This window comes from Nothoprocta perdicaria, unplaced genomic scaffold (assembly GCF_003342845.1).
Source record: "Nothoprocta perdicaria isolate Ctin4 unplaced genomic scaffold, notPer1 scaffold_5, whole genome shotgun sequence".
Classification (NCBI taxonomy): domain Eukaryota; kingdom Metazoa; phylum Chordata; class Aves; order Tinamiformes; family Tinamidae; genus Nothoprocta; species Nothoprocta perdicaria.
Genome location: NW_020455754.1, coordinates 5,084,202 through 5,146,381, shown reverse-complemented (window position 1 = coordinate 5,146,381; position 62,180 = coordinate 5,084,202). Strand labels below are relative to the sequence as shown.

At 48.8% G+C, this 62,180-nt stretch overlaps 2 protein-coding genes across 2 annotated transcripts; one reads left to right on the top strand and one right to left on the bottom strand.

Annotated features, from left to right (window-relative positions):
* Positions 1–14,621: 14,621 nt before the first annotated feature.
* Positions 14,622–54,679, top strand: NSD1 (nuclear receptor binding SET domain protein 1). Its single transcript, XM_026047439.1, has 21 exons — positions 14,622–14,751; positions 17,602–17,774; positions 19,733–22,313; positions 25,874–25,995; positions 26,133–26,424; positions 28,033–28,142; positions 29,214–29,283; positions 30,118–30,236; positions 34,972–35,115; positions 35,582–35,705; positions 36,276–36,476; positions 37,884–38,063; positions 38,394–38,550; positions 38,843–39,048; positions 39,768–39,880; positions 42,579–42,848; positions 44,176–44,292; positions 45,120–45,261; positions 45,705–45,811; positions 47,750–47,954; positions 50,970–54,679. The coding sequence occupies exons 1-21, from the start codon at positions 14,745–14,747 to the stop codon at positions 53,288–53,290; spliced, it is 7,761 nt and encodes a 2,586-aa protein (XP_025903224.1). The 5' UTR covers positions 14,622–14,744; the 3' UTR covers positions 53,291–54,679.
* A 4,888-nt stretch (positions 54,680–59,567) lies between these two features.
* On the bottom strand, positions 59,568–62,179 carry RAB24 (RAB24, member RAS oncogene family; the record flags this gene model as incomplete). Its single annotated transcript, XM_026047512.1, has 8 exons — positions 59,568–59,715; positions 60,372–60,434; positions 60,689–60,739; positions 61,220–61,319; positions 61,615–61,682; positions 61,834–61,912; positions 61,996–62,064; positions 62,144–62,179. Coding segments are annotated over 8 exons (531 nt in total), but the record flags the coding sequence as incomplete, so codon positions are not given.
* Between the last annotated feature and the right edge of the window lies 1 nt (position 62,180).

Below are 62,180 nucleotides of genomic sequence, written 5' to 3'. Positions count from 1 at the left end.
GGCCGCTGGGGCCGGGCCCGGCAGCCGGGGCGGCCCGCGCGTGCGGCCGGCGGGAGCCCAGGCCCGGCTGTCACTGCGGGGTGAGACCTGTGGCTTCCTTAGAGGGCCTTAATGTCCCTCTTTTTTAATTATTTATTTTTTTCCCCTTCTTTAAAGAAAGAGACATCCAGTGATTCCATTCTAGAAACATAGAAACAGGGGGGCTACTGCAAAGTTCTGTGGCAGCTTCTTCCCCTTACCGATTTTTTAAAGACTTTTTTCCTTTTTTTCTTTTTTCTTTAAATAACAAGGGCAGACCCAGAGCTTTCTTATCTCTTAGCATATCCTCTTTAGGGCCATATCAGCCAATGCTCTTTGTTTGGTCTAGCTGCCCAAGCCGTAGGATTTTCAGGACTGCCCAGGAGGGGCTGATGTGTCGGGGCCAGCAGGTCTCGCAGGTGGGACACCTTGCCCAGCCTCGTTTCCGGATTTTTCCTTATTATTATTATTATTATTATTATTATTATTATTATTCACTTCTTGCTCACAGATATATTCACCAAGCGATTTTTGCAATGTGCTTTTTTAAGAAACAAAGCTGGCTAAACTTGCAGAGCTCTGCAAGCAGTTAGGCGCGTGTAACGTTTGGGCTTTAGTTATGTCCTGAGGATGTGGGCCTAGTTCTTGGATCGGTTTCAGCTTTTCCTAGTGGAGATTTTATCTCTGTGTTATATAGATAAAAGTCAATGCGGTGCTTAAATATTTTCCTCAAATACTTTAATACTTCTTTTTTCAAACTTAAAATAACTTGATTAAGGGTATTTTGTGCCTGGGTTTGCAGTAGTGTTTGATGTGGTGTGTGGAAATTAACTAATGTGATGGCATTAGCTCCTGAAAGCTTTTTTAATTTCAATATAGATATTGAAGCCAGAGAAATGCAACTTGGGCATATAGTATTTGAGGAGGAATTACTATTTTCATCTGTGTTATTTGGGCAAAATCAATTACACCTTAATGGGGCTGTAAGGTTTTGCTGTGTGCCGTGAGGGATGGGGGAGCAGCTGTGACAAGTGCCCACAGAAGGGGTGACTTGGTGGCTTCAGAAGATACTCAGAGCAGCTTAGTTTGCTTGTGGCACTGTGTTATGCTCTGCTCTTGGGCTTGGTTCGTGGATCCTTTGGAGTTTCCTAGGAAGAAGCAGTGTCCTTGTGGAGAGCCCTGCTTTTCTCCGGTTTTCGGGACGTTGGTCTGAGGGTCGTGTGTGCTCAGCTTTGCTGTGCAGAGCGAAACAGGGAGCTCTCAGCAGACATGTGCTCAGTGATGCGGCGGTGGGAGGGTCTCTCTTTGTAAACAGAAGCGAACAGAGGTGCTTGCACAGCTCCTGCCTCTGCTATCSGGGCTTTGCAGGCACCACAGAACCCCAGCCTGGGCAGCAGGCAAACCTTCTGTAGTGATTAAGCCTATTATTTGAATATGCGACCGAGGGCTGACTTCTCAGTTTATAAAAGGCAATCCTGAGTGCTGTGGTATGAGATTAATCTCATTGCACTGTTGTGGTGGCTTAAAAGTATAGCTGTGTTTGGGATAAAATTAAAAAAAAAAAAAAAAAAAAAAAAAGGCATGAAAAAGCATGGAGATTTGCATTGATTCTTAGATAAGTAAGAGATTTTTTTGGTTTGTATCTGTTTTTTAGCGTTGGGGAAAGTTGACTTCCTTCCTTTGAACCCTGCTGCTTGTAGGATAGGAAGAGATCTTGGTCTGTGCCAGACATCGATGGGATACCTAGAGTCTTTTAATTGCTAAACATGACATAGTAGCTAGAAACAACCAGACTTGCGCTTCAGACCCTGCATTAGTGCAGGTGATTACTTTTGTATTTGGGGAACAAATAACTTTTTTGGAGAGCCTGCTAAAATTAAGCAAATGAACCCCCCAGGAAGTCTGCGCTGCTGCTGTTTTAAGGTGGCTTATCCCAGTAGGGCCATTCCCTCCCATAATCGCTTTTCCCCCTACCTGGATGCAGCTCCTGCTTGCAGAAGGCCTTTCTCTGAGCTTTTATTCATGAGGCTCACAGCTTTGAGTGCACCCACTGCTTCTTAAACTTCCTGTTTTGCCAAGAGAAAAGCATGCATGGATCTCGGACCTCATCTTTATGCCTGCTTCGCCTGCCTGTCCAGCCCTTGCAAGGTTAAGGTTTTTTCAGGGGATCATTGAGAGCTCCCTTTGAAAAGGCTGCTTTCTAAAACACCAAGGGTGCTTGCAGCAGAATGAACAGGACTTGCTTTAGAGCCTTCATTGGGATGCAAAGTCCAGCATTTAAGTGATGCCTTGGGTGAGGTGAGGTAGCAGGCAGGTATTGTTTTGTATGGGGGTTTGCTAATAGCTCTGGCATCTGCCAGCGCTGTGATTGCACCGAGCTGGGGAGGGGSTGTTAGTATTCAGGTGTAAACAAGGGATGTGCATGTGCTGAACCTATGAGCCTGCTTTTTTTCCTTTTTTTTTTTTTTGATATAGAATTTATGCTAGTTTAGGATTGACTGAAACTCTTCTTATAACACCTGCTGTCAGGTTTTGTGTTGGATAGAAACAAGCTATAGCAGCAGTTCTCAGGATGCTCGTTGCTGCCCCAAAAGTGGCCCTACAGTGACTGCTGCCCTCGGAGGGGTTGTTTCATTCTGAACATGTGGTTGGTGCTGGATTATAGCAGGTTTAAACCAAAATACCCGGTCCTTTCTGAACTGCTGTATTTATTGCTTATCCTCTTGGGGCAAGCTTGTTTTCAGCACTCTTCCCATCTGTGTCAGCTGTAAAGAGCCTTTGACAGAATTTTGGGGAGTTTTATAGAGAATGAGGCCGGGATTCTGCAGTGCTGGAGAAGATGTTGCCATATCATTTTTGATGAGAGAAGGTGTTGTTTGAACTCGGTTGTTTAAGTAACAACACAGGTGAACTTATTTCTGACAGACTCCCCATGTTTAACTCTCCCTTTTCTATGTATTTTTGGTGTCATTTTACTTTGCTTTCACTTAACCAGGTATGCTGGTTTTTAATTGCTGTCTGCAAAGCACCTTAGGATCATTAAATTGCTGACCTGAGCGCTTGAAAGCRAAGAGTTCCTGGCTTTAAGCAGATCTGTGCCCCCTTGAAGTGCCTGTGAGTTGTGCAATGGGCTGTGTGCTCCCAGGCTGGATTTTTCCAGGGGACCCCGATGGCCTCGGGCTGCAGCCTGCGCGGAGCTCGGCGCGAGGCGCTCGCTCAGTGTTGCTCTTCATTCTTCTCGTACTATTGCCTTGTTGCCCAAGTTGACTCTGGAGGAGTGTGATGTTCTTGTGACAGAAGTGAGGAAAGGAGATGCAAAGTCGCATTTTTCGTTTTTTTTTTTTTTTTTTTTTGTAGCTGAAGGTGGCTGTTTCCAGGGACTGGGCGTACAAAACAAGGTGGGCACGTGGGCAGAGGTATCAGGAGGTGTTTGTTTCACCAGCACTCGCTGTGTTCAGTGCACACAGCCTGTTTGAGCACTAAAGGCCAGCAAAAAGTGACCTCTTTAAGCCTATAATTAATCCATGATAAACTCTGGAGTTCTGGTGCACGCCATGGATATGGGAAAATACTTTTATTACAAAGCAAGTGCTAGGCTTTTATTACAAAGCAAGTGCAGACAGGAGTTATGGTGATTCTCCATATACTGGCTGACTTGTCCTGTCATTCCTATATTTCCTAAAAACACAGCAACTACCTTCTTTTGATAGCAACTAGTCCTGTAAACACTTCTGAAAGGATCTTTGCTGCACTGTCCATGCCTGAGTGTTGCTTTGAGGTATGGGTATTTGCTGGCACTGTTGTGCCCTGAGATATAGGAGCTAGCAGTTGGATGAGGGGACGTAAATTCCCTTGGTCAGTTGACACCTCAGTGGAGAGATGGATTCAGCTTGGCTGGCAGTACTTGGTGCAGGCAAATGCTTGATTGATGTTTATAGCCCTAACGAGAGCGGAGACCTTGGGACACTCTGGTCCTTGGGCTTCTGACCCTTTGCAGAGCCTCTTCTGCAGTGCCTACTTCTAACATCTAGCAGTGCCTTCATGCTTTGGGCTGAGCTCAGCTTGCACAGAAGACTTCACACGTGGTGGGCATCCAGAAGGAGCATTTTGGAGCATTGTCTTGGCTTATCTTACTGTCTCACAGCAAATTTTGGAGGTCCTTGCAGAGCCTTTGGTGCTGTCATGATATAAATGATAGCGCTGCCTTCACCTGTTCATGATGATGTGAGTAGAGGAGTGTTATAGTTCCTGCTATGGTAGGACTGGGTTGGGCACAGTTTGCTTTAGAGTGACTACAATTTTATGAAGAATCCATAGGAATTGGAGCTCTCCTGCTCAGTGAACTAAACCTTGAAAGTCATTACCATTTGACAAAAGATAAAAAAAAAAAAAAAAAAAAGCATTTGCTTGTACTCTTGTTTCACTGAAATTCGCTCTCTAATATTTCTGATGAGATGCGAAATACCTGTTCACTTATGTGATGTTACAGCAAATAATGGGTGTTCTCTAGTGCATATGAAACTTTGTTCAAACCATGTTCTGATTAAGTCTACTTTTAGCTGTATTGCTCTTAGTTAAATATTTATGACTTTAAGATTATTAGCAGAAATGTAGACTTCACTCAGCTGTTTAGTCATTAAGTTCTATCTTATACTAAAGGATATTTAGTAAATAACCTGCATTGCCTGCTCCTGCAGAAAAGAAAAAGAGGCAACAACCACAAAAACCGCTCTTTTAAGGAGTTTGTGCTGCTTTGGCTTAACATCCCAGTTTCCTAATTATTTTTGTCTATATTATTGGTCATTTTTGAAAACATGCTTCTTTGAGAATTTTGTTTTTCTAACAAATGTTAAGGTTTGAGAATGCGATGGCTCCGATTCTGTTGTTGCAGCTTCTTCTAAGTTTTTGCTTAAAATTAATGGTAGCAGCTCAGGTTGGTTCTGTAATGGTAGCTTTTGGTGTTAGGATAGAATATTTGTTCTGCGTGAATTCATGGAGCTGTTGGTTTCCTCTTGTAGGACTCATGGCGTGCTATTGCCAGAAGTGGGATCAATTTTTTTTATGWCAGTGGATTGCATAAGCAGGAACTCCAGTATTATCAGTTTGTGTTTTCTTGTTTTATTTATTTTTATTTCTTTATTTTATTGCCCCGTGTTTACTGCACAGCTCAGTAACTCATTGAAGAGGTGTAAACTCTGAAAAATTAACTGCTTGTGGCCCAAGCTGATAAGTGATATTTTCTGAGTTAGTATTTTTGATTGTCTGTCGTAAAAAGACACTCTTAACTCAAAAGTTAAGTGTTACAGGTGACAACTAACTCTGACTGTAGCCGCTTTAGAACGCGCTCTGTCCTTTGCTGTCRTTGGTAACCTGTTGTACATAGAGGGGAAAAATAAAAATAAAAGACTCTGATTATTTGCTGTGACTTTTAGAAAGGTGCATGCAATAGAATTGCCTGAAGAAGGAAATGCAGCATCCAAGAAAGAGGAGACTTGTCTCTAACGCTTCTTCATCTATGACTTTTTGTTGTTCTGTCTGCAGGAGCCATCTGTGCTGTGCAGTGCAGTCTTAGCTCGGTAAAATGGGAGTCAAATTCTTTATGAATGTTACGGCATTGCCAGGATTTCCAGTTTAAGGCGTGGAAGAAAGGTCTATAAGGGAGTCTGCTTTGAATTAGAGCCGCAGTTTTCAACCTCTATTGATTTGCAACCCCCTAAACACTACCCAGGTGCAGGCTCTTGCGTAGTGAATTTAGAGCTATCAACAATAGCCTTGCTTTCTTTTATGTGTGTTATATATGTATATATACTTACATATTTTCATGCCATCCAAGTATTTCTCTTTCTGTGGCTACCTGTTTGCAGACTGCCGCGTTAAAGGATCCAGCCCAAATATTTGTGGCGGGGTCTGACCTGTATGATCCTTGCCTTGAGTAAAATGTAGAAGGTGCCATATGGCTATAATGTTGCRTTTGTCCTTTGGGTCATTCTTGAAAGCAAACTGGAGCAGGCAGGTGTGCCACGAAGCATGTGTGCCCTGCCGCTGTCAATATGCTGGTAACAGTTGCAATGTGCAATGAAATATTTATGGAAGTTCGAGTGTTATTTTGTGTATGTTAGTACTGCTTTATSAGTTAAGGTCAATCTGGTGCTTGGAACTACGAGCCCTAATGGCATCAAAGACGGGTCTTGCCTGGGACATGGGAGGGTTTGCAAGCTCGTTGGCACTGCCGGCGTGGGGCAGCGGCAGGAGTGCTATTAATGTGTTATCAATGCCGTGTGTGAGCAAGGGGGATGTTTGGGCACCCGTGGGAATGTGTCGCACTCCTACCATGGACATTTGCAGGAAGGAGGAGGGCTGGAGGCACCGGAGGGCTGGGACACGGGGCTGCAGGAGGGTGTCGCGCTCCCTGGGAGCCGCCTCGCAGCCCCTGGGAGCTTGTGGAGGATGGGACTGGTCCCAGCAGGGGCTTCCCACGCATTCCCAAAGAGCCGAAGGTGCCGCCGTGGGTAGCGGGCGGCCGTGGCTGACATGGGGACAGCGATGGAGCCAAGGTACACTCTGCAGTGCACGTTGTCCTTCTCTTGAAGCACGGAAAGCATTCATTAAAGCTTACCGTGGACTTGCTTTAATTGCCGTTGTGATTAYATCAAGATTTGCCTCGCCTCTGTCCTGGGAAAACAGCAAAAGAGGAGGAGAGAGAAAGGCAGGAATGTCCTAACGTGTCATTTCCCCTTGCCTGGTCCTGGCCATGGGGGCTCCATGGCTTTTTGCACCACGCACGCGGAAGGGAAACGTTGCTGGGGAGCTGTCCTGGCCAGGGGCACGGGGAAGGCAGCAAGCCCCCGTGCGGAGACTTCTTCCATGGAGGTCTCTTCCATGTCCTTTTCCATCCTCAGCAGGCCCGGGATGGGAGCAGTGCCCATGGAATTAGCAGCTGGCCGTTGCTAAGCAGAGCTTTGTTTGTATTAATCCTTGATAGGGAACTTGTTCTGTGGGCTGCAGATGGCACCCGGTGTTAATGAGCACTGCTCCACAGTGGACATTGGTCTGCCATGGTCTTCAGAAAATGAATTAGTTTTATTTTAGTTGATAACAAAACAGGGTATAACCTCCGTTAACTTTCAGACGCTCCTTTAAAAACTTTTTTTCTTCCACTTTGTGGAATTGTTTTTGCAAATCAAACCAGGAGTGTTGGGTTGGAGAGAGCAACCCTATAAAATGTTCTTCATTAGGCAGACTGCTGTGTTTTGTTATGCTGTTTTGTTTTGAGTCTTTGTGTGCCTTTAGGKTTTTTATTTTGATTTTTATATATATTTTTTTAAAGGGGGATGTGTTTGGAAAAATAGGATGGAGAATTCCTCCTTGCCCAGTGGCATTTCTGGGCAACCCTTGCAGAAAATGTGGTAATGCCCTTTCCCCCTGGGTCTTACAGAAAAGGCAGAAACCTGCCTGTTGCCTAATGCAAGGAGGGCCAGGAACACTGTGATTCCCTCCCTTTTAATAGTTTCCAGGCTAGCTCTGGTGTTCGCTTGTTGTTGCCTTTCCCAAGCACCTGCTCAGACATCCTATTGCTCTGGATAATGTTGCAACTGCCCACAGATTTCCAAATAGCAGCAGTGAAACAAGTCACGTTCTGCTTAATTCCGTGCCTCTCCTCTGCTGGTTTTGCTCAAAGGTGCRTTTGGGAAGCTCGTTTGGATGCCATCCTGTGCCACGTGCTCTGGGTGTCCCTGCCTGAGCAGGGGGGTCGGACTAGATGATCTCTTAAGGTTCCCTTCCAACCTCAACCATTCTGGGATTTCATAACAGAAAGCTTAGGGAGCTTCTCCTAATCCTAACTTTGTAGAAATTGATGTCCCAAACCTTCTTCAGGACATAGCTCCAACTAGTAGTACCAGGGTTTTGTTTTTAAATGTGAGGTTTTTTTTTTCTTTCTTTTTTTTGTACTCTTACAATTCAGAAATTTTGATTTCCTTTTAGTTGGGATTAAGCAAAAGCCGCTGACATTTTCAGCTTAATTTAAAACTTAATTCTCTGTGAGCTTAACATTCATTGTCTTGGTTTGGAAAAAATAGCTTGACTGAAAACTTGCTGAATGTTTTATAGTTTTGAGGAGGTTACGGTCTGTCTCGCAGTGGCATCCTTGCAGTTTGAATGACTTAAGTGGGAGCCCCCCAGCCACCTCCTATGGGCAAATCCATTTTTTTTTGCAGGATGTGAAACTTGTAAGCCCCACTTAGGCATTTGCTCTTCCTGAAGAAGCCTATGAAATTAAGTAGGAAAAGCATTAGTGTAGTGGCATGTTAAGTGTCACCCCAAATCCCATTTTTTACAGGTTTTAGCCAGTATTGGCTCTTTGCACTGCACACAGATGCTGTTCTCTCGTACTGCTTCACTCTAGTTCCTGCTTTCATTGGAGCGTGCACAGGATACCCTTCCCAGTCAGAAGAGCCAGGCTTAGTTTTGGAAACCTGGGCTCAGGTTTCCATTCGCAGATCTTTTGAGACTTAATTTCTAAAACTAACATTGTATTTATTAGATGCCTTGCTYGTGGAGGAGCACCAAAGGAAGGCTAAAGCGAGGGCAGATTCCATGGCCGGATTCAGATTTGTTGTCTTCCCCCCCACTAACTCTTGGGCATTAGGGAATATTTAATGCTATGTCTCCTTTGTAAGACAGCAACGTTCTGCCGATGTCTGCATTTCCTCCTTTTCTTGAGACAATTGGTGTTGATTAAAGGAGCCAGGCTCCAAGAGCGTTTGCTTTAGCATTAAAATGTATGCAGATAACTCAGAGTGAGCGGTCCCAGCAACAGCTTCTGTATCCCCTATCTCAGCCAGCTGGTCTGAAATGGGTCTGTCTGCAATGAGCATCAGTCTGGGGACTTTTGTCCACTGGAAACCTGTGCCCTGGCTCTCCCCCATCTTCCTTTCTTTCTCAAATCTTGCATTTCTGTCCAACAGGACATTAAAGTGACAAAAGCTTTTAATCGCTCTGCACTTCTATCAAGGTCACAAGGTAAATGACCACAACTGAGTCAGAGATAATATAGAGATGCTTTGTTGTCTTTGTGTCTGAAACGCTGGGTTGGATGTTCTCATGTTCTTTAGAAATTTGGCTGTTTGGGAGTATGAATTGCCCAATATAACGCAGGCAGCTCCGATTTGAACCTTTCACAGTAGCTTACGCAGAGCCCTTGGATATTTGTAGGCCGCCACTGTCTGGAAAAGGATATTAAAAGCTAATCAAAGACAACAAATATCTGTAAGGCCATAGCTAGAAGTTTGGCTTGCACYGTAATCTCTGCTCTATTTTTAGCTAGTGAATATTTAATTAGTGAGCATTTATCACTTTATTTTGATGAATGTTCCAGATAAGGAGTATTAAACTTTTTCAAACATTGATGTAGCTCAGATATCTGCTTGCATTGAACAGCTACACTGAAGCTGAAGGCAGATTAAAGCAGAATGAACAGGAGCAAAAATACAGAACTCTTTTGATGGTAAAAGCCTCTTAAATGGTCCCCTGTTCCTGCGGCCACCCCAGCAGGGCTTGGTTGGAGCCGCCTGTTCCCAGATGCGGCCTCCACAGCTCCCATCAGCCCGGGATGTCCCTGAGAGTGAAGATAAAGGATGTGCCCTGTTGTCCCCAGTCATCCGGTGCCTGTTGCTGGGTTTTCAGCAGGCTTTTGTGAGTGCTCATGTGAATCGGAGCTTAAGGAGGTTAAGTGCCAGCGTGATTATTTTGGTGAGGGTGGGTGATTATTTTGGTGAGGGTGGCGATGATTTCGGTAGTTAAGCCCTACAATGTGGCGCGCGGGTGGGGTTTCTCTTTTCTTTATATACTTCCTGAAGTTGGGTTTTCCCCATTTCCCATGCAGGGATTTATTCCAGCAGGAATTCTTCTACCAGGGAGCAGAGCTGCTGAACTTGCCTGTCTGCCTGCACTGGTGCAGCTCCAGCATCCCGGCTTCTCTATGTGAGAGCTTTCAAGTTCATGTGCTKCACACTCCGTGCTGAGGAAACTTTAAATGATGACCTCTTTTTGCTTGGTTTCAGATACTTAAGCTATGAAGTGGATATAAATTAATTTCTTTCCACTTTCTCTTTCTTGACAGATTCTATTTTGATTTTCGAAAAGCTTATTTGAAACAAGAACCTCAGTTAATGAGAGTTTATTTTTTGGAGCTTTCATCGGGGCAGTTATTAATTTCCATTCTTGACTTTGCTTCAGTGTTGTGCTTAATCTCATCTCCTTTTTATCTCTTCCTATAATATTGCACAAGCAAAGATTATTTCCCAAGTCTTGTCTTCTCTCGGTATTCATTCAGTCTCGATGCATGAGTGCTGGATCCGACTGCGATGATGAAGAGGGGGGATCATGAGCAAGCGCTTAAGGGTGTGGAAGGAAGCCTAAGAGCAGGAATGTGGTAGCAGTCTTATTTTTAAGGACCGTGGCCTGTCGGAAGCCGTCGCTGTGYGCGTGTTGCAGCAGAACTGCTTAGTTTCCATGCTCCAAGCTGAAGGAGCTGGGGCTGCGGTGTGGGAGCTGCACAGGCTCAGGACAGGACGAGCGTGAGTAAAAAGGTCCAKTTTGTTGCTGTTTTTTTCCTAAAATGTAAGTTCATTTGGTGATGTAAGAGTAAAGAATGAAGCACACTGACTTGAACTTGAGTGGAGGGGAGCAGCATCCCATGAAAATTTGTGGGATGACCCCAGTAATGCCCTTTGATGCCAATTCCAGGGGAACTTTAGCGTTTGCCCCAGTTGCTTCCCTGTGGTGAGGGCAGAAGATGAGAAACCTGCTGCCACTGGAGCGATAAGAGGCATGCAAGAGCATCCCATTCCAGGCCCAGCATTCCTGCCATGCCAGCTGCCTCCTGAAAGGTGCTAGTAGGTACTAATTTAAGCAGACCAGTCCAGCCTAACCTAAGTGCCTTCACATATCATCYGTGTCTGAAGTTTGTACTTGGTTAGATTTTTTGTGCTGTTAAAGAGGTGCTCACCTTGAGCGGGATAATAGGCTTGGCATTAGTATTCCCCCTTATCATGGAAGGTCAGTTCTTCCTGCTCTATGTCCTTGTCCCACTTTTTCCTTCTAGTGGTTTTTTTTTTTTCTATTCCTTCACCTCACTTTTTTTTTCAGTCTCAGGTTCTTCCTCCTTCCTCCTCAGTCTTCATTTATTTGTAAAAATAACATAATTCAGCCAGGATTAAACCCTGAGGGTTCCTTTAGCCGAGCTTTTCCAGGACGGCTTCCTGAAATGGGCCTGAATTGAAATAGTGTGCAAGGCTGGCTGTGATGGATGCAGCTCGGTGCTTGCAATAGAGGAATCTGGGCTGCTTGGCTGCATGTTACGTAGGATCTTGGTCTGCAGCACTATMTATTCTGCCTCTTTGTGCACAGGTTGGTATTCCTGTGGCTTTTCCAGGATGGTCATTCTGCTGAGGACAGCGGGGATGGCTGTAACTTGCCCTGGGTGCTGGAGATGATGGAGATGGAGGCAGTGGTGGTTAAACCAAGGCTGATCCGATCAGTGGTGCACAAAGGAGCCGCCTTTGGAGAGCAGCATATGGGTGTGTGGGCTTGTGCTCCCTGCCCCTTCTTGCAGCAAGGTTAATGAATTGATCAGCTTAAAAGGACACCAGGAAGAGTGGTCGCTCCATAATTGTTATTTTTGTCACCACATGATAATGGGACTGTTTTAAAGGAAGACTGCTGGGGACAGACMGAGTCCAGGGTACATGCACAAAACCAAAATCATTTAGAAATCTTTTCTTACTCTGTTTATTTTATGGCTGCCTTTCAGCGTGAATTGCAGGAGTGCGGAGCGATTACAGGTATAATTGTCATGTCTACTAGAAAAATTGTTTCCCCATGAGATACTGTAAGCTGATGCTGAGCTTCACTTAGTGAATTACAGAGATGGGCGCGTCTTGCATAGGGGGGTGTTCAAGGTAGAWGCACTTGGGTTGCTTAACCTTGTGACTCCTGACTGACTGGTGATCATTTTGGGGATATTTGGAGGCCATTTAATTAAAAACATCCCAAAAAAAGCTTTTTTGCTCTTTCCAAAAATAGAACAAAACAGTTCCAAAACATTGCTTGTAATCTGGAGTTTAGTCTATAGCTTGTCCCATGCAAACAGCAAATTAATGCCACGCAGTCGATAAGAGCAGGCAGTGCTGACTCCCGGCAGGAGAAGGTCGAATGACACCTAAACTGTAATGTCACTTGCAAACAGTGACATTAGCCCTGCAGTCCCGTACCTGCTTTGAATTACCTGGGTGCATCTGTGCAGCAGTCACTGTGTGGCACCCACCTCCTCTGCAGTGGTCATTAGTGGGGAGTTAGTTGTTGTTTAAACACGTAAAACTTCATTAGCAGGATCATATATAAGGGCTGCACCTGAAGTTCAGTATTGTGGAGTTGTGCTTAAATTGGGGGCTTTCCCTAGCTCATGGAAAGGAGATCGTAAACTGCATTACTTGCAGTACTGGAGTTTGGGCCATCAGGATATATTAATGATGTGATCTTGGAATAATAAATCCAAATTGCCCTAGGCATGGAATGTGTTGTATTCCAGCCCAAGAACTTCATGCTTTGGGACTGTAATGTGGCATCACACCACAGAACTGCAGAGAGCACCTGTACCTGGAAGTGGTGGTAACCACTTCATACGCCCCTCTGCTYGTGGGTTGTTTGTTTGTTTGTTTAATGTTCCAGATGCTTTAAAAGTCCCCAGAAGCAATTTCGTTTCCTGAGAACAGACAGGCCTTTCCGKCAGCGTGGCGGGGAGCTGGAGGGAGCGACGGGTACAGGAGAGCAGCCTGTGTCAGTATGTCCTGCTGCCACTACAGGAGAGCAGGACATACTGTGTCAGTATGTCCTGCCGCCACGCGTGCGTTGAGGTTTGGGTTGTGTCCCCAGATGAGTGTGTTGGGGGGCTTTTCTTGCACCCAGTGGCAAGGTCGGCATCTGATGTCTAGTGCTAAGGGCAGCAAAATTAGCAAAGAATTGAAATAACTGCGGGCTGGGCTGTTGAAAAGCGTGTTGAATGCTTGGAAATAGAGCTGGCTATTTACGCCTTGCCCAGATAATTTCTTGAAAGCTGCATGCTCATTAGGTGTCTGTGTGTGGGATCAGAGGGAGGCAGCAAAGAACTGGTTTAGGTGCAGGTTGCCTGGGGGCAGGGGTTGTGGGTGTCRCTCAGGTTGATGCTCCATGACAGGGGCAGATCTCCAGCAGAGTTCTGTTGTTCCATGCAGCCYGTGGTGCTCAGGCTGTAGTTTCTAAGGAGGTGCATGCACGTGGGTGAGTGTGTGCAGGCAGAGCGATGCTCTGCCTGCTGCTCCGGGGCTCGTTCCCGTTGTCTGTTTCCAGATTCCTGCTCCAGACCAGGTTATCACGTGGCTTTTGGTGCCTGAGCAAAAAGAATGTCAGCAATGTGGTCTGCAACATAATTACCTGCTCTTCTTCGTGTAACAGCAGAGTATCCTTTCGTATTTCCTGTAACCATGTGAAGAAAACTCATAAAACTCAACCTGAAGTGGAATGTATATTTTTATTAGGGAGATCTGCTGCATTTTAGGCACTAGAATGTTGATCCCTGGATTGTAAGAGGGTTTCCATGGGAGGACTAGTAGGCAGAATAAAACCATGATGGGAGCTGATGTCTGTTTGGGTCACGACAGCTTTAATGGGGATGATACTGCTGATACTGCTTGGTAAGAATAATACCTGCCTATACTTCTTAGAGCTCTTAAACTGCTGAAACCACCTAGAACAGGTCGTGGATGGCGCTGCAGCGGGGCAGGATGCCCCGCGCACCCCCCTGCCAGACACAGGGACTCCTGCATCCTCTCGTACCGAGTCTCGATTCAATTTATCACCACCCATTTAAGCTCCTGAATCCTCATTTTGTCTGGAATCCCACTGTGTCCAGCCAAAGAGGTCTCCTTACTTGGCAGACAAACTGGACAAAAAAACTGCAGGGCCTTCTCCCCAGTTCCCTGTGTGTAGTTCTGAGGGCAAAGCGAGGCAGTTCTGCTCATGAAAACCACAGGTTTTCTCACYGTGCCTTTGATTTCAAGTATTTTATAATGATTTTTTTTCCCTGAGCATTGCTGAGAAGCAGCACACCTACTGGTTTGTAAATACAAACCTCTCTTCTTGTTATTCGTGGGCRCTTTCTGTGTTGTTCATACCACCTTATTTTCCCTTACTGCTTTGKCTGTACACTGCCACCTTTGAAATGAGTTGGTGTTAGTGGAGTGTTCAGTGCTAGCTGTGACCTGCAATATCTACCCCGTCAACTGTGAACTYGGAGTGCAGTCATTTTCCAGAGGTCATATTCTTTGCTAAAGAATGCTAATAAAAAATCAAGCCCTAGTTTATTGTTTTGCTCTTTCAGAAGGGTGGGGAAAATGATCATGTTCTTTGAAGGTGTAAGGAGCAACTTAGTAAAAATCAGGGCTTGCCTTTTAACGTAACTGTCTCTGGTGGCCAGATGGAATCTGTACACAGGGGGGAGGCAAATCTCTTTAAAAGCATCTGGAGCTTTAGTGATTTCTTGTGTTCTGTTTTTCCCAAAGATCCGAGCTAAAAAGAAACCCACTCCAGTGAAGTATGAAGTTGGGGATCTTGTTTGGGCCAAGTTCAACAGGCGCCCGTGGTGGCCGTGCACAATCTGTCATGACCCGGTGCTGGACTGTCACTCGAAGATGAAAGGTACTGTATCTACTCAGACCACAAAGCGGAGATGTCTACGGCAAGGTGCTAGTTTATGGTGCTGCTTTGTATTTTTATTGATTAAACAAACATTCCTGCTCCTTGATAGATCTAAAGAAGTTGACTGGACTGTAGAAAGCTAGGAGWTCTATGAAATAGACCTGGGCCTGGGAGATGTCAGGAGGAGAAAGGGCCTGGAGCTGAGGGAAGTGAGAACGATGTGGCACAGGGAGCAGGAGATGTGGGCTCTGCTTCCCATGTGTAAGAAGGGTGAGCAGCGAGACCAGAGCAGGGCAATGCAGAGGAAAGAGCAGCCTGCTGAGAAGGTGACAGGGGCAGAAGGCAGAGACGAGGGGAGGAATCAGAGAAATGGAGTCTGAGGAGTGGTGAAAAGGGTGGGCAGGCAGAGCTGGGACAGCCTGGAGTGCACAAGGATGTGGAGAGATGGACAGTGGGAGAGGCTGCGGGATGGGGTGCAGGGCTGGATGCCTGGAGGAACCAGGTGAATGTGTGGGAGGAAGTGACTTTTTTGTTTTGGTTTTTTTTTGTCTGGTTTGGCCCAGGGAATGCAGGGGGTTGTTCATGAGGAAGTAGCAGAAAAGCCTGGAGAGCCACATGAGTGTGAAAGGTTAGGGTATAGTTTGTTGGAGAGACTAGTTGCAGCTGAGTGTAAGGCGAAGAGATGGAAGGAAATAGTGCAGAGCTATGTGCACTTGAACACAAGGAAAAGAAGGGAGCATTGGGAGGGAAGAGGGTGCTGTAAGGCCAGGACARGGAAGTGGAGATGAGTGATCAAGAGAGTAAAGGAGAGGTGACTATTCAGAAATTTCCTGCTATTGGAAGGCCCTCAGGTTGCTTTTAGGATCATGCTAGCTGCCACAGGGAGACTGACACAATGAAAAGGCTTGTTATTTTTTCYTGATTTGTGGTTCTTTGTTCTGTGGGTAGCTGGAAACTCCTTGCAATAGTGACTGRCTGTCACCGACAGCTCTGTGGACATGGGTTGCTGCTCACCCATGGGTTTGTCTGCGCTTTCCGTGACTCTTGCTCGACTACGAATCAAGCACTGAGAGTGAGCAGGTTACAGTGACCACCAGCTCAGAGACCTTAACTAGCACATGGATAGCTTGTCCTGTATCCCAAGTCTGGTTGCTGCAGGCTGCCCAGTCTTACGTGCTGCTCTTCACCTCACTCTCCTCCCTTTGGGAGGCGTTTGGCCTGATTCTAGATGGTACTGTATGTGCAGTTTAAAATAGTCTCTTCTGAGCTCACGAAGAGCATGTAACACAGACGTTGCCTGAAGATAGGCCAGGCATGTTTTCATCACCTCTGTTGTCCTGCCAGTGAAATTTTGTCTTGGTTGTTGTTTGTAGCTGTCCAGTAATCCCGTCTCAACCTTTATATGATGGTTTCTAGTATGGGAATTCTGTAGGGAGGAAGCATGCTATTAGCAAATTCCAGCAAAATCTGGACTTAGGCCATAGGATAGACATTCCCATCATGCTCTATCCCTGTTCAACCCAATAGATATCTGGGCAAAACTGTATTTTCTAGTTGTGGTTTTATTTAGTCTGGTTATTTGGCTTCTCTGAGCCAGAAATGAGCTAGTCTGGTTCAATCTGGAGTCTGGTGCTTTTGGGCCGAGGGCTCTGAGCTCTATATGTATCATAGGAAGCACAGGCCTCCCACCTTAGTTGCCTCTCCTGTTGTCATGGGAACAGGCCATTCAAAACAAGGCAGATTGCTTCAAACTCATCACTTCTGTAAAAGCTTTTTTTCTGCTTGCTCTGTGGCTTGGTGTTTTATCTAAAGCAGTTTGCCTCTGTTCAGCAAGCTCTTGAATGACGTAACTTAAAAAGAGTTTTGGAGCTGAGAAATTGAGGCTCAGTAGCTCGGCCCCTTGCTTGTGAATGGGATGGATGAAGTTGATCATCTTTGTCCTTGATGTTGCCCATCAAGTTTATATCCCATCTTCCAGCTTAGCTAGCTCTGTTCTAATGCCCTAAACCTCTGTTCTTTCACCAACATACCTAGTTACTGATTCAGTTCTTAGTTGTACCACTTCATCCAGTGTTCTTGCACTGGAAAAAAAAAGCATTTAAATCCCCAGTGGGGTTGTGATTGTGCTATTGTGGTGGAGTTTCTTCTTTCTTGCACCTTAGTGATCATAGTACAGCTATATTCATCATAACTGGCACTTTGCTACCCTCCACGTGCTGCTTATAGTGCATCTATGTGTGGTACTTAGAGGTGCTTGCTTAAATGCTGCTCTTAATGTTTTATGTCCAGAGTAAGGATTTGTGTGACAGCAAAACGTGGAGCAAGAGGGGGTATGTTGTTATGGGGGAGGTAAAACCTGTGTGAGTAAATCATACCCAGAAGGATGTTATTTCTGGGTGTTGCCAGCACGCTCCTGCCTTTTCCCAATGGACAAGCGGACTGGACTGTTTAATCATTAATCAGGGAGGAGTGAAAAATAAATGTCCTGCCTAGTATGTTATCTCTCTTAAGGAAAAAGATATTTGGACAGTTTTACCATTTTCTTGCAGCCCAACTCAGTCTTTGCTCTAGGGAGACAGGTCATCTTAGACCTGTTGATCAACTGTTTGTAAAGGGAAGAAAAAAGAATCAGAGGTGCAGAGCAGCAACACAAAACATGGAAAGTAGAGATCAAAGGGATCTCGTAAGTTCCAACTAGAAATCACCAGAGCTGGAGTTCATATAGGAATGTTGTTAAGCAAAATTGTTAAGAGTTGACTAACAAAATGCTACTGTTTTCTCTTGTTTCTTTTCCTGTATCTTCATTCTGTTTTATGCAAGAGGTTAATCCTGCTAAATTTCTTGAAATAGTTTCCAATCGGAGACCATACCGAGAGTACTATGTGGATGCCTTAGGAGAGCCCTCAGAGAAAGCCTGGGTTGCTGGAAAAGCTATTGTCCTCTTTGAAGGAAGACATCAGTTTGAAGAGCTGCCTATCCTTCGGAGAAGAGGAAAGCAAAAAGAAAAAGGCTACAAACATAAGGTAAAAGAGCTGTTTTTCTCTAGTATGTTTTTGATTCTTTGAATCTGCACAGTAAAAATATTCCTTTGTGTCTAGAATTGCACTTCGACAGCTCTCTTTTGTGGCAGTGATTCTTAGCAACAGAGCCAGCAAAGCGATTCGTTGCATCCTTCTAACAAGCCTAGTTTATAAAGCTGCCAGGAGTTTCTAGGCTCTCTTCTGTGGCCTGTAGCTTTTGTTGCCCTACAGAGCTGAGAGGCAGCGGAGTTCAGGCCTCCCTGTCAGCATGAGACTTGTTCAGCTGTGCAGTCGTCTCCTATTGCCAATTACAGGGCGCTTTTAAATAACTTCCTCTGCTCCCTGGCAGCCTCTTTTGGCTGGTCTGAAGTAGAGGTGGAGTTGCACCCTTACTAGATGTGTGAGTGAGATAAAGCAGTGGGGTTTTAAACCCTGCCTCAGCAATTCTCTTTATAGAAACCTGGGGGTATTTTAATTTGACTTGGAAAGTATCAGGGAGCCTGCAAGGATAAGTTCTGTGGCTCACTGCATCCACCTGCATTTGCCTCTTTTCCAGACTTAACGGCCCGAGGCAGTTGTGGCCAGTGCCATGGAATGTGGCACAGAGCTCTCTTGTACACCTTTAGGAAGGAGGATGGGGAAATTCACTTTTTAGAATTTTAGAATTGCTAGAGAAGTGCAGAAGCTCCTGCGTTACTGTAAGAGACACAATGATGTCTCTCTTTTTTTTCTTTTTTTTCTTTTTTTTTTTTGACACTGACTTACTAGGGGTTAATTAATTAACCCCTGCTGATGGAAAATGCAATGTTGTTTTTGGATTTCCCTTTTCCAAGATAATGCTCAATATCTTCTCTCAAGGCCCGTATCTCTTCTCTCAGGGCCCTTCCCCTTGTGCTCGCAGCTTCCTAGTCACTAGTTATATGCTCTGAAGTTGCCTTTTTGGTTTTAGAACATAAAGCATTTCATGGGTGAAGTCTTATCCTGTATGTAAACTGCTGTGCCACTGTGGCTGCAGCAGAGGCAATTGGATGTTTGTTGCTTGCATAAATGGCCAGGTTTGCATCCCCAGAATTCCAGATCTGATGCAAGCTGAGAGTGTTTAGCTGCTTTGCTACCAGGCTGCATACCCCTTTGTTATTTGCTGAGATGAGACTTTTTGTTTTCTACACTTTTTCTTTTAAAACAAAAGAAATTTGAGTTGTTCCTCCTGCCTTGGAATTGGTTTTGATTTTAGGAGCAGTTTTGAAGCTTTTGATTTACTCCCGTGCAGCCAAGAATAACATGCACAAATACGAAACCAGTTTCTTTTTGTTTTAGATGTCAGCAGAAATTTCTCTGCGATATGCAGAGTTCCTTTTGTTTTGTGCTRAAGGTCCAGGGATAAAGCTGGGAGACGTCTAAGTGATAGAAATGTTGAATTTGTTGAGTGTATTTTAGTTGTGTATGTCTGGATCCCATGTTAGTGCCTAGGTACGCTGATGGAGAGGGCAAATTGAAGTCAAGTGATGTGGGAAGAAGAAGGAGAGAGCAAAGCAAACATGTCTGCTCGGATATTGTGAGAAAATGATGCTGCAGTTGCCTCGGCTTTGCACTTCTGTGCCAGGGCTCCATCCGCATCCGCCTTGCAGACCGGCGCCTCCAGGAYGTGCTGGGGTGCCAGGACGTTCGCTCCCTGTGACACCTGTGCTAGGGACCGTTTTACTCTTTGGGGAATGTGCATGGATTTTTATTAGCTGTATTTGGAGTGCCGGGTATTTGTCCAGAAGAAATATTTTCTATGTCCTCTTTGCAGTCCGCCTTGCCTCTGGGCATCTGTGCAATTGTCCCGTAGATAATAAATGCAGAACTGTTGCTCTGTTCTGTGCTGTGTCCATTTCTCTCTCCCTTTTACCCTGTTGGTTCCCCCCTCAAATTTTTTCTTTTTCTTTTTTTTTCTTCTTTTTGTCTCCTCCAACTTCAAGGTTCCTCAAAGATTTATGGCTAAATGGGAAGTCAGTGTTGGACAGGCAGAAGACCTTCTCCTCGGGGGGCCAGAGGATCAGAAGTGCAGCCAGAGCTCCAGCGAGCTGGACAGCGAGAAGGAAGCGCCCTCGGAATACTACACCAATGGCCCCAGAGCAGAAAGGGACAGGCAGCTGAATGGTTGTTTTAAATCCTTGGCATTTGACTCCAGACACCCCGTCAGTGAGAAAGGAAAGTTGCACATTAAACCACGCATGAAAAAGAACTCTGACAGYAGAAAAAGGACTAGAGTAAAAAAGAGTGGCACAAGAGGGGACRCACCTAGGGGCGAAAACAAAGACAAGACATCAGAGAGCTTGGTTAGAAACATGATTGCTGGGGACCTACCAGAGAAGCATGCATCTCATGAACTTCGGCGCATCGCGAGCAGTCTCACAGCATCCAGTGGCCCCAGGGAAAACCATTTGCTTTCGTCCTTTGGAGAAAGACGCTTTGAAAAGGCAGCTTTGAAACCAGAGTATGAGGCTCGCAAAAGCGATACTCTGAAAAACACCCTCCAGGGGGATTTGTTTTCCAATGCATCTTTGGAAAGAGAGAAGAACTCCCTGGGCATTCTGTGCAGTTCCAAATTGCAAATACACTATTCTGCATCCGATTCTGGTATGGAGAAAAAGCAAACCGAGTCGGATACATCCTCTTCCTTCTCTGATGATGGAAACAGTGATGTAGATACCATGGACCAAAGTTCAGAGAGAGCCTCTAGCACGCTTGAAGTTAGTGATTCTTCAGATAAAATGGAGAAGGAGTTTCCTATGACGTCAAGTGGAAACATTAAGCTTTCCATGTACCTGTCTCAGAAGAGCAACAGAAGGGCCAAGAAGAAGTCGCACAGAGATCGCAAATCTCGGGGAGGTTCGGTAGCCAGCAGACTTGATGCTGAGTTTGCAGATGGGGAACTTGAAGGAGGCTCCTCTGATGCCGAGATGTCACTGATGGCTCTTGAGTGCTCTTCAGACGTGAGAAATGACAATCTTTCCCGAGCAAGCAAGCACACTACTCCCCAAAGCGTTTCCAAGGACAGCTCCTGGGCCGCCGTTCCAAAGCAAGCGATCTTAAAAACAAAAAGCATGAAACTGTCCCGGATCAGGAGTATAAAATGTAAACATAAAGAAAAAGTTGCTGGCTTGGAACCTTCTCTCGCGGAAGAGGAGCGCAGCATGAATTGCTGCTCTCCTGATACCAAAGGTTTCTCTGGCCTTCACAGAGAGTCTCTTCCTAAAGGTGGAAAAGTTGATGGTCAGAAACTGTTAAACAACATGCACGAGAAGGCCAGGGATTCTGCTGAAATAGAGACAGCCGTGGTGAAACACGTCTTGTCAGAGCTGAAGGAACTGTCTTTTCGGTCCATAAATGATGATGCTGGCGTCTCTGGCACTCCAAAGGCCACAGTACCTTTACTTTTCTCTTCCACTTCTGGTCACAGTCGTTTGCCTATCGAGCCAGATTACAAATTCAGCACCTTGTTAATGATGTTGAAGGATATGCATGATAGTAAGACGAAAGAGCAGCAACTGATGGCTACTCAGAATATGGTCCCGTATCGAAATACCAGTACGGCTGACAGCTCTGGAAGCAATTCTGCGAGTGGCCTGAAGTCCTTGGCTGTTGTAGGCCCCCCATATAAAGTAGAAAAAAATGGGGATTGCGTCCAGGAAACAGTAAATCCAAACTCCAGTATAAGCAACTCCTCATTTTCACGCAATCCTACAACCAAGTTAACGGGGATTGGGACTAGCAAAAGGGATCCCACGAATACGGCTGTTTCTGGGACAAATGGCACAAATTGCGTATCCAAACGCAACTGTTCAAAGCCTAAGCAGCCATCAAAACTTGGAGATAAAACAGTTTCAAACAGAAAGGACTTAAAACCAGGAGGGCCAAGTAAGTTGCTAAGTCGGTTATCCAGAGATTCAGGAGAACATGCATTCCGTGTTCGTGGTTTGGTTACCCGTCCTCTAGGTAATGAAGCAGAAGATACTGGGAGGAAAGAGTCTGTTGATTTAACAGAACATTCAACTGATGAAGACTCTGCCTGTTTATCTGATGACAATTTAGATCATATTGGAAGGAGACCTGAACCTGGTAGAAATATTGAGAGCTGCATTTCTGCTGAAAACGGGCAGAGTCCAGACTTGGATTCAGAGGCAAATAGTGAGAGCTCTCTTGGTGATGAGTCTAATGATATGAATTATGTAGCACCCAAAAAGCGATGGCAGCGTTTTAACCAAAGCAGTGCTAGATCCAATAAGCACATCAGTAGATCTAGGGAACAAGGAAACTTGGAGAGTGCCTTTGGCCTGAATTCTCGTGGCTTTTTGCTGAAGGGGAATGAGTGCTTGGGACGTAGGCATTCCTCTCATTCGAAGGTGCTTGAGGGAGACCTAACAGATCAGGACTATGAGAATCATTTAGACTTAGTTGAGAAACGTTTGAATGTATGTGGTAAGCCAAACAACAGTGTGATGGACTCAGAAACAGATCTTGGCAGCTTTGCTCCCCAGTCTGAATTCTCTGCACAAGGTAAGGGAGCTGGACTTGCACCAGAGTGTGTATATTTGTATACGTTTTATAATCTTTTATTTAAAACACAAATTATGGAATTTGGGGCTATGTAACAACATGGAGGATGCACATATCTCATCTGAAGGAAGTGTGTTGGTTTTGGGGTTCTCCGTAAGGGTGGAGAACAAAGGGGGTTCTCCGTAAGGGTGGAGAACAAAGGGGGTTCTCCGTAAGGGTGGAGAACAAAGGAGGTGGATTGATTATGGGGATTTATTTCTCACCGCAATGCAAGGTATAAATTACTCATGCTAATGACTTTGAGCTTTTTCTTTTTTTCTTTTTTTTTAATTGTACCTTCATGCCGTGGTCCATAGCCATGTGCTATTAGCTGTACAGATCAACGTGGACGTAGAATCCATGTTTGCTTTCTCCTGTAGGATTTCATCAAGACTTCTGTTGGGTTCTTGTTTGTTTGAGAGCGGAAGTTTATTAGCTGCTGGTAACCCCACAGATTTCCTAATTTACAGCTCCTATGGGGCTACCTGAGGGATAAGGAGAGAACAGAGGAGAGGGAAAGTTGCCATGGAGCGTGGGACTGAGATGGGTCTGCAGGAAGGTAGGCAAAGTAAGGCAACTACCAAAAGGAGACGTGGAAATGAGGAAAGTCTGAGGGCTGCGAGGTCCARCAGCTCTGCCTCTACCCTGACGGCCATGGAAAAATCAAAATGAAACGTTGAYGATGATTTCACCAAACTGAATGGCTTTAATCTGTTCACAAGGGATGTTGTAAGTGAGTATAAAGGGCAGAATTTTGGAACCTCTGTGTTACTGCTCCTGCCCGCGTGCCCGTTTGGACGTGCGTGTGCTTGGTCATTGGTGGCCCCAATGCTGGCCACTTCCCTGCTGGAAGTGGCCCCTGCACCCCTGCTTCAGCGCAGAGGCACCCAGCACCTGCCTCTGTGCTCAGAGGGACCGGGAAAGGCAAGTCCCGACAAGCACAAAAATGAGCCCATAGRGTGTAATGCACCGGGCAGAAGTTCTGTTTTGAAACCATGACAAGCTTAAACGTTCATTAGCTCCCCTGACTGTGGCTGTGTGGGGTTTTTTTTTTGAGGATTTAAGTAYGCACGTCTTCACAAAGCAAGCAGAGAATAGATCCTTTGTCCTGGATTTGTGTGTATAGATGGACCCTACTGCAGAGGGGTGTCACAGCCTGACCAAGGAGTTGAATTCCAGCCTTAATCTAGTTGCAGCTGCATTCTCATGGCTTCAGGATATACATACATATATATATCATTATGTATATATAGTGATTGAAAAATCCCTCTCTGTTGCTATGTGAGATGGAGTTGCAAGTCTAGAGAGAGAACTAGAAACCAATAGTTAATAAGGGCTAACGCTGCTGAGAGGAAAGGAAAAAAAAACCAGCCGAGCGAGGCAGATGGCTGCCCGGGTGAGGTGGCACTTGGAGAGCAGAGCTGTGCAGGTGCTGCGTGTGACAGTGCAACACGGGGACCTTCCCAGGGCCTGCGTTCGCCTCACACATGAGAGATCAGCAGCCCTGGGGTAACCCAACGCCCCTGCCCTAAAAAGCAGCTGGGCTTTGGGGCACATGTGATGCCTGYCACTGCACTGCTCTGAACACGGGCCTCAGGGGCTGAGCAAGGAGCCCTTTGGCCAGTGGCACGGGGCTGCCACCGAGTGACCTGCCAACACTGGGACAAGTCCCCTCAAGGAAACTACTTTTCCTTCTCTTGTATCAGACAAGGTTGCTTCTATATATAGAGGTTAATTCTCTATTCTATAATTCTGTAGAGAGTATGATGTTGGGAATTTGGCTAACTGCAGCTGAAGAGAATGAGTTTATTAGTGTCTGGAGAAGACACAATTAATCCTTGGCTGCAGCAGGCAGAAGATCAGCAAAAGGGGGCATTAGAGTTTGCATTCAGAACTGTCGTTTCCACTTAGCACAAACTGTGTAATTCCTCATCTTAATTGAATGGCAATACTTGGGGTTTTTTTTCTGCAAACATTTTAATATTTTAGATCAAATAAGGCAGAAATGAGGACTGGAATTTGCTGATTTAGAGCATTTTTTAATAGTAATTCATAAGGTATGTAATTTGCCATGGCCTCTCACACTGCATTGGGGATTCTTGTACAGGATTCACTTTGGAAGCGAATGCAGTTAAGCCGTTCTTTTTGGCATAGGGCCGTGTGCTCTGCTGCATGGTTTTGAGGCTCCGAGAAGTTGCTTAGTGAACATATTCATCCTATAAACTGGTTATATACTGAAATATATATTTCACCCAGACACCTGCACAGAGCTTTCATAGTGGCTGAGAATAGCTGTGTTTGGAGAAGTTGTTCCATTCTTCTCTTTTGGCCAACTCAGATATTTTAATGCTTGCTTAACCACAAAGCCACAATAAAGTGTAGCAATGTTGTCCAACATCCCTGTTCTTAAGTATTGCCCTGGAATCCTTTGTTATGAAATGTTTCCACTTAAAAAAAAAGGAGAATAAAATAAAAGCCACCTCCTACACATGAAAAGAAGTAAAGAAGAGAATGTATTTGCTGCTTGTTCCAGCTTTGCAGGGACTGCGAAAGTTCAGTGACCAAGAGTGATCTTTTGAGAATATTGCTTAAGAATTCTGAAAACTAAATAAGATGAAAAGGAGTCATTTGGTCATAGATACCCCAGGAAATGCCAAAAATGAATAAAATTACATTGTGTTCCTTTTGAACCTTGCTCAGGAGAGATGCCATAGAGTGTCTTTTTCCTTTTTAAAGGTCAATGTGCTGAGGTGTTTGAGGTRGTAGAGCATGGGTGGCTGTGGTTGTGCTGGGGAAGTACCCGCTTTTGGATTTTTCCTTTGTGAAGGTGCAGGGCTGTTCAAACTCACAGAGGGAAGCTGACCTTGAGGAGCTTCCAGCTGCTGCAGACTGGTCTGGTCACTCCCTGGTCATCTTGATTTCCTGGTAGGGTTTGTTGGGAAGCCACGGGAAGAATAAACAGGTTTGCAGCAGCAGGTGGGAATTGCGGGCACCTCTAGGTGCGGAAGAGGATGTGATGCTAGAGAGCAAACAGGAGGATCTTGGCTTGTCTGTTACTAGTAACTGAACTGTCCTTGGGAAAGCAGTGACTTTCTTTTGTCCCCACACTAAAACCACGGGAGTTTGGGTTGTCAGGAGAAGCAGCGTGAAGAGCCTGAGTTGGTAAACGGACTTAGCTTTGGGTAAACAGACTGCAAGAAGGTTCAGTACCATTCGTCTGCAGGTACGGGTGGAATTCCTGGGAGCTTCTYGGGCAGTTGGATAGCTCCTGCTGTGAATTCTCACCTGCTGAATTCCTGCTTGAAGTCTCTTAGGTCCTTAAAAATCCCACCTGCTATGGCAGGATTATAGAGAATGTGATGCTCAAAGATTATAATGCTGTATCAAAGGGAATGAAATCGTAGGGCTCTTTCCACATGGAGCCTCTGGAAGAGAAAGSTATGATCAACAGATCATAAGGAGCCTTTTGTCTTGTGATCTTCTTGGAAACATAGTCTTGAAGCTGCTTTCCTTTTTCTTAGTACATTCAGAGAGGAAACGCCTTAGAAAGCCAAGTAAACGGCTTCTGGAATATGCAGAAGAATATGATCACATATTTGCCCCCAAGAAAAAATCAAAGAAGAGCCAGGAGCAATTGCAGAAGGTAGGTTAAGGCAATTAAGCCCTTCCTGGCTGTTAATCTAGGGCTCTGGTTTGTGTCTTTCTTGCTTGCTGAGTTTTCTTGGGGTGTGCAGTGCTGTGCAGGATAAATGCTTTCATCTCCACGTTTTGCCACGCTAGGTGAATTCTGTGGTGAAGTCTGAATTTGAAGGAGGGCTCCCTGCAAAATTGAGTCCTGGGAGAGATGCCCAACGAGGGCAGAGCCCTTTGGTTTCAACTCCATCTTCAACCAAAGAGTCCCCTCCGGTCCTTGAAGCAGAGTGCTCCCTGTCAGAACTAGGATCCCATTCCACTGATCCCGCTGACCAACTTTTAGGAGGACATTCAGACTTTCCAGAGCTGGTGCTGTCTTCCTCAGATGTTTCCGAAGTTTCTGCTTCTCCAGAAGCAGAGGAGAGATTCCTGAAAACAGGTGAGTTGGGTGTTGTGTGACTCCGCTCCCACAAGTGACCGTGTCACAAGCTTGRTGGAAAATGTTGCTCCTGTCTGAGTGGAAAAAGGTTAAAAACTGTTGATCTGTTTTCTTGCTTTGCTGTGTTCAGTGATTGTTACTGGTGCTTAAAGGAGAGAGGTGAAGTGGGAAGTGGGTGGCCCAGTGAGCTGATTCTCTGCATCTCTGGTTTTAGCATTCTGTAGTATATGACGCCTTCCACTTAAAGACACCATACGCCAGAAGTCACAGAGTGCCCATTTATCCAAATTAAAATAGCCATGAGTCCTTTTCTGAATTCTTGTCATCTTTGCTTGTCTTGTGCTTGCAACAAATTGCGTTATTTTTGGCTTGAAAGAGTCCTGTTTAAACATTTTCAATGTGCATTGACATGTTGCAGTTAATGTGCTAAGTTACTCAAGGAGTGGGCTGACATTTTGGTSTCATGGTGAGCTCAGGAAACTGTAGTACAGAATTCCCCTTGGACCTTCTTTTTATTCTTTTATTGTTATTTCTTTTCAGCAGGGCATTGTGTATGAAGAGAGATGTAAAAGACTGTGCCCCTTTTCAACAAGGTCCATATCAGAGTGCAGCTAACAGTGTGCTCTCTGGTCGTGGCTAAAGAGTGTGCAGGGTTAAGGCCTTGGTGTTCTGGCTCCATGAACTTGGAGGCAAAAAATAAAAATAAACCAAGTGAGAGACTGAACAGGCAGAAAGGTGCAGACACAGGGAAAACAGCCTGTTCTTTTTGTGGGAGGTTGTGAGCAGCAGAAGAGAATGGAAAGTGGAGAAGATTAAAGGAAATCAAAGGGGATGTGAACCCGAGGTTCAGGATGCAGGGGAGCAGTACAGAGCACCGTAGTGGGAGCAGGCAGCCCTCAAGCAGGGGACCCAGAGCTCAAACTGCGGGCAAGGAGACTGCCCTCAGAGGTGATACTGTGAGGTCCCTTCAGGGCCCTGATGCACTCGGTGCACGCAGAGGTGTGTGTCCGAGCAAAGATGGAATCAAGGATGAGAACGGAAGCAGTGAACGGCCTTTGGATTCACTTGCCCTTCCTGCTCATTACACTGTTAGACAGGATCTGGAAGCTGATGCGGGTTGAAACTATTTTTTTTCTCTCTCTTTCTCTCCCCAGGTAGATTTTAGTCAGGATCAGGGCTAAATTCACCACAGTGTGAACACTGGTGTGAGTGGTGGGGCAGTGAGAGCAGGAGGAGGCAGGGCCACACCTGTGGTAGGACTTTTTTATACCAGATCAAAGTGATTCTGAAACTTTTAATCTGAATTGCACTGCGTGAGTGTGTTATCTCATGGCATTAACTTTGTAGTCTGTCTTCTATGTATGGATTTTTTTTTTGTATAAATATTTAATACTGAAGTATGCCTGAAGGTCACAGCAGGTAGAGGTCTTTTTTTTGCGAGAGCTGCACAGATGCAGATAATTGGCATCTCTCCCCAAAGAGCTTATAGTCTATAGCTTATAGGTGAAGCACAGTGAGAGTTTTGAGCTTTTCATTGATATTTATTCATTGGCATTAGTCTGATTAAAGAAATTCCTCGTTTGTCTAACAGAAAGAGTTTTATTGCAGGAAACTTCGAAAGCAAACGTCAGAGGAAGCCCACGAAAAAGCTTCTGGAATCGAATGATCTGGACACTACCTTTATGCCAAAGAAGGAGGAATGGACTCCCCCAAAGAAGGTATTTCCTTTCCAGGGTTGTGAACACTAGGTAGAAAAGGAGCCCAGCTATTACACTCACATATTCTCYTCAGTAAAGCAGGGGCTGTGGTTTTCTGTGGCTGTAGTCCAGGAGGGAAGGTCCACCCTTCCCAAAGGTGTTGGCTGTTGTGTTATGATGAAAAAATCTCTTGGATACCGAGGTGTTCCCCACCCCTCCCCACTTATAATGGGAATTGGGAAGTTCTGGCTGTCAGACATCCTCCCTTTATTGATTTGTGTGGGAAAAGGATCTGCCCAAGTGCTGGCTGGGAAGGTGTGAGCAGAGTGTTCTGGGCAGGGGGTTTCTGTCGCAGGGAATCCCTGTTATGCTTCTCTGTAGCTTGACCTTGAACCGAAGGCTTTGTCCTTTCCTGTCAGATTTCCTCTGAATAATGTTTCYTTCGTTACCCTCCCCAGGGGGCTGGTGAATGGTATGTAAGTGGAGAGCTTGTAGCAGGAGGGAGGCTTGAGCTGTATCGCATATGCAATATGCAATGTTTGAGTCGGATTTTTATTTTTAAATTAAAAAAACACTTTATAATAAACAACAATAATAAACAATAATAATAAACAATTAAAAAGAGTTATTTCAAGTGTTGCACCCATATAAGATTCATCAGTGTCCCTAAGGTTTATTAAGAGCGGTGTTGCTTTCCTTTTCTCTCCCTGTTTGGCACAGTTATGGGTGCAGTAGAGCAGAGGCCAGTGTGTTTCAGTCATAGATGTTAAAGCAAGAGAGAGAGTCTTTAGTCTCCAGTAACTTCCAGAGTATTTAGCAGCCTTTCCAGAAGAGCTCAGGAAGCAGTAGGTGACCATGGGTCACATGGGACACATTCCTTCCTTTCCAGAGACTGTTGACTTTTCCACCTGGAATGTATCAAACACAGAAAGCAAATGTTTTCTTGTACAGTCTCTAATCATTGATGACTTTATGATCTGAAATGCTGCTTGTRTAGTTGTTTGTGAAGGTGCTAAGCGATTGAGGGACGAGCATCTCTGACCTGCATCTGATTACAGCTGGTGAGTTGTGTCTGTGCTGTGTTTTTTGTAGGGCAATCGCCCTTCCGAGAGTGACAGCTCTGAGCTCTATTCTCCAACCCACTTCTCGGACCTGGGAGAAGGTAAGTGAAAGATGGGACCACGGGGACAAACTGTTGACACTGGGTTACAGCCTGGCATGTAGCCYGTATATAAGGTCTTGTGTGTGCTGGCTGGGCTCTCCGAGGGTACTTGCTTCATCTGAGGCAGTGGCAGAAGATAGAGGTACTGTGGTCATTTAGCAAAAGTGCTTTTGTGTATGTCTCCCCTATCGAAAGTAGAAATGCAGGATTCAAAATCACCCTTCAAGATGTTCACTGTTGATTCTTAGTCTGGTGCTTGAAGGAAACCCATCACCATGGGTCCCATACGGTGCAGCGTCTTGCCTGGTGTTGAAAGCAGCCTCAACAGTGGCTGCTCTGTGCAATGAAGAATTATGCAGTTATTCTTGTCTTCTGTGTGTGGTGGTTTGGGATTTATTTATTGATTTATTTTTCTCCTGTATTCACACTCTATCCTGTATTCTCCTGTATTCACACTGGTATCTATTATCAATGCAAAGAGAGCTTTTGGTGCAGTGTTTTGGGAGAAGACATCAAACCAGCATTTCATTAGTAATTTAAACTTTGCGTTAGTACCTTCTTTCTCGCTCTGGAACAGTCTCAGAAAAGTCAGAGTGATGTTTTTGGCAGCTCAAAGAAGCTTAGTCCAATACGAATCGGTGTTGTCCAGGTCTTCTTGATGGCTGCAGGACAGAGGGCAGTGCCTGGAGGCCGATGTCACCCCAGGGTTTACARCCCCAAGGCAGTAGGACCCGGTTTGAAGCTATCAGCAGGAGTGTGGAATGTGCTCATGCTGCCTGTAGCAGGAGAGTTATTTCTGTATTTATCTTGAGTGGTCTTTCTGTCTCATCCCAGCTCCTGAAAAGCTCTTGGAGAAGCAGCGGAAGCGGAAGAGACAGCGCCATCCCTCTGTTGCAATGCACTCCAAGAAGGAGAGGAATGAGGAAGGGCTAGGGGAGGCCCCCCACTCTGAGGTACTGTTGGATTTTCCTTCGTGCTGTGATCTCTGTAACCTGTCTGCCACTTCAGAGCACTGTGCAGAAACAAGGCCAGGGAATCTTTGGCTGTTGTTTCAGCTGGGRCTTTGTCCCACTGATGTAGTGGCATGAACCTGAGGTTGAAGCTGAAGGTACCACCTTGATTTAGTAGCTATTAGATGGTGACTGCTTAACTCTGGCTCAGATTTTAAGCTGCTACTCGGCTCCTTCTCCAGGAGAAGGCCTGTTTGGATCTGACAAACCCAGGTTTTGCCTGGCATTTTGCTTTGCAYGCCAGAAGATCATCTTGCTGTAAAAGGCCTTGTCTGCTGGTGGTGGGAACCTTGCCGTTTTGCATACCAGTATGAGGTGCTTGCCCTATTGGGCTAGGGAGAGCTGCACATCCATGTTGGAGAGGGTGGGGGGGTGTATGTGGCTGCTTGCAGGAGTCCCTCGTTACCCTCTGCCATCCCTCTTCCCACCAGGAAGGGATAATTGGGGCAGCCTCCTTCTACTGCACCCCAGCAGAAATGTCGCACAAATATCTCTGACAAGCACATTTTGCCTTTTAGGAATGAGCCAGGTATCACCAAGTGTAGGGGAAGCAAGACTTTTCCTGGGAGAGGCAGGACAACCCTGGGCCTCCCACCATCACCTCTCCTCCAGTTGAGCAGCAGGCTGTTCTGTCAGGATAGTCAGTATGTATTTCAGGAGCTGATTATAGATACACACACATATATATATATATATATACACTGTTATATTTGTTACTGTTCTACAACTTCCAGCAGAGCACAAGCAGCACACACTTGTCTGAGCGGTGCCAGCCGCCCTGCTGTGTGTGGCTCCTGCTTTTTGAGAAGGGCATTGCTGGTGGGGATGATAATTCTGAGGTTGGGGCAATGCCCCTGGGCTGGGCAGTCCCTCCTGTGCTGCTGTAGCACACAGGCCATTCTGTTGTTCCTCAACTGTGCTCACCTGGAATCGTGTTTCAAGAAACCTATACTAATATGTTTGCCGATGCTGGGGGGTAGTTGACACTGTTAGACACCCACGAAGATGCTGGTTTAGCTCACAGTGAGCAAGTTACGCATGTGTCTTCTATAGGGCAGAAATAAGGGAGCAGTTCAGAGCTCCAGGGTAGCAAGGCCAAAGATCCAAGTGTCTCATTGTTCACTGCAGAGGAAGCTCGGACAATCTGCCTGTCTGCAGCAGTCTAAGGCATCTGTATTGAGTACGTGAAGTTGGGTAACATCAGTGCTTGACACTTCTCTTACCAGCATCCATTTCCCTATTGTTTGTGGGTCTCGTGAGCCATTTGGCTTAGATGGGTGCTGGTGAGTATTGGGAACTGTGGAGATTCAGTTACATTTTCACTTGGAATTCAGACCATGCTGGTCCCTAAGTGACTGTCCACACACCAGGCAAGGAGACCCCCTTTCTGCTGAATGGTGCTGAAAGAAATAGATGGTCTGATGATACAGCAAAATGAAGCCTTGGATCCAGCTGCTTTCAGAGGAAAAGAGGGCAGAGGAAAGCTTGCCCACCTGGGCTGAAGTAGGCAACTTTCTCTGACCCTGCCTGTCGATGGAGCCAGAAATACAAGTTCACAACATCAGGGAAGCGAGAGACTGAGAGGAGGGGATGGAAAATGCTGTTGAAATGGTTGTCAGGGTTGTGAGCCAAGGTCGGGCTGTGCCAAAGAACAGGCCAGGCTCTGGAGGATGTTACCAGATGCAGCAGCAGAAATAGCTCTGGAAGAAGACCCAGGATGAGACCTGCCCTCTGTAGGAGGTATGTAGTTTTACAGTGCTCACACATTGGGTAGGGGAGAAGGGAGTAGCGTGACAGGTTCTTTTGAGTCACGGCCTTGGATGGCAATTTCCATCTGCCTGTTCCCAAAGCAGTTATCTGGCCTTGCCTGTCTTATCGGCTCTGGCATTCCCTACCCAACGTGGATGTAGGAAGCTTTAATTCAAATAAGGCTTGGGTTTCTGTTTGCAAATTGACCAGATATTTGCAAAATGTAGCGCAAAAAAGGATGGATTTAGACTGAAAAGATTTGGGCTAAGGCATGCTGTGCCACACTGAGCAGTTTTGCTACCAGCTACTGCTGGAGATGGGGTTGCTGGTTAATGTTACATAACCCTAGGTGCATTTTGTTCTGCCAGTCCATCCGCGTGGCGAGCATCAGGGTTCCAAATAAGCAGTCCCAGAAGCTGAGAGCCAGAAGCTTAGAACGATGACCCTCTTCAAAATCCCCCGTGCAGCAAGGCTGAATCTCTACCAGTTCTCTGGTGTCCTTCATCCGATCAGGAGTGTATCCATTAAGGCACCCTGTATCTCCTGAGGTGGGTCCTCAGTGCCCCTAGGGGAGCGGAGCTCACCGGGWGTCTGTGGCGCTGGGGCCCCAGAGCGAGCAGGAGCAGGAGCAGGGGCTGACCTTGTTTGCCGGTGCCTGTAGCTCATTAACCCTGCTCTTGTTCTCTGTTACAGTGACCCCTGCAACCCCGAGGTCACTGCTGAGCTGAGCAGAAGAGGGAGCACCAATGTAGGAGTAGGAGGACCTGAGCTGTACCCAGGTCTCCAGTGCTGCTCCTGGAGCTGCAGGCTGATGTGGAAGAGAGGGCTCTCAATGCACTCTATGCATGCAGGCTCGAAGCAGAAGTAATCACCTGAATTTTAGGGCACTGCATCCAGCCTTTGGGCGAGAGTGCTGTCTTATGACAGACTGTGGCCTTGCTAGCGGAAGGAAGGCTGCAGGGACAGGGATGTCACAGGGAGCACTTGAAGATGCTACTGAGTATAGAGGCAAAGGCACCAGTAGTGTTGTTAGCTGTTCCTTAAGCAGTGTGGTAGAGACCTTTYGTGTCCCTCCAGCAGGGCTGTGTTAGGGTGACACAGCTTCAGTGCCCTTTCYCAGCCTTCCCCCAGGCTGTAGAGCTGCTGGCCTTCAAGTGTGTTTGTAATAGGCTGTAAGGTTGTACACTGTGTGGTATAAGGAGTTGGCAGTAATTTGTAGCCAGGAATGTGCCTTTTTATGCTCAATAAAGGAAGTTGATACCATTCATCTTTGCATTGTGTGTTTTAATGTACCATCAGTGCATCTGTGCTTCACTGCTCCACAGAACTCACATGGCTTTAAAATATCCCCAAATGAAAGCATACTGTTGCATGCAAAGAATGAAACACAGCAAAGGAAGCAGCTTTATCTGACCAGGACACCAACTCCAAGTTCTTTCCACTTAAGGACACAAAACTTTCCCCAAATTTGTTTCGCCAGGCTAATTGTTTGTCCAGAGTGTATCTAATTCAGCTTGCAAGCTGTGTTCACATTCCTTCTAGCGTTAGTGGCACAACATTTCTGATGGGTATTCTCCCATACGGAAACTAGTGTCAGGCTCTGTCTCCTGATTGCTTTTTGGATACCCAGTCCTGGGCATCCTCAAGTGTATTGAGAGTCATTGCTACTTTAGACAGGAGTTTGAATTCCTGACAAGGTCTCTGAAGTGAACAGTACACATCTGGATAGACACTGGGAATGGTTGTGTGACCACAGGGGGATGTGGTGGCTAGTCCCTGGAATCTCCTGGTTACAGCACAGTGCTGTGGTCTGGGTGATTAAAAACAAAACAAAACAAAAAACAAAACAAAAAAAAAAACCAACAAAACAAAAAAAAAAGGCAGACTTGTAAAATGTTCTTGCTCAAAGCACTTAGCCAGTTCCTAAGCAATATATTGGTGCAGTGATGAAAGTCCTGTAGGGCTTCCCCTCTATGGAGTTTTGGCTGGAGCTCATAAAAGACTGCAGAAATATTGYCTAGACTGTATCTAAAAGCACAGGAGACTTCCATGTGAAATCATCTGTTTTGATGAAGGTGAAGGATGTTCTGCCATGTGCAAGTGTCTAATACAGCTGCTGCTCTTCTTCTCTTGAGCAGTGTCTGGGCAGGTTCATGTGCATGTGAAAGGGCATCCTTCCACCTCAGGAAATGCTGTGGCCTCTTTGCAGGATCTGCCAGCGTGGCCCACGTGGCTGCAATTGAGTCTCCGTTATGCAAAGTCCCCTTGTTTTTCTCTTGGCTCTCTTAGGTGTTGCACTCAGTACTGTCACAGTCACCTGTGTGTCAAGTAGTTACTATAGACTTGCCACCTCGGGCAGGAGGGGTGGTGTGAATGTCCTGCTTTGCTGTTCATATTRGGGCAGGCCTGCTAATTGCTAGCACTTGTGGAGGTGTAGCATGCAGGGACAGTACAAGCTGAGAAGCGTCTGAAGAAAATCAGTTCGTTTGGTGGGTGAAACCTGCAGTAAAGATGGTTTGAAGGTTCTCGCTTGCATTTGCAGCATGAGCAGACATCATGATCTGGGGCACCTCTGTGCTGTCTGGTGCAGGGCGTGATTTTCAGACTCTTCCAGCCTGCCTAGTTTGTTTCTATACAGGTTAACCTTTGTTCCACAACCATGACTTTTCCACTTTCAGAGAGGGGATATACGTAACAGAGTAGTTGTATTGAATGTGTGTGCATTTTGAATGATTTAACAAGCTAAGAGCTCTTTTCTTCCCTTCCTTAAAGCTTTTGKTGGGACTGAATAGGGGTGTCTACCAGGGTGGGTAACAGCCTGTAGTGCAGTTTGCAGGCTGACTGCCAAACCTGAGTGTATTTGATAGTCCAATTTGCAAGTCAGGACAGGAAATACTGACAGCCTAAATTTTGGATTTTTTTTTTAAAGGGAGAGACATCAGTTCACGGGACTGCTGCAAGCCCCAAAGAGGGCAATGAAGAAGGGTCTGAGAATGACCACGGAGTGCCTTCGTCCAAAAGGATGCAGGGGGAGCGCGGAGGAGGAGCAGCTCTCAAGGAAAATGTCTGTCAGGTAATGTCCTTGAAGGGATGTCTGAAACTTTACCACCCTCCAGCTTTCTCATGTAAACTCTGGCATGCACCAGTCCCCCTGCTAACTAGGTAGCCATGAGGCACATAAAGATTTAACCTGCTTTTTGTGCACTTGGGGAAGCTTTGACTGCTCTAGAGCTCRTAACACCCCTTGTTCTGAACTGAGCCTTCCCTCTGTGAGCGTGTCTCATTCTCCTAAAAGTTAAGCATGTGAGAAAGGAAAACGTGACCAACGTATGACTTATTTTAGCTGATGCACAGCAGCAGGGACCATGTAGCTAGGGCAGTGGTGCAGAAACCACCCCAATTTTCTGGAGCAAGGAGAGCTCAGGCGCTTCCTGCAGCATCCCTGCTGGAGCCTACCGGATGCTGGGTTGCTGCTGCTCTCCATGCCTCGGTGGGAATGGGAATTGCTCGGAGCTGATGTTCTGCTTCCTTCCCTGCAGATCTGCGAGAAGCCAGGGGAGTTGCTGCTGTGCGAGGCGCAGTGCTGTGGTGCTTTCCACCTGCAGTGCCTTGGGCTCTCCGAGATGCCAAAGGGCAAGTTCATCTGCAATGAGTGTTCCACAGGTATGGCAGCCTTCGGGASAGCAGGACGGGGGGCTCCCTGTGTGCACGCCTGGCGCTTTTTCACTGCAGTGTTTATGCCTGCAGTAGGGCCATTAACTGCCTCTCAGTTCTCTGCTTATCGACTTAAATGTGTGATGATGGTTTTCCAATTAACTGGTCTCATTCCGGAACAAATGTTCTTCAGGCAGGTGGGTTAGGAAGAAGGGAATGTTCAGAGTCTGGTGGGAAAGAGAAGGGGGAATTTTATATCTGATATTAGAGAGAAAAGAGCAGTAGGGAAGGATGAGTCCAGGGCAAGCTGGAAAGTGGGAAATATCAAAGTGAAATGGTTGATTTTTCTTTCCTCTTCCTTCAGCTCCAGGCAGCGTTCACAGTTCTAATGATGTTTGTCTCTGTTTGGAGCAGCAGTGCAGCTGCAGGCACAAGCAGCCTGCTGCAGCGTGCTGTGCTTTGGGACCGTGCAGTGGGCTGGGAAGCCGCACGGTGCTAACGTAGCTCAACAGCAGCAACCATGGCCGGTCCCTTGGCTCTGCTCTGTGGCTGGCATCACCTCTGCTGCTCTTTCTGCAGGGGTCCACACCTGCTTTGTGTGCAAGAGCAGCGGGGAAGACGTGAAGCGGTGCTTGCTGCCCCTCTGCGGGAAGTATTACCACGAGGAGTGCATACAGAAGTACCCGCCCACGGTGCTGCAGAACAAGGGCTTCCGATGCTCCCTGCACATATGTATGACCTGTCACGCTGCTAACCCCACCAACATCTCCGCGTCTAAAGGTACTGCAGTTCTCCAGAGTGCAAATGGGAGGCGATCAGAACCCCTGCTCTTTATGTTTCACAGAACCCCTGCTCTTTATGTTTCACAGAACCCCTGCTCTTTATGTTTCACGTCTGCTGTGCTGTTACATGGTGCACTAGTTGTTGGGATTGATTTTCTGTCCTAGCCACACTGCAAATGCTCCATGCACTTGCTGGGCAGCAGCTCCTCTCCAGGGAGCAGGGAGGAGGGGTCGGATGAGGTTCCTGCTCATCAGCACCTCTGATGGCCAGAGGCAGCAACTAAAATGTTCTTGTCTGTCCAGATACTTGGCTGTCTGCACGTCCAGCGATGTCACGTTCCTTTCTRGGCTTTGCTTAAGTCTCTGGATCTGTGCAGGCTCTCACGTTTCTCCTACTTACTTTTCACTCTTGCTAGTGCTGCAGTCAGTGCCTGTTTAGCTGTCAAGGCAATGGTGCAGAAAACAGCGTAGTACTGATTTTTGGTATTGTTTTCTTATTTATTTTTTTTAATGCAAATTCATCTTGTAGTGACACTCGTGGGTTAAGCTTCTCAGGCAAATATTTGTTTGAGCTGTTCACAGCGGTGCTTTGGCCTTTTTATTTCCCTCTGATTAAACCTAAAACATTTCTATGTGTCTTTTATATTTGCTTCCAAAAATGCCTGTCTTTAAATTCTCCGTATCTTAATACTGGTGACAATAATAATAATAGCTGTGTTTTTATCCTTGAACTCTGCTATGCCTGTCCTTTATTTCCATATACTGATACTTACTGTAATAGAAGTCACCAGGGCCCCTCAAGCCCACAACTGATCCCTTCTCCGCTGAATRTTTGCCTTGTGTTTTTCTGTCTTCTTAATGGGCAAATTTACCCCTTTCCTCTGATTTCTTCTCCCTGTTAATAATCTCCTGTGAGGAATTGAACAGAAGCACTGAGCAGTTTTGACTAAGTTAGATTTTAATACTCTCTAAATTCTCTGCTCTGGAGTTTGGTAGTAAAATAGTGAGGTGAGTGATGATGTTTTCAAAAGCAGCACAGATTGTTTTCCTGATGTTCAGTTAAGCACTTGGATAACCCTCTCTCTAGCTGCTCTCTGAACTGATTAGCTAATTCTGTGTGTGATAGCAGTGTTAGTCTGTGTGCTCTTGAACTGTATCTGAACCACATACTTCTAAAGAATAGATTTTCACTTCTGTATAATAGGTTTTGTTACAGTAAATAATTTGATGAAAGCTAATGAGTATGATGCGGTTATCTATAAAAATTAAAAGTGGATTTCTATTTCCAAAGATCACCTACGGTTGCTTGTTTGGTCCTCATATGCTACCAGAGACTAGTTTAGAGGAGAAAGGAAAACTTGGCTTCCCTTGGAGGCTCACTGTGTTTCCCACGCGTTGGTGCTAGGTCGCCTGATGCGCTGCGTGCGCTGCCCGGTCGCCTACCACTCCAACGACTTCTGCCTTGCTGCTGGCTCCGTGGTCCTCGCCTCCAACAGCATCATCTGCCCCAACCACTTCACAGCGCGGAGGGGCTGCCGCAACCACGAGCACGTCAACGTCAGCTGGTGCTTTGTCTGCTCAGAAGGTGAGACCATCTGCGCCAGGTCTGCTGGCACTGAGCAAGGCCCCGGTGTAAATGATAAACAGGAACAGAAACACCATCAGAAGAGCTCATTTCAACAGGTAGATGCTTTGCTGTGCACAGAGTGCCAGTGAAAATGGAAGAGAACRGGTTGTCTTCATATCCATCTCCATAGAAATCTAACTTCATCTAGGAATTTTTCCAGGTCCTTACAGAGGTTCTTTGTGCAATAGAAGTATGGAATGAGCTTCAGGCTGTTTTATTCTGTCTGTAAATGTAGAGGCCAGTGTTTCTGCCTGCTGACTCTGTTAAATATCTGCTGTTCTTTTGTAGGGGGCAGCCTTTTATGCTGCGAGTCGTGCCCGGCTGCCTTTCACCGTGAGTGTCTAAACATTGAGATGCCAGAGGGAAGCTGGTATTGTAATGACTGCAAGGCAGGCAAAAAGCCACGCTACAAGGAAGTAGTCTGGGTGAAAGTTGGGCGCTACAGGTAGGTGAAGGCAGAAGAAACTTGTCCCCGTTCCTTCTCCATGYGGTGGTCGTGGCATCCAAGACGAGAAGCTGCTCCTCCTTGTAGGGTGCAGTGCAGCAGTCTCTGACTTGCTTCCATGCATGCAGCTGCTGGTAAAGTGCATGTTTTCCTCCTCCTATAGTTTTCTTTACCTGCCAGCTTGGGTGATTGTCCTCACACCAGTGTTTTCCTGTGCCTCTCAACCCAGYAGCTGCATGTGAGCCCACTGCAAATGAGGAGGTCAAGGTTTCATCTGCCTTTCCCTCTGCAGGTGGTGGCCAGCTGAGATTTGCCACCCCAGGACAATTCCCGTCAACATCCAGAAGATGAAACACGACATTGGCGAATTCCCTGTGCTCTTCTTTGGCTCCAACGACTACCTGTGGACACACCAGGCCCGTGTGTTCCCTTACATGGAAGGTGATGTCAGCAGCAAAGACAAGATGGGGAAAGGTGTGGATGGCATATACAAGAAAGGTAACTCCTCTCAATCCGCAACGACTTCATGTTCTGTTTCTCCTCTTTCCCGTGTGGAGAGGTGGTGTTCTCATGAGAGAGACTGAGATCTTTTGGAGCTCGAGTTAACTAAATTGGCTAAGTAAACTGCTTTTTACTTATCATCCTGTCCATCCAAAATTTTCAAAGGTCTGAGTTCATGCAGGATGTGCAGATCTTGAACTCTTCTCTAGCTCTGCCAGAGCTGCCCTAAGCCAAGCTGCTGCTCTGTCAACTTCGCTGTGTCTAATACAGTCATTATCTATGATAAAAATGTAATTTTAAATATAGCTGCTGACACGTCTTCATAATAAAAGCAGGCAAAGCTAGCTGAGGGTTTGGATGCCTCATCACCTGCAGGCAAGTCCCTTACTGGAAGTCTTTCCTTCCTGCCCGTCTCGTGCACAGCTCTGCTGGGGAGCTTTGCCTGAGAGGGTGCGAGGTGCCCTTGTGAACACCCTGCGGCTCCGTGTTGCTGGTGGAGCTGTCGGATCGCGGTTGCTGCTGAGCTTCCCTGTGAAAGTCCAGCTCAGACACTTTTGGGCCTTTTGCAGAAATAGTGCTCCAGCAAACAGGGAGACAGGCTTTGCCCATACAGAGAGTGCAAGGGACTGAGCTTTGCACATGGGGTGGACGTGCACAGCCTGTCTTCAGGTGAGCAGAGAGACTTCCTAATAACACACACCGTTCTTTTCACTTAGCTCTCCAGGAAGCTGCAGTGAGATTTGAGGAGTTGAAGGCACAGAAAGAACTGAGGCAGCTTCAGGAAGACAAAAAGAATGACAAGAAACCTCCTCCCTACAAACACATCAAGGTGAGGGCAAGTGTGGGGGGACAGGTGCAGAAGTCGAGTGTTGAGCTATCAGTGCAGGTGATTTACAGGTATACAGAAACATTTCTACTGTTTGCACATCTGGCTGCATTTGAAGGTTGCTTTGGTCCCACTGGCATCTTCAGACATGCTGCACAGAAAGGATTCAGGTATCCACAGTGCTGTATGGAAGCTGGACACCAGTAATAGAGGTACTCTGATTTACTGGAACAGACCTGGACATCTCTGTTCCATGTCAGTTGTGTGGTGTGAAAGAAGCGTCTCTCTTCCTTGGGGACTTAAGGGAGAGCACTAGTACGATGAACAGTGTGCCCAAGAACCATGTGCTACTGGTGCAAGGTGGCCTTCCCACATGGTGTGGGGAAGCAGATGGATTGAGGTACAGTGGAGTAGAGCCGTGGGGAATATGGTAACCCAACCTGGAGCTTGGTAGTATCTTGTGTCATCTCTTGTGTCTCAGGGTTTTCTGTATCCATTGCTGATCAAACAGAACCACTAAAGCAGATGTATCAGTTGGAATATCAACCTTTCTGCAGAGTTTTGGGGAGCTGTTCAGATTTAGGGTTGTGTTTTGAGATAGATTTGGAGCAGTAAAAGAGAAGAGTACTACAAGGTGGAGGTGACTGAGAGGGAGAGGTARGGCTGAGGAGGTTCAGGCACATGAAGTGTGGGCCTCAAGTGGGTGGGAGGTGTGGAGAGCAGCGTGATCAGCAAACTAGGGACATGGAGAGTGTGTTCTTTCTTAAATYGCCGCCTCCTTTTCCTTTTTTTTTGTTTTTTGTTTTTTTGTGACAAATATGAAAGTTGAGCAAATTGCTGGCCTTTCTGTTTCTAGCTGGGGTTTCTAGGCAGGCAGGTAGATCCTGCCTGGCTTACTGAGCAGTGTGAAGAACACAACTGCTCGCTGTGGCACTGTGCCAGCAGCACGGGCCAGGCGGCTCCAGTGCTGGAAATCMTGTTTCTCATTAAAGGTATTTTTAAGTCTGCCTCTGGCTGCAACACAAAGAAATTGTGGAGGCGTTTTGGAGCCTTTTGGATAGTCTTTTAATATAAATAATAATAGTGATGGCCATTAGCCATGACAGTTGTTCTTCTGAGGTCTGAGTACAGGCTGTTTGTGAGAGAAAGGAAGCTGTTTGCAGGAGCACCATGAGTTAGGCAGGGCTTTAGGGTGGAATGGAGAAGGTAGCTATGTCCACTCCGTTACCTGGCCTTCCAAGAAGCTCAGCTCCAGGACTAACCGGCACAGGAGACTGCTGCAAAGTACCCTTGTGACAGCAGGATTAGGGTCGTGGCTTGTCCGACTGGAATTGTCCATTCCAAGCTTGGGAACTGGTTTTGTGCCGGTCATATCTGAGATTAGGGCCCTTTGTGTTGGGAGGGTGATCTTGCTTAGAAAGGGTTTGAGCAGCAGTGCCAGAGCCAGCAATGGCACCTCTGGCTGCCGAGTGCTGAGCGGTCCTAGTTCTGTGAGTGTCTCACATCACTGTTGAAGTGACAAGTTAACTGCTTAGGTAAGAGATGAGAAGCAGCAGTGGAGAGGAACACAGAGCACCAAGGGAGGTCACAGATGGGAGGCAGGAGTAGGAGGAAGAGACTGCAATAATAGGAAGAAGAGACTGCATGTGTTAAAGAGATTAACCTGGGGTGTCTGATTGATTTGCTTTTAAACAAAGAAAGAGGATAAGACCTAGGCCAGCCTGTGGCAGGCTGCCAGGGCAGGAGTTTTGCTGTGTGGGTGGGACTTGAGAAATTGTGTCTGGGCTGAAATAGCTTTGCTAAACCATTCCCTCCTTCATGTTCTTGGTAGAAGAAAGGGACCTGATGGTATTTCTTGCCCATAYGAAGTACAGCAAGGAGCTTTTCTTCAGTGTCTTTCTCCAAAGTCCTGACTCTCTGTTGCCTGCCTTTCAGTGTTCGCTGCCTTTAACCAAAACCAAAGGACCCTGCTCGTGCCGCAGACAAGCCAGTCGCTTCTCCACCTGGTGCTGCACTCTGCTTCCTTCCGGAGCGGTGTTTAGAGAGCTCTTTGGCTTAACTCTGAGCTCCTCTTTGGGCCTTCCAATCCCAGCCTTGTCTGGTTTTTCTTTCATTTGCATCTGCAGGAAAGTTGGGTAGGGAGATAACCGCTTGCACCCTGGTGTGTAGGTAGCCCTCTCCACGCTGTCACAGGTACGCAAGCCTGGTTCTCACAGAGACAGCTGAGAGCACAAAACAGCTCCAAGGTAACAGATTCCACAAAGACAGCTGTGAGGACAAGCTCAGGAGAAAGATCAGTCAGATCTTTCTGACTGATACAGGGAATGCCTGGTGCCGTCGCACATGCAGTGTGCTCCCAGTCTGAGCACTGGGCCACGAGAGATGAGACGGGGCCGATGCAGCTGCAGTGGTGCTGGGCGGGGGACACTTGGCAGCCTCTCCCCGCTCATGGGTTACAGCAATTCATGCTGCACCAGGTGGTGCTCACGGGGGACCTGCATCCTCCTTAGCTCTTCGGTGCTCATCCTGAAATAACATGCACAGAGGTACCTGAGGGCCTATATATCTGTCTTTTTCTACACCTTGCTGTAACTAACTTGCCATGCAACCTGCAAGCTCGTAGGCAAAGGTTAAGCCTAGCCGTGGCTGTGCCGATGAGCTCTTGTTCCTAAGCAGCTAACATCCTTCATGTGCATTCAAGGTAAACCGGCCAGTGGGGAAGGTGCAGATCTTCACTGCAGACCTCTCGGAGATACCACGTTGCAACTGCAAACCCACAGACGAAAACCCGTGCGGCCTGGACTCGGAGTGCATCAATCGCATGCTGCTCTACGAGTGCCATCCCATGGTCTGCCCTGCCGGGGAACGCTGTCAGAACCAGTGCTTTTCCAAGCGGCAGTATCCCGAGGTACAGATTTTCCGCACGCTGGCACGAGGCTGGGGCTTGCAGGCGAAAACAGACATTAGAAAAGTAAGTACTCTGTTTCTACGTTTAACTCCCTTTTCCGCAGTGTCAGTTTTAACAGATATGTTCAAATGTCTTCCRTGATTTGAAAAATACTTTCTTGATGTAGAATGCCATTTATAAAAGAAGGGGATAAATTTAACTTTTCCAACTCTGACAAGAACAGTCTGGCTCAGCTGAGTGTATGGTTTGTGTGTTACTGTAACGGGGTAACTCAGATGATCACTTGATTTATCTACTTGGATGGATGGACTCTAAAGTGATGAGCATTAGGAATACACTAGAACACTGGCCTGCAGATCGTTCTTGGGGTTTCCAGACAAGAAACAGTGGTTTTCTTTTCCCCTTGTTCTTGAATAGGCAGGCTCTTCTAACATGAGAATCTCGTTATGAAGATCAGGCCTTGGCTCTTGCAAAGGGGGAATGTTTTGGAGATGGCTGTAATTATTTCTGAAACGAGTTCTCCAGGCAGCTGAAACATTTGTCTTTTTTTTTTTTTCTTCAATCCAGAGAGTAGTTATTCTGTGGCCACMCATCTGTGCTGAATGAAAAAGAGTATTAGAACAACCTCAAAGCGAAGAAATGATGAATTGAAGCAGCGGACAGTTAGATAGCATATAAGGAGAAGAATGTCTGGAGGAGGAGGAAGATGGAGAACATACAGTGGGGGAGGGCTTGATATCAGTGGGAATAGTGCAAGAGTGTGGCCTCTTGAGGCTTCACTGCCTGCTGTGACACAGGTTGAAGGATTTCTGACACTCCTGTTTTGTTTCTATCTTTACTGTCAGTGTGGAAACTGCAAAACTCCCTTACTTAATGGAGGTACCTCTTGGCTCTGGTGGAGCAGAGCTCCCTGTGCCTCCCTTTGACAGCTAAAGTAGGCTTTGTGATACTTGGCTACAGGTGACTACCCTGGATTTACTGCAGGAGAGGACACCCTAAGTGCATTAGGCTTCTACTGTTGCGGGTCCCAAAATGGACAGTGCTTCCAACTGGAATGCAGCTAGGTAGTGTTTTGAGCTCTGCTGCAAAACCCAGCTGTCTATGGTTTCCTTTATGCTGTCCCTGAATGTSTGTTCTCCCTAGCACAGAGAATAATGTGAGGCTATTGTTGCTTTATTTTACTTCATGTTATTTGTTGAGTTTGTGAAATGTATACATATATACATACGTATAGTATAGTTCAGAGCTCAAGTGACTGCAAAGCCCAGAGGAAGGCTGTTAGGAAAAAGTTTCTAAAAAGGAAACAGGAACTAAGTTTAGGCAAAGAGACGGATGTCCCCCTCTCCTGGTGGAAACTGATTTTATCATCAGCCCGTTTTCTGTCTTGCAGGGTGAATTTGTTAATGAGTATGTTGGGGAGCTAATTGATGAAGAGGAGTGCCGAGCCCGCATCCGCTATGCTCAGGAGCATGACATCACCAATTTCTACATGTTGACACTGGATAAGGTATGTGGCATCTGCTCTTGCCAAGGTCCTGGGCAGAAGTGCAATATGTCAAGGGGTGGGTGATAGGAGTCTTCCAGTAATTATAAAGGTGCTAAGAGTGCTGATGAGCTGGTTTGGTTTTCCACTAAGATGAATAGGCTTCTACCAAAAGAATGGACTTGATGTGCAGTGGAGTAGGCTCAGGTTGGATATTAGGATGAAGAGCAAAGTCTGAACCAACTTAATTGGAGTTTATACAGAAGAGATGAGAGACTTGTCTAGGGACAGTTGTCTGCAGATTGTGGATTGTGCTGTAGCACAATAAATTTCATAACCTCATGATCCTTCCCAGCAGYTGAAACTTGCATAGTCCAGTACTGGACTGATGAGTGCTGAAGAAGACAGCACCAGGCACCTCGTGGACCGTCGTTTATGTCCGGGACCCAGGGCGTGCATGGCAAAAGAGAGTGGGAGAGAATTTTCTCCAGCCACAGAAAGTGTTCTCAGTGTGTCCTGAAGTCTTAAGTTCAGGCAGTAGCCTAAGTTCCTGACTTCAGGAGAGAAATAATTTTGTTACCTGCTTTCCATAGACTTCAGAGTACAGAAATTGGTTGGGTATCTTGATTGTCCAAGGACCACAAGGTGATAACCCATTGCTTACACTTGGTTATAGTGTACATATGGTGAATAGTGTCACCTATTCTTAGGTGAAAGTGTCCCCACATGTCTGTGTGCATGCTTTTCACTGTTACAAATTGCTCTCTTGGCACAATGATACGTGTACTGGAAAGGCTTGAGCTGGAAATATCCCTATTAAACCTGTTTTTTCCTTTCCTTTGCAACTTTAGGATCGAATCATTGATGCTGGGCCAAAGGGCAATTACGCTCGGTTCATGAACCATTGCTGCCAGCCCAACTGTGAGACTCAGAAGTGGTGTGTGAACGGGGACACTCGCGTTGGGCTCTTCGCACTTGTAAATATCAAAGCTGGTAAGGAGCCACGCTCTCCTTCCTGGAATATGGAGCGTGAGGGGGTGGTAAAGGAAAGGTTTGTGCCTCGCTAGGAACATCCTTAATTTTGCTGTTTTCACATAGACCTTCATGAGACAAAACACCAGCACTGACATAGTGAAACACATACATCCGTGGTATAAATGGAGGTTCATGGGTATAATTTACAGAACCAAGAAATGGAATTAACTGTGTCACAGCATGGGGTTGAATGCCCTTTTGTGCTCTAATATGTGGGAGGAGAGGGAGGTTGCACTGAGTTCTCAATCCACGCAAATCTACAAGAACAGTGGTTGATATCTTTGCAGAGCTTTGTCAGTCACTTGTATCATGTTTAAATGCMCTTCAGTGGTAATAATAAGACATTCTGCCACATAGTTGGTTACAGCTCATCTTCTTTTTTTGATTTGCTTTTGTGTTAGGAACTGAGCTGACTTTTAACTACAACCTGGAGTGTCTGGGAAATGGAAAGACAGTTTGCAAATGTGGTGCCCCAAATTGCAGTGGCTTCCTGGGAGTACGGCCAAAGGTTTGATGACTCTTTTAAACTCTTCCAAATAATTTCTTTGCACAGAAAWGGTGTGTTAGCTATAGAGATTACTGGAAGAGTAATCAGTTTTCAGATAGCCATGAGAACATTGCTTGAATTGAGCTGAATATTCAGGCATTCAGATCTAAGAGGTGCAGATTTTAGACCTCAATTACTGGTGTTGGAGTTGTTACAAATAGTCACAGAAAACTATGTGTTATGGGAAGAAAAAAAAAMCAAACTCGGATAATGAGACAACCTTAGCTTGGACCATTTTCCTAAGCAAAGGCCTGAGTAAATTGCGAGCATACTTGGCAGACCAGGAAACTCATATTCCTTTAGATTGAAATTGGAAATACGTTGAGTCAGACTTCTGCATCATCATCTTTTATGCAATAATAAAATTCCTGTATTTTCTGTATTTTACTTAAACACTATGAGTATGCATGTCAGACAGAAAAGGAAATTTGCCGTATCTACAGTAGAAGAATCACTAGTTTTTAGCACTTATGGACTTTTGAGAGTTTAGTTTTGTAAGAGTAACAGAAATTGATTTCAATTACCTTGCTTGTGTGAGCTGGTTCTTACTGGGCAAAAGAAATTACAGAAGCAATTGACTGAATTCCCAGCTGTYGTCAGATAAATCTATATCTCAGCTGTTGGTTTGTTTCAAGAGATACACCAGAGCACTCTGTAAACCCCCTGCGCTGATGTGTAGATGCTGGCAGCTTACCCACAGTTAAGGGTTAAATGTTCTAGCAGCACAGCCATTAAGCCCTGTGAAAATATAGAGAAGGTTTTGCATATTTCCCAGAGTGCTAGGCCTTAGTTCTGCCAAAAAAAAAAAAAATTATGATTAAAAAAAAAAAAAGTCTTCAAAGGATGATGAATCAGGTGAATTACACACCTTGCATAGTTATTTCTCTTTTGTTGTTTCAATTTTTTTGCACAGCCTGTGGGTTATATGTGACTCAATTGTCATTTTGGTCCTGAAATTGCAGCCTGCATGATGGGAATCAGAGAAAAGTGTCCTTACATTGGCATTAATATTCCATTGTGATGATGGAGGTAATTCATTCCAGCTCGATGAGATGACCTAGGGAGAGGGAAAACAATATGTGTGTTTTTCACCACTACCCCCAAATTCATCGCACAACAGATACATTTTTAAACTGTCTGAAGATACAACAAGAGAAGACTTCATTGATTATACTCACAATTCACTTCTAAAAGTGATCTTTCTGACTTTGAGTTTGGAAAAGTGCTTGGGGGTCTATTGTACTGCGGTGATAAAGTAAGAATTGCTGAAACTTAGGAGGTTCAAATTGATTGTGAAAGGTTTTACTTCTCTCTCTTTGTGGTTGAAAAGTAGGAGAGAATAGCTAAAAGGGGTAAAAGGTAGGGGTAGTTGAGGTCATCAAGGAGGTCATCAATGAGAAATAATGGTGGAGAAGGAGCTCTTGTCCGGGTATGTCACAGCCTGAGTGTGAGCTGCTGTTGTGATGCAGCTGTGAAAAGGCCAGTGCAGCCAGGCTGCTTGGAGAGAGGTATTTGCAGTTCGGTTAGAGAAGTGCTGATATTGCTGTGAGGCTCTGTGAGGCAGCTGAGGTAGTGTGTGTAATTCAGTAACTTGTGTTTGAGAGAGGGGTACTGAAAAAAAAAGCTGTTAGGAGGATTGGGGAGATCAAAACTGCCAAAGGGTTTGGTTTGTGAGAATGACAGTGGCTGCTGCCTGTAGCATATCCTGGTGGTTACTTGAAAGAGAGAAAAAAAAAGAACAATTTAGTCCGGGAACATGGTGACCAGACACCATAAAGCATCTGTAGAGATGGGTCAGGTATGGCTGGCACCAGCTTTTAATTGTGGGATTTGTGGTTTATAAGACATTGCAGCAGGAAGGGACAGAGACCCGATTAACTGATTCCGCCCTCCCTGCAGAGCCAACCCAGCCTCACGGAGGAGAAGTCCAAGAAGCTGAAGAGACGGCCGCAGATGAAGCGCAGGTCGCAGGCCGAGGTCATGAAGGAGCGCGAGGACGAGTGTTTCAGCTGTGGGGACGGAGGGCAGCTGGTTTCTTGTAAGAAGCCGGGCTGCCCCAAAGTGTACCACGCCGACTGCCTCAACCTGACCAAGAGGCCTGCAGGTCAGTGCGCCTGGGAAAGGGGAGCGCGCAGCGGCCTCCTGCTCCCTGCCGCCTCTGAAAACTAGCACTTTTTATCACTTTTTCACTTTTATCACCCTTGCAGCACACAGCACACCCCGCTGTGACTGCAGAGGGTGGATGTATGGCCAAGTGGGGAGCTTGTTGTCACTTAAAAAATAGTGCTTGTGAGCTGAGSACCGGAGTCATCCTCCAGGCCTGGCAGAGGACAGTGCCATGGTGATGGGAGAGGTGGTGGTCGCTCAGACTCAGTGTTTTTCAACAGAAGTTATTGAAATGAACTGTGAGGGAAAAAACACTGCTGAAAAATAACAGAGAAGAATATGTTGGGTGTCTCAGAAACAATGGTTTCATAGTTAAGGAAGAGTATCTTTCATAGTTAAGGAAGAGTATCAAAGCATCACTTTGTTTGTGGGGAGATATGAGCAGAAACTTAACACAGGAAGCAAAAGTATCCAAGATGTTCTAGTTTGTATACAGAGAAAGGAAAAGATGTGTACGGTTTTTACTTTATTAGTAGCTTAGGAGCTTCTGTTAAACAATCTAACATCTTGAGTAGACTTGAAAAAATGATGGATTGCTGTCTCCGAAAGACTTGTGTGATCTCCTTAGTCCTTTTCCAGATTAAACAAAAAGTCTGTCCCTGCAGCTCTTTATTTTCTAAAATTAGAATTCTTGCCGTGCGCTGGATTGTGTCCTGCTTGCCAACGTGTTTCCTAAAGTGTAATAATAAGAATATTTAAAAGTGTTGCCAACAAGCCCTTGCTAATGCCAACAGACCAGAGTAATTGCATTTTGTGTTTTACATAAAATTCTTCAGGAAATGAGATCGGACTTGTTTTGCGAAAACAACTTTTTGTATATATGTATTTATTAGTTTGTGATTTGCCCAATTAACTTTGAGTCCTGTTGTCTTGGTCTTCTTCACAGAGTTATTTTATTTCTTCTTCCTAAAATAATGATTTGCATAGTTATTAATTTGTTTTATGGCTTCTTGTTGGTTTAAGAGTATCCGGGTTTACCAGTATAATTTTGTATTCTGAGCTTACCCCTCAAGAGGCCCCTGACGGCCTTGTTGTCACCTGCAGATGTTTCTGATATTTCTGTAAAGATATTTACTATTCTACTTCCAAAATTTGAATTAGAATATAGACTATAACAGACCTCCTGTTAGGACCTCATTTGAAATGCCATATTTGACAGAAGACCATTATTAGCTGATTTTTGAGAATAGTTTTGCCATTTTACTTTTTTTAATCTAGGCTGTTATTTTCATAATCTGCAACTTAGACTGTTGCAAACAGAATGCTGAGTGCTAAAGGTTATCATTTTTTTACTTCAAAAGCTTCTTCCGTCACAGGATTGCTGCCACACAGTAGGAATTTTCTGCTTGTTTGCGTGCTACTAATTGTGCGGTTGTGCTTCGGAGCACTCCTCTTCTCTGGGCTCGTTCTGGAGAGGCTCCTTATTCATCAGGCCTTTCATCCTGCCAGGGGCTGTTCGGGTGGTTTCATCCGTCCATCCCTGACGAAACCCACTGGCGGTTTTTGTCTTAGTTTATTTTTGGCTGTTACCAATGACCTCTATAATAATTACTCTGGAATTTCTCCACAGCGAGTGTTCCAAGTGGCTGTTCTCTGAAAACAGTGCCAGGGGAGCTCACCAGTGCTGGCAGCTGGAAAAGCTGGTGCAAAGTTGGTGTGAGAGCGGCAGGGGGAGCAGCACTGCGAGGCCAGGAGGGGAAAAGCACATCTAGTCTGGAGCTTCCGTGTTCGGAAAAAAATGGAAAAGACACAGAGACTCAGCACACTTTTCTTTTTTTTTCTTTTTTTGAGACCAGAAGTCTTGGACTAGCTTCAAAGGACCAGCAAAACGTGCTGCATSTTCTCTGCAGCCCGGGGAAAAAGCAGCGTGCGGGGCCGGGGGGTGGGAAGCTGGTGTTGCCCAAGTGCGCCGAGAACCGGCCACAGCTGCTCGGTGCCGGAGCAGGAGTCTCTATCTCTTCCTGCCTTTCTTGGCAAGAGCTGGTAGCCAAAACCACAGCTGTGTGGGCTGGTTGGGGAGGCTGGGGAGGGCTCCAGCGCTGGTGCTGCCCCGCTGATGCCTGTCCCCTGTCCTTGCTGTCTGGGAGCCAGCTAGAAGCCTGGCTGAGCTGGCAGCAGCCTTGGCTGGGGGGAAGCAGAGAGATGAATCAATAAGAACTATCTTCACGTGGAAGAAACAGCATAACCTCTGTGAGCTTCTGGTTTCTTTTTCTCCATGCTGACTTTGAGCCTGCAGTGAACAGATTCAGTGCGGACAGTGACCTCYTCAGGCGCAGCTCGGCTTCACGCTAAGAAGCATTTTTATTGTGGGCCAACACGGAGGTTAAGGAAGATGTCTTGAGGACGGAGACAAGAGAAACTCATTTCCTTATATCCGCTCWCCTCTGACGACTGCTTTCTGATAAACAGGAAGGCAGGAAGTTGGCCCCAGAACTTAACAAAGACTTAGATGAGCCTGAAGCATCCACAAATCGTTCAGCATAGACGGCAGCCTATATCTGTATGGCCAGAATTTAAAAATAATTTGGATGAAATTACTTTAAAAGTCCAGTGGATGTCTTGTATGCAGCTACTGTTGGATTTTTGTTTATTTGTTTGTTTTTGGAAATTAGAGCCACAATGAGGTGCAGGCTGGATAAGGTGCACCTTATCTAGGTGCCCATACTGGTTAGTGTCATCCTGAACTCAGGTGGGCCTCTGTTCTCACCTGGTGTGGTTTCTGTTTGTCGTGATGATGATTTCCCTCATTGCCTCTAAGGACTGCAAATTCCTGTTAACTGCCCTTCAAGTCTAAGAGTTACGCTAGAGACTGAGAAGAACCAGCAGCTGCAGAAGCATATCCAAGTGTTCCCAGYGTGTTCCCACTCTTCCTTGCATCTTGTATCCATTCATCTTGTATCTTACCTTTGTACCACTCCTAAATTGTGATTTTTCTCTTGTGTCCCTTCTGCAGGAAAATGGGAATGCCCATGGCATCAGTGTGATCTGTGTGGCAAGGAAGCAGCTTCCTTCTGCGAGATGTGCCCCCGATCCTTCTGCAAGCAGCACCGAGAAGGCATGCTCTTCATCTCCAAGCTGGATGGACGTTTATGCTGCACAGAGCATGATCCCTGTGGGCCCAACCCGCTAGAGCCTGGAGAAATTCGTGAGTATGTGCCTCCCATAGGAGCACTGGCTAACGGCGAGGACACCCAGCCGCCAGAGCAGCCGTCTGCAGACACAGACCTGAGCGTTCAGTCTCTGGACAGGCTGCCTCAGTCCGTGGCCTTCAGACTGCAGACATCGGAGAAACCCCCCGCGACCCTAGCGCTGAGGCTGCCGCCTTCAGACAAACCCCCCACCACCCTAGCCCTGAGGCTGCAGCCGTCAAACAAGCCCCCCACCACCCTGGCCCTGAAGCTGCCTCCGCCAGACAAACCACCTGCCACCCTGGCCCTGAGGCTGCCGCCGTCAAATAAACCCCCCACCACCTTGTCACTGAGGCTGAAGCCCTCCAACAAGCCCCCCACCACCCTTTCCCTCCGGCTGCAGCCTTCGGACAAACCTCCCACCACCCTGTCGCTCCGTTTGCAGCCCTCGGACAGGCCCCAGGCTGCCCTGTCCCTCAGGCTGCAGTCGGAGAAGCAGCCCATCGTGGTGGCGCTGAGGTCTGAGCAGCCCGACAAACCYGCCGCCAACGCGGTGCTGTGGCCGCTGGACGAGGCTCCCAGCGACTCCTCCCAGCCCCAGCTTCCCAGCAAATCTCCCCCGGGAACGCCGCAGTCGTCGGACGAGTCGCTCGTTGCTGTTGGTGACCTGCAGCTATCGGACAAGGCTCCTGCCGCTGCCGACGTCTTGGGCTTCTCGAGCAAGCCCCTCGCTGGCACCAGGACCCAGCAGTCTCCGCTGCTGGAGGAGTTTCCCACAAAATGCCTGCGCCCTCAGCTCTCGGACAGGCTTCTGGGCGCCGCGGGGMCGCCGCCGCCCCAGGCGGTGGATGAGCTGCCCGTGGCCGATCAGCCCGTGCTGCTCAGTAAAGCTGCTGCCCCCAGTCCGCAGCCGCAGCCCGTGGAAAAGGCTCCCAGCTCCGTGGGGTCGCGTGGCCCAGCCTTGGAGAAGGCTCCTGGCCCTGGCGTGCTGTGGCCTCTGCCTGTTGAAAACGTTCCCAGCCCCCCAGCCTCCCGGATCCTGCCCACAGAGAAGGTTCCCGGATCTGCGGGGCCACGGCTCCCACTTCCAGAAAAGGCTTCCTTCCCGGGGGCCGCGCGGCTCCCGGCCTCGGAGAAGGCGCCCGCCTCTGGGGCGCCGCGTGCGCTGCCTTTGGAGAAGGCTCCCACGTCGGGGACGTCACGGGTCCTCCCCACGGAGAAGGGCCCCAGCTCGGGCGTGCCGCGGCCGCCGGAGAAGGCCCCCGGCTCCAGGTCGCCGCACGTCCTGCCCGGGGAGAAGGCTCTGAGCTCGGGGACGCTGCGGCTGCCCCTGGGGCAGAAGGCTCTGCCCGCCGGCGTGCTGCGGCCCCTGCCTCCGGAGAAGGCTCCCGACTCGGCGCCGCTGCGGCTCCTGCCTCCGGAGAAGGCTCTTGGCTCCGGAGCGGCCTGGCCCGCGCTGCTGGAGAGGCCTCTCACGCTGACTGCGCCGTGGCCGCAGGCGTCGGACAAGCTGACGGCGGCCGTAGCTCCTCGGCCCCAAGGTGTGGAGAAGCCGCCGGCCGCCTCGGCCCCCCGGCTGCTGCTCTCCGAGAAGGCGCTGCGGCCCGTCGACCAGAACGCGCAGCCGAAAGACAGGGCAGCCGCTGCTGGCGACGGCAGTCCCCAGCAGAAGGAGAGGACCATGTTGCCCGCTGAGCAAATCTCCTGGCCCGCTGGGAAAGCGGCGGCGCATGTCGGACAGGTACCTTGGCCCGCTGAGAAACTACAGACGCACGAGCAAAGCCACTGGCCCGCTGCAAAAGCCCTGATGCCCGCGGAGCTGTCTGCTCGGACAGCAGAGAAGCTCCCCGAGCCGCCGCTGCAGCCTGGCTGGGAAGCGGCCGCGGCCGCCGCGGAGCAGAGCCCTTGGACAGCGGAGAGGCTGCGCGCGTTCGAGCAGGCGCCGCGGCCCGCGCGGGAGGCGCCCGCCCCTGCCGAGCAGGTGCAGTGGGTTGTCAGGAACGTTCAGACCATTGACCAGATTTCCTGGCTGGCTGGAAAAGTACTGATTCCTCAGGAGCAGGACCCTTTGCCCGAACAAAACGCGGCGCTAGCCCATAACCAGGATTCTGTCTGTCGTGAGTTGGCTGACTCAGAGCCAAAGTGAGGTTGGTGAATATGGGAGGCAGGTTTCAGTCTTTTAATGTTTAGGGAGGGGGTTATTCCTTTTTTTTTTTTTTTTTAAATTTTTTTTTTTAAATTCACTTCCTTGAGCCCAGCCCCTAACCCGTGCACATCCTATCCATATTCTCTCATGACATGAGCAAGGACATTCACTTGAGTCTGAGTGTGGCCCAGCCAAGGGGAGAGAGCATCCGTGACCTTTCCCTCTTTCTTTTACAAACGGTAAAGCTGAAATAAAAGAGTCCACTCTGGATAAAATCTCAGATTCCATTGGAATGGTCACATCACTGATCCAGCATGTTCAAGCTCCAGGTCTAATTCACAGGTGGGTTCCCAAGTGCAGCTAGAGCCGGGGGTCTGTCTTATTCCTGTGTTCAGCAGAAGCAGGTCAGTGAGGCTCCCCGGGAGTGCAGAGCTTTCAGGGATCAGATGATGAGCAAGGAGGTGTGTTCCCTTGCCGGACAGCAGCAGCAGGGAAGGGGGTTGGCAGCTTGTGCCCAGTCTGTCCCGGCAGGGTTGTGCTTCGCAAGGTCTGTCCATTCCTTCCCCAGGATGAGCTGCGTGCATGGATCACCGAGGGGCAGGCAGCGGCTGCGGTAGGAGAGGAGCCCGCTGCACTCGGGCTGTGCAGTTCACCCCAGTAAATACTCAAAATACAGGCAATATTCATTAAGGCTCCTTTGCGCAAAGCTGAGGCTGTCCAGGCCCAAGAAACGGGAAGTGTAGAGGAGGTCAGAGGAAAGAGATCCTAGAAGGAGCCACCTGGCAGTATTTTTTCATCCTTGTGTTTCAACCCTTTAGCACAGGCCACGCAGAGCGTTTCCTGCACTTGAAAACACTGCGACTTATAAAGCAGCAATAGCAGAGCAGAGCGGAGCGAATTTCCCCAAGGTGCTGCGCGCCGGCCCTGCGGGTCTCGGTGCTCCCTTTGAAATTTCCATCTAGTCTCTTCTCGACTCGTGTCGTTCCCGTGAGCCAGCAAACTGAGCGCTCCTTTCTTCGCTTGTCTCAGCCGTGCTCGGGATGCGTGGGCATCACATCTGGCCTTCCCAGCAGAGCAATGCCCTGCAGAGCTGCACGCGGAGCCCGTGCCACGCGCTCTGTAGCGCAGGGCCAGGAGAGCTGTGTGTGTCCAGGGACCCGTGGCAACACCTTCCCCTTGGGTAGCTCCTGGCTTATCTACAACCAAAGGAGACTTGAATTAACTGGACTATTTTGGTGTGTGTGTGTGCGCGTGCGTGTGTGTCCTCCCACCTGAATAGTAGTTCTCACACTGGAACGCAGTGGGCTCTAGCAGCTGCCCGGCCTTCTTTTCCTGCTCTCCCTCTTCCACTTGAAGAGATGTTTCGTTCCTRGTGGTTGTGGGGCCGGTGTCCGGACCAGCCCTGCTGGAAGCAGTGGGTGGCTCGAGTGTCGAGGCAGGAGCTTGCTTTGCCGTGATGCTCACGGGCAGGCGGGCGGGCGCTCCCCAGGGACCAAAGGAGTGGCACCCTGTGGCACCAGCCCCCGCCGCCCTCGGAGCCAGGGGGACGGGTGTCCCCGGCGGCGCTGCGGGCGCTGGATCAGGCTCCGTGTCCTGCCTTCGGGAAGGCAGCCTGCYCAGCGCACCCTCCCACTCACAACACGTTACCTCCGCGGTGTGCCCGAGCTCCGTGGAGCGGCTCCCGCAGCCGTGCCCGCTCCGTGCCGGCCTCCCGTGCAGCTCCAGCGTGTCCTTCCAGGCGCGGGCAGGTCTGTGGGGCTCCCGCAAGGACCGAGTTTACCTCCCGACTGACCCTTTTTTCCTGACTCGGGAGCAGCTCCTTTGGCTCGCACATGCCTGCTGCTCCCAGAGCCGGATGGTCTTGAGCTTTGCAGTGTTTTCTGAAGGGAGACAGACACTTGTAGCAAGACAAATCCTGATCCGCTCTCCTTTCCTGCTGTGTGCACCCAAGACAATGTCCTGCTGTAAAGGCTGGGTGTGCTGGGCACAAGGGGACATTACCAGTGCTATGGTGCATCCCTTCTCTAGTCCGAATCATTTCAGATCCTTTGTAGAATAGCTAGCGATTTCGAAAAAAAAGCTTTATGGCTTATGGAAACTTACTGTTTAATGTTGTTTTTCCGGGAAGACTGGCAGGTCGATTCCTGCTTGCTGCTGAAACTGGGGAAATGCGAGCAGCTTGCGTTTCTGCGTGACTCCTGCACAAAGGGAATCAGGACAACTCCTCAGAACCATTGAGAGAGAAGATATACTAAGGGCATTTATTAACTTTTTTTAAACAGAATTAAAAAAAAAAATGGTATTGAGGTTCAGTATATTAAGTATTTATCATGTGTGAGAAGGAAAAATAAATCTTGAATTTGCATTTATAGGCCTTCCCATGAGCTGGACTTAGTCATGTAGATTGTGTAAGTAGGGTTACCTCCGTGCCAGCCGCCCAGCCAGCTACAGCTGTAACCAGAAAGGTATCTGCACTGCTCTGTCCAACTCCGCTTTGCATTGTCATGTGTTAACTAGTTATTTGTTTCCTGAAAAATAAACTGTGAATATTTTTGGTGCAGGCTATTTTAAATCTGTATGATGGAGAAGTTCTCAATGAATTCTCGCAAGTGCAGGTTTGAAGAATCCCGGCTGTGGATCGTGTGCTCAGACGCTAGGGTGAGGTTCACAGCGGCGGGAGCCGTTCTCACAGCAAGCCGTTACCCACAACCGTGTTTTGAACAGTGAACATAGACTGAACTGTTGCATGGCGTATCAAACCCTCCGCCTTATTCCTTGCATCTGGCTCTATCCCGCCTCTCTCCTTGTCTCCCTTCATGCCTTTTCCRTGAGGAACCAGTTGACTCCAGCGGGAGCTGGGAGGCTGCGCCGTAAAGTGGGACCTGGCCTTGGGTAACGTTGTCCCCCCAAGCCTTGCGCTCCCCTGGGCGATGGTGTGTCCAAGAGGGAGGGCTTTATCGTGCCCGGGGCTGCCGGGAAGATGAAATGTTCCCAGGAACGAGCGACAGGACCGGGTCACCTCCGCAAAACGGGCAGGGCTGGCAAGGTTGGAGACGGGGCCCTGCCGCCTGATGGGCACGTGTCCCCTTAGCGGCCTGTGTTGCGCTCGGAGGCGAGCGGCGTGGGCAGCACCAGCCGTGCGCAGAAACGGGGGCTGCTTTGGGCCRGGGGGCGGCCGCTGCTGGGGGCACCCGTGTGGGGCAGGGGCTGCGTGGCGCTTCCTGCGCCAAGGGCTGAGGCTCCTCGTGGCTTTTCCGGCTCTCCCCGCTTGGAATCACTGCGTGTTTCTAACACAAGCGGCGCGCGGCGCGGGCAGGACGTTGGTGCCGGCGGGAGCCGAGCTCCGCTTGTAGAAACCCGCGAGCTCCGTGGGGCTGCGTGTGCGGGAGTGGGGCTTGTGTTGCCCCCCGGTGCCACCCGCTCCCCGGGGCTGTTCCCTGCCAGCCAGGGCTCCGGGCGATCCCCTTGGGAGGACGAATCCCAGACTGAGGTGCCGCGGATAGGAGCTGGCTCACGCAGCACCGCCCTCCTCAGCTTAGAACTGTTCCTATTTAAAGAATAAGATAGCATTMATTTCCATGCACAAGCTATCCAGGTAGTACTGTGGGAGCATGCACTCTAATTTAGGATTTAACCCCCTTCCCTTCCCGCCAAGCTCAGGCTTTCCTTTAAAGGTGGGAGCAGTATTAAAATTCCAAGAGATCAGATGTATGGTTAAAGCTAAAGAGCAGGAGCATGTTAAGGTGAGAAGATGCAGAATTAGGTTACTAGAAAAGCTTCAGGACTGTTTAATTGGGAAAAAAATAAAAGGAAGAGGAAAAAGGAGGTCTAACCCTAATGCATCTTAGGTTGGTTTAACACGAGCATGCAGTTGGTGTCTATGTTGCTTGTGCTTGGACGAGGCAGCCAGCATCACTACAGGGTAGAGGAGAGTTTGTTTGAGAGACCTCAGACCTTTCCACGCCTTCAGTTGCTTTTTAATTTCAGCCTTCTGAGTTTGCATGGCATTCGGAATAACCCTAATTGTAACCTGCTCGTGTTGTGCTTCGCCCTAGATTACCGGTGAGTCTCGCAGCCTTTGCCGGCGAGTGGGTGTCAAAGCAGAGCGCCGCACGTGCAGCTCCTCGGCGCGGGGAACGGGCGCTCTCGTGATGGGGTTTGGTGACCAGGGGGTTTGGTGACCTCCCCCCCGGCAGGGCTGGTGACCCAGGGGTTGGTGTCCCGGGAACATGGGGCGCTGCGGCTCGGGGAGCGCTCGCCGTGCAGGGACGGGGTGGCAGTGCCTGGGCAAGCGGGAAGCGCCTGTTTGTGCCCCTGGGGCAGGGAAGCGGCGGTGACGCAGGCCCTGCAGCACCGAATCTACCTCCAAGGGAGATCCCGAGCGCCGGGTGATGCTCTGTCCTATCCCAAGGTAAAGCTCTAATCAGTTTGCCCTCGGCCAAGCCTTGGGCTATTGTGGTGCTATTGTAAACCCTTCGGCAGCTCGGCACCGTAAGGCTGAAGTCGCAGCTCCCAGCCCTGGGGCTGGTGTTTTTCTCAGCTGAATCCTGTCCCCAGGATACCTGGGGCTTGGGCTTTGGTGCGTGTGACAGCAGCAGGGCAGGGTACGTCCCTTGAGCTCGGAGACACTCGATTCCTTGGATTTGTGGTGGTTTGGAGACTCAAACCAGCGCGCCAGGAGGCCCTAGTAGTGCAGAGAGCAACCGGCGCCCCACGAAGCAAGGCAGGCGCCTGCCAGCTGCATGTTCTTTGTGTCCGTTTGGTACTGAGCTGGTTTCAGTTTTGTTTTGTTTTGTTTTTCTGATGTTTCCTAGTTGTTGACTTCAAGGAACTGAGTTTTGTGGCTTTTTGGTTTTTGGTATTTTTTTTTCTTTCTTTTTCTTTTTTTTTTTTTTTTTTTTTTTTTTTTTTTTTTTTTTTTTTTTAATTTTCGACACTGGGAACTTACTAAAAGGCAAAGCAGCAGCCCCAGGAGGCTCAAGGCGCCGCGAGGCTGGAGCTGAGGGCGGCCCTGGCCAGGCCGGGTTTGCGGGGAGCGCCTTGGAGCTCGTTGTGCCGCTGCTGCCCACGGAGCCGCTGGGCCCTGTCCCAGCAGCCTTCCAGGGCGCACGGAGCCGCTCGGGAGCGTTAGGTGAAGGATGTGCTAGGAGCCAAGCGCTGGAGAGGGCTCCCTGTCCGAGCGGCAGCGCTTGGCGCGAGTGCAGCCCCAGGCTGAGGGTCCCGGCGGGAGCCCCCTCGCCGTGTTTTGCTACCGGCTGTGCCAAGCCCGGGGGCTGCAGGGCCCCGCTTTGCAGAAGGAAAACGCGATCAAAGCGTGGGGACGTGMGCCGGGGACGTGCACCGGGGACACAGGTGCTCCTGCGCACACAGAGCGGTCCGGGTCTTGTCGCTTCCACGCCGAGAAGGCCAGAGCGGGTGAGAGGAAGCTACGTATTTCCAGCATGTATAATATTTCTAGAAGAGGGAGAGGGGAGAGTCTTGGACCATTGATTACTTTAATTTTGCTCCCCTTAGACTGTTGGCTGTGTATGTGAAACTTATAATGAAAAGAGGGTTGCCCTGCCCAGGTGCTCCCAGAACATGTACTGTAATTCTTTGTATATAGAAGAAAAATTACTGTAAAGTAAAGTTTAACTTTACTCTGGATGTCCTCTCGTGTGTTGTGTTGCCGCGGGGGGCAGAGGCAGCGCGAGCGGCGCAGGGGGGCCCGGCCCTGTCCCGCTCACGGAGCGCCGCTCAGCCAAGGACAGCGCTGGTGCAGCGAGTTCATCAGGCCTCAGGACACAGCCCCTTGSGGTGACTGTCAGCTCCGCTGGGCGAAGGGGGCCTGTTCCCAGGGGATCCCCTGCTGTGGGCCAGGGAGCTTCCTTCACCCCTGGCACAGGCCTTGAGCCCTGCAGGAACCCACAGGCCTTCCCCCTCACACCTCCAGGCTGACCCTGTTGCTGTTCCATCCGCAAACCCGTTCTCAGACCACAATGCATTTTATTTACATTGTATACCTCAAAAAAAAAAAACCCACCAAAAAAGATGACGCTTAAATAATCTGTAAAGGATCAGGCGGGATCTCCATGAGAATAAATAAACAGCGCGCTGGGCCGGAGCTGCGGCTGGGGAAGCAGCCCTTCCCGGTCCCGGTGAAGGGAGAGGCGCCTCCGCGGGGCCCCGTGCGCGGCTCCTGGCGCGGCCCCGCGCGCTGTCCGGCCCCGCGCGGCCGCCGGGAGCAGCTCAGGCCGCGGGACCCGCTCCCTTTGCGTGCGCCCTCCGCCCGCACAGCTAAAACACAGCAGGTAAAAAAGGGGCAAGTCCAGGGCGCGCAGGCTGCCCGAGCGCAGCGGGGCGGCCCTCGGCGCGGCCGCCTCAGTGGTGGCAGCAGCTGTACAGGTAGGGACTGCTCCTCTGGCCCAGCTCGACGCCTTTCTCCTCTGCAAGAGAGCGCTCGGTAAGGGAGGGTGTGGACGCGTCCGGCACCGCGACGCCAAGCGGAGGCCAAGAGGTTCCAGCCTCCTGTCAGTCCCCGGCCCGGCACGGCCGCTGGAGAGCAGGAGATCCCTCTGGGAGAGATCCCTGGCATGCTCCGGTTTAACAGAGCGCAGCTCTCCCGGCCGTGGGACGTTCCCGGGCTGCAGGCAGGCGGGGACAGGCCCGGTGAAGCACTGGGAGCAGGTAATGCAGCCAGGGAGGGACCCGGCTGCCTCCCTGAGGCCTTTCCACGGCTCAGTCTCGGCACAGGCCACGCACGGAGCACGTCTTGTGCAACGGGCTCTCAAGGACRGCACGGATGGGGAACTTGCTCTGAAGTTCTGCTGGAAAATCCCCCGCGCGGAGCCACAGTGGCCTCAGGGAAGGTGCATGTGAGACTAGCAGGAACCTGGGCCCACGTTCCGCTTCTGAACGCGCCACAGAGCAGCGCGAGGGGCTGGGGATCCTGTGCCCCAGCCATTAGCAGGGCCAGGAGGGCTGGGCGAGACCCAGGGGAGCTCTTTGTGTGCAGCCTCCCCGAGATCTCGGRGGAGCATCAGGCCGAGCCCAGCTCCTGCGCAGGGAGCTCCCGGGGGAGCGCCCAGCGTGATGCGCTCACCTGTCATCACCTGGAAGGCGGTGAAGTGCACAAAGTCCTCGGCCACCTTCTGGAACAGCTCATCTGCGACGGGACGGAGCGYGTGGGCGTCTGCCCGCGTGCCGCGGCTGGGCACCGCGTCAGGGAGCTGGGGCTTTGCGCTCCCCCTCGGGGCGGCTGCTCCCTCCCTCCCCAAGCAGGGCAGGAGGCCCCCGGGCTCCTCGTGCCAGGTCTGCCCGTGCCTGGAGCGGGTCAGCGAGGTGCTCTGCGCCCCCGGCAGCTCGCGGCCCCCAGCCCAACCAGGTCAGCACGGGCCCTGCACGGAGGGGGACACTCACCCACGCTCTGGCCCGTCTTACTGGAGGTTTCAAACAGCTCGGCCTTGATCTCTGAAACAACGAGCACAAGGTAGCGCCCGTGGGTGCAAGAGGTGGCCCCACGGGCTGAGCTCTCCTGCCCGCGTGTGGCTGCTGTCCCCTGTTCAACAGGCTGCTCCCGCCACCCCGCGCTCCCCAGCTGGCTTGGCAGCGCTTCCCTGCGCCCTCTCCCACCCGTCCGTGCCCGCAGCGCCAGGACATGCTGTGCTCAGGGAATTTCTTGGAAAGCCCATGGGCTCGTCGCGCAGGGAGCCTAGGCCAGGCCGAGCCACAAGCTGCTCCTGCCATTCACGCGGAGCGGCGGGATGCGCTGCTGGACTCTGCATTGGGCAGCGGGGCAGCCCCTCATGCTGCACAACCCCACCAGAACCACGACTCCGTTTCCCAGCTCCCTGCAGGCCCCGGGGGAACGCGGGAAGGCCGGGCACTGCCGGGCCAGGCAGCGAGCAACCCTGCTGTGCTGGAGCGGCGCCCGCGGGGCGGCACACGCACCGTCCGCGTAGTCCTGCACGTCGTGGAAGTCGACGCCGCGCTTCCTCCTGTCCTCCTCCAGCAGGTCGCTCTTGGTGCCGCACAGGTAGATGCGGCAGTTCTGCGGCGGGCGGCGGAGCGGCGGCTCGGGACGTGCCCGGGCGCTGCCACCCGCCTGCCCTCCCTTCCCTTCCCAGCGCGGCCGGCTCCGTGCGGGCAGCCGGAGCGCCCCGCGAGCCCCGCGGCTGCTGCCCGGCTCCCGGCACRCCGGGCTCGCAGCAGCCGCCCCGGCGGGCAAGGCGTCCTGCTCGCGCACAGAGCAGGTCTGTGCAGGAAGCCGGAGCCCCATTCCCGCTCGTCCTCAGCACATCCCGAGGGACCCCCGCCGGCAGCGCGAGCCCCTCGCTGCCATTCACCTCCTCGAAGTTCTGCAGCTCGTTCACCCAGAACTTGGCCCGCTGGAAACTGCTGCTGTCGGTGAGATCTGCGAGGGACGAGTCACGCTCTGCCCTCAAGACCCTCCGTCCCCAGCAGAGCCCCCAGACCCGGACCCGCAGCCCCCCTGGCGCGGGCGCCACGGACGCGAAGCCTTCGCGGCCGCTCCTTCCTCCTCCTCCTCGGAGCGAGGCCCTTACCGTAGCAGACGACGGCGGCTCGTGCGCCGCGGTAGTAGATGCGGCTCATGGCCTCGTACCTCTCGGAGCCGGCCGTGTCCTGGGGCGGCGGGGCCGCGGTGAGCGGAGTGGGGCCGCGGTGAGCGGAGCCGGGCCGGCCCGCGCGCGCCCCCCCGCACTTACCCAGATGCCCAAGGTCACGCTCTGCTCGCCCACGGCCATCGCCTTGGCCACGAAGGCGGCGCCGATGGTCTGCAAGGGGAGCGGCAGCGCCGTGGGGCCCGGCCCGGCCCGGCGGGACCCCGCGCGGGGCGGCGCGGCGGGCACTCACGTTCTGGTAGGGCCCGGGCCGGAAGCGGCCGTGCACG